At 42.1% G+C, this 71747-nt stretch overlaps 1 protein-coding gene and 1 long non-coding RNA gene across 2 annotated transcripts; both read left to right on the forward strand.

Moving 5' to 3' along the window:
- Nucleotides 1-1251: 1251 nt before the first annotated feature.
- On the forward strand, nt 1252-42156 carry LOC115152977 (suppressor of fused homolog). Its single transcript, XM_029697940.1, has 12 exons — nt 1252-1752; nt 21923-22057; nt 22549-22685; nt 25908-26050; nt 26210-26295; nt 32643-32715; nt 32853-33009; nt 34942-35044; nt 35510-35644; nt 35881-36019; nt 36119-36187; nt 40033-42156. Exons 1-12 carry the CDS (start codon nt 1604-1606, stop codon nt 40120-40122), a joined length of 1416 nt encoding a protein of 471 aa, XP_029553800.1. The 5' UTR covers nt 1252-1603; the 3' UTR covers nt 40123-42156.
- A 2203-nt stretch (nt 42157-44359) lies between these two features.
- LOC115152978 (uncharacterized) lies at nt 44360-46075 on the forward strand. The gene is made up of 2 exons (XR_003867618.1): nt 44360-44398; nt 44680-46075. It is a non-coding gene; the product is annotated as an uncharacterized LOC115152978 (long non-coding RNA).
- Nucleotides 46076-71747: the final 25672 nt, after the last annotated feature.

Genomic DNA, 71747 nt, shown 5'->3' on the forward strand with positions numbered 1-71747 from the left:
GCTGGCTGGCTGGCTACACACACACACAGTGTGTAGGTTATTTACAGTAGGAGATGGGCTTCTATCATCTTATCTTTTATCATTCTATTTGGGCTTCGATCTAAAAGGTAGCTAGCAAATGTGAAACGGATTAAAATGACAAGAGTTGACAGCTGTATGAGTTCACCATTTACACAACATATGCTGCAACCTTTTGTAATTTTAATAGTTTGTTTCATATTGGCTGGCTTCCAACAATAGCTGAATTTGCAAAGCTAGCGAGCACCAATTCAGTTTCAGTGGTGTTTGCTATAATCTTTGCTACCCGGGTTAAATAAAGGTGAAATAAAATAAATAAATAAAAGTTCACTTGCGACAATTTAGCTTTGGCAACGAGACCATTAAATATATTTAAGACAATGGTAGAAGAGAGTGTAGTTCTGTTCAGTTTGGATTTCAGTTTATCGCTAACCTTATCACAGGGACTTTGAAGCACTAACTTACATCATCTGCATGCTGATTCCATCTTTGACGACGCCACATAAATGGAATAGGTACTAGCTAGCTTAATAGTTAATATTTGCACACTAGCTCTGCATATTCAGCTAGTGTGTGTGCGCGATTGACTGGATTAACCTCACGTCAATTACGTGCATTGAGTGCCTTTCAGACAGTAGATACGACCTCTCTGTTACCTAGCAAGCTAAGGAACTGGCAGTGGATCAAACCATTGTGAGGCAAAGGGTGGGGGGTTGCAATCTTTTGAAACTTAAAAACGCGCTATTAAGTGTCTATAATCAGCACAATTGCTTTCATTGCGTATTATTAATATTATTTAAATTACATAGTTATGTTTCAGTGATATATTGGGGGGGAAAAATCATATTTTTCCCATAATGGGGGGGTCGTGTCCCCCCCGTCCCCCCTGGGATTTCCGCCCCTGTCGCCAGGTCGTTGCCTTGTAAAATAATGGTAAATAACTTTGCATTGGAAATAAATATGATATCTGGTATTGAACATGTATTTTCTTAGGTGCGAAAATAACTGCAACATTCAGAACTTTTCACCCTCCAAAATAAACACACATTATGATCAATTGAAATGTGATCAAAAACTTGAGGAAAAGTTTTTCATGTTCTTGCGAATGGGTCTCAGGTAATGATTGACAATTGTTCAGCCAACCACAACTCTGTATTTGAAACCGCCTACCCAAGAATGGCACTTTGATTGGATTGAGGTAACGTCACTCAATTAGTGGCGCATGTCCCGTAACCCCGGGTGAGTGGATGTCTCACTGAAGACCAATTGAATGATCTAAAATTATGAAAACTGCGTACAAACGGGGCACCGGGACATGCAAAACGAACTTGACAGGTCCTCCGTTCCTTTCTACAGCCCAAACCAATGAGGAAAAGTTTTCATAGGTGGGAGCGAACAACAGTGAGTGGGGATAACAATTGTGGGGCGACAGTTTACTTTTGCTTGTAAACAATATCAACAATTCAAAATACAGTTACTGTTGTCCCATCAACCAACAGTAAGCCGAGGGATTCTCCCTTAACTTCCCGGAGAAAGTAATTTGTGTTGCCCTTGGAGGTATTCCCAGCTTTCTGAAGCAGTAGGGATGGACGAGGTGCGGCCTACCAGCGGACCAGTAGCCCCCGGCCTGGCGTCACTCTTCCCCCCGGGTCTGCAGGCAATCTACGGGGAATGCAGGCGCCTCTACCCCGACCAGGCCAACCCCTTACAAGTTACAGCCATTGTAAAATACTGGTGAGTAGGTAACGTCTTCTGGATACATAACTTTGTAAACTAGCTAAGTTAACTCAGTTAGATAACAACCTTCCAAGGTAACAGGATACGGCGAGAAAGTTAACTAGCTAAGTTAGCTAGTAGCCTAAAACTCAACGATTTACGATTGAGTTGAGTGGCGACTTTTTATTGCATCAAATATAAGACATTGAGTTCAGTAACATCAAAGACAAACAAAAACATACTATTGTTATGACAACGTAAGAGAAAGTAACAAATAATTTTTTTTGTCACATGTGCCGTATACAACATGTTTAGACCTGAGTGAAATGCTTACTTACAAGCCCTTAACCAACACAACACAATTTGTAGAAAAATAAGTGTTAAGTAAAAAATGTATAATTAAAAAATAAAATAACAAATAATTAAAGAGTAGCAGTAAAATAACACTAGCGAGGCTATATACACAGGGAACCAGTACAATGTGCGGGGACACCGGTTAGTCGTGGTAATAAACTCAGCAAAAAAAGAAATGTCCCTTTTTTCAGGACCCTGTCTTTCAAAGATAATTAGTAAAAATCCAAATAACTTCACAGATCTTCATTGTAAAGGGTTTAAACACTGTTTCCCAAGCTTGTTCAATGAACTATAAACAATTAATGAACATGCATTTACATGCACCTGTGGAACGGTTGTTAAGACACTAACGTCTGCAATTAAGGTCATAGTTATGAAGACTTAGGACACTAAAGAGGCCTTTCTACTGACTCTGAAAAACATCAAAAGAAAGATGCCCAAGGTCCCTGCTCATCTGCGCGAACATGCCTTAGGCATGCTGCAAGTAGGCATGAGGACTGAAGATGTGACCAGGGCAGTAAATTGCAATATCCGTACTGTGAGACGTCTAAGACAGCGCTACAGGGAGACAGGACGGACAGCTGATCATCCTCGCAGTGGCAGACAACATGTAGCAACACCTGCACAGGATCGGTACATCCGAACATCACACCTGCGGGACAGGTACAGGATGGCAACAGCTGGCTGAGTTACACCAGGAACGCACAGTCCCTCCATCAGTGCTCATACTGTCCACAATAGGCTGAGAGAGGCTGGACTGAGGGCTTGTAAGCCTGTTGTTGTAAGGCAGGTCCTCACCAGACATCACCGGCAACAACGTTGCCTATGGGCACAAACCCACCGCCGCTGGACCAGATAGGTCTGGCAAAAAGTGCTCTTCACTGACGAGTCACGGTTTTGTCGCACCGGGGGTGATGGTCGGATTTACGTTTATCGTCGACGGAATGAGCGTTACACCGAGGCCTGTACTCTGTAGCGGGATTGATTTGGAGGTGGAGGGTCTGTAATGGTCTGGGGCGGTGTGTCACAGCATCATCGGACTGAGCTGGTTGTCATTGCAGGCACTCTCAACGCTGTGCATTACAGGGAAGACATCCTCCTCCCTTATGTGGTACCCTTCCTGCAGGCTCATCCTGACATGACCCTCCAGCATGACAATGCCACAAGCCATACTGCTTGTTCTGTGTGTGATTTCCTGCAAGACAGGAATGTCAGTGTTCTGCCATGGCCAGCGACGAGCCCGGATCTCTATCCCATTGAGCACGCCTGGGACCTGTTTGATCGGAGGGTGAGGGCAAGTGCAAGGGCCGTTGCCCCCCCCCCCCCCCCCCCAGAAATGTCTGGGAACTTGCAGGTGCCTTGGTGGAAGAGTGGGGTAACATCTCACAGCAAGAACTGTCAAATCTGGTGCAGTCCATGAGGAGATGCACTGCAGTACTTAATGCAGCTGGTGGCCGCACCAGATACCGACTTACTTTTGATTTTGACTCCCCCCACCCCCCTTTGTTCAGAGACACATTATTAAATTTCTGGTAGTCACATGTCTGTTGAACTTGTTCAGTTTATGTCTCAGTAGTTGAATTTTATGTTCATACAAATATTTACACATGTTAAGTTGCAGTTGACAGTAAGAGGATGTTTCTTTTTTTGCTGAGTTTATTTACATGTAGGTGGAGTTAGTGACTGCACACATAATAAACTGAGAGTAACAGCAGTGTAAAGGAGGGGAGAAATGCAAATAGTTTGGGTAGCCATTTGATTAGCTATAAAAGGAGTATTATGCCTTGGGGTAGAAGCTGTGAAGTCTTTTGGACCTAGACTTGGCGCTCCGCTACCACTTGCCGTAGCAGAGAGAACAGTCTATGACAACGGCGGCTGTAGTCTCTCACAATTTTTAGGGCTTTTCGCTGACAATGCTTGGTATAGAGGTCCAGGGTGGCAGGAAGCTTGGCCCTGGTGATGTACTGGGCCGTACGCACTAGCCTCTGTAGTGCCTTGCGGTCGAAAGCCGAGCAGTTGCCACACCAGGCAGTGACGCAACCAGTCAGGATGCTCTCAATGGTGCTGTTGTAGAACCTTTTGAGGATTTGAGGACCCATGCCAAAACTTTTCAGTCTCCTGAGGGGGAATAGGCTTTGTTGTGCCCTCTTCATTACTTTCTTGGTGTGTTTGGACCATGATAGTTCGTTAATGATGTGGACACCAAGGAACTTAACTCTCAACCTGCTCCACTTCAGCCCAGTTGTTGAGAATGTAGGCGTGCTCGGTCCTCCTTTTCCTGTAGTCCATAATCATCTCCTTTGTCTTGATCACATTGAGGAAGAGGTTGTTGTCCTGACAACACATGACCAGGTCTTTGTCCTCCTCCCTAAATGCTGTCTCATCGTTGTCAGTGATTAGGCCTACCGCTGTTTTCATCAGCAAACTTAATGATGGTTTTGGAGTCATTCCTGGCCATGCAGTCATGAGTGAGCAGGGAGTACAGGAGGGGACTGAACACTCACCCCTGAGAGGCCACCCGTGTTGAGGATCAGCGTGGCGGATGTGTTGTTACCTACCCTTACCACCTGGGTGTGGCCTGTCAGGAAGTCCAGGATGCAGTTGCAGAGTGAGGTGTTCAGTCCCAGGGTCCTTAGCTTAGTGATGAGCTTTGAGGGCACTATGGTGTTGAACGCTGAGCTGTAATAAATGAATAGCATTCTCACATGGGTGTTCCTTTTGTCCAGGTGGGAAAGGGCAATGTTGAGTGCAATAGAGATTGGGGTGGGTATGCAAATTGGATTGACTCTAGGGTCTCTGGGATAATGGTGTTGTGAGACATGACCAGCCTTTCAAAGCACTTCATGGCTACAGACGTGAGTGCTACGGGGCGGTAGTCATTTATGCAGGTTACCTATGTGTTGTTGGGACAGGGACTATGGTGGTCTGCTTGAAACATGTTGGTATTACAGACTCTGACAGAGAGGTTGAAAATGTCAGTGAAGACACTTGCCAGTTGGTCAGCGCATGCTCGGAGTACACGTCCTAGTAATCCGTCTGGCCCTGCGGCCTTGTGAGTGTTGACCTGTTTAAAGGTTTTACTCACATCGGCTACGGAGACTGTGATTACAGTCGCCCGGAACAGCTGATGCTCTCATGCATGTTTCAGTGTTGCTTGCCTCAACGCGGGCATATAAGTAGTTTAACTCATCTGGTAGGCTCGTGTCACTGGGAAGCTTGCGGCTGTGCTTCCCTTTTGTAGTCTGTAATAGTTTGCAAGCCCTGCCCCATCGGATGAGTGTCGGAGCCGGTTTAGTACGATTCGATCTTAGTCCTGTATTGAAGCTTCGCCTGTGGTGGTTCATTGGAGGGCATAGCAGGATTTCTTATAAGCGTCTGGGTTAGTCTCCCACTCCTTGAAAGCGGTAGCTCTAGCCTTAACCTCTATGGGACCGGCGGGACGAATTCGTCCCACCTACGTAACAGCCAGTTGAATCCTGTGGCGCGATTTTTAAAACGTTTGAAATGCTATTACTTCAATTTCTCAAACATATGACTATTTTACAGCTATTTAAAGACAAGACTCTCGTTAATCTAACCACACTGTCCGATTTCAAAAAGGCTTTACAATGAAAGCAAAACATTAGATTATGTCAGCAGAGTACCCAGCCAGAAGTAATCAGACACCCATTTTTCAAGCTAGCATATGTCACAAAAACCCAAACCACAGCTAAATGCAGCACTAACCTTTGATGATCTTCATCAGATGACACACCTAGGACATTGTTATACAATACATGCATGTCTGTTCAATCAAGTTCATATTTATATCAAAAACCAGCTTTTTACATTAGCATGTGATGTTCAGAAAAAGCATACCCCCGCAAACTTCCGGGGAATTTACTAACAATTTACTAAATTACTCATGATAAACGTTCACAAAAAGCATAACAATTATTTTAAGAATTATAGATACATTTCTCCTCTATGCACTCGATATGTCCGATTTTTAAAATAGCTTTTCGGATGAAGCAGATTTTGCAATATTCTAAGTACATAGCCCAGCCATCACGGGCTAGCTATTTAGACACCCACCCAGTTTAGCCTTCACCAAAATCACATTTCCTATAAGAAAAATGGTCTTACCTTTCCTGTTCTTCGTCAGAATGCACTCCCAGGACTTCTACTTCAATAACAAATGTAGGTTTGGTCCCAAATAATCCATCGTTATATCCAAACAGCGGCGTTTTGTTCGTGCGTTCTAGACACTATCAGAATGGTAAATCACGGTCGTGCGCATGGCGCAGAACGTGACAAAAAAATTCTAAATATTCCATTACCGTACTTCGAAGCATGTCAACCGCTGTTTAAAATCAATTTTTATGCCATTAATCTCGTAAAAAAGCGATAATATTCCGACCGGGAATCTGCAATTAGCTAAACAGCCGAAGGAAAATACTGCACGGGGTCGAATCGGGCACGCGCCTAATTCCATTGTCCTCTGATGGGCCACTTGGAAAAGGGGATTCTGTGTTTCAGCCTGAGGCTGCCTCGTCATCGTTCAGGTTTTTCCCGGGTTCTGAGAGCCTATTGGAGCCCTAGGAATTGTCACGTTACAGCTAAGATCCTGACTCTTCAATAAACAGAAGCAAGAACAACAACACCTTGTCAGACAGGGTACTTCCTGCATGAAACCTTGTCAGGTTTTTGCCTGCCATAGGATTTCTGTTATACTCACAGACACCATTCAAACAGTTTTAGAAACTTTAGGGTGTTTTCTATCCAAACCTGAACAATAATATGCATATTCTAGCTTCTGAGTTGGTGTAGGAGGCAGTTAAAAATCGGCGCACATTTTTTCCAAAATTCTCAATACTGCCCCCTAGCCCGTAGAGGTTAAGCTTAGTGCGGATGTTGCCTGTAATCCATGGCTTCTGGTTGGGGTATGTATGTACAGTCACTGTGGGGGAGATGTCATCGATGCACTTATTGATGAAGCCAGTGACTGATGTGGTGTACTCCTCAATGCCATCGGAAGAATCCCAGGACATATTCCAGTCTGTGCTATTAAAACAGTCCAGTAGCTTAGCATCTGCTTCATCTGACCACATTTTTATTGACTGAGTCACTGGTGCTTCCTGTTTTTGCTTGTAAGCAGGAATCAAGAGGATAGAATTATGGTCAGATTTGCCAAATGGAGGGCGAGTGAGAGCTTTGTACACGTCTCTGTGTTTAGTAAAGGTGTTTGAGTTTTTTTCCCCCTCTGGTTGCACATTTAACATGCTATTAGAAATTAGGTTAAATGGATTTAAAAACTAATTTAAGTTTCCTTGCATAAAAGTCCCCGGCCACTAGGACCGCTGCCTTTTATGAGTGTTTTCCTGTTTGCTTATGGCCGTATACAGCTAGCTCATTGAGTGCGGTCTTAGTGTCAGCATCGGTTTGTGGTGGTAAATAGACAGCTATTTACCACCACAAACTCTTTTGGTAAATAGTGTGGTCTACAGCCTATTATGAGATACTCTACCTCAGGCGAGCAAGACCTCGAGACTTGAATAGATTGTCCACCAGCTGTTTACAAATATACATAGATCCTCACCACTTTCTTATTTAATTTTTTTTAGGGGTGTGTCAGCTTACTATTGCGGAAAGATTGTTGCTTCTGTCAATGTAATTGTCTGCATCATTTCCAATCCCCCATATCTTTTTTGGGATATGTGTGTGTGTGTGTGTGTGTACATACCCATACATAAACATTCATACATGCATACATATATACATACTTTTTTTTTTTAGAATATACCTTTATTATTCCCCGCAAAGCCTACCACCCTTCCTCCAATTGGAGTAAACTAATAAACAGTAACACTTAGGCTTCTACCTTCAGTTTATACACATTTAACAAACACAATCTATTTTACAATGGTTATATTTTTTGTTTTTAGTCCTTCCTCTATTTCTGATGTCCATCCAGTTTGATTTATATTTGTAACTGTGCTATTTCACAACATTTCTGAACCTATATACATTTTATAGACCCCGTATGTTTTACATTGGTTATCTTATTAGTCCCACCCTTCAGCTCCATTCAACCGTCCCATCTATCTCTTAACACCATCCATTTTGGATTTCTATTTACCATATATTTTTCAACTGTGCTGTTTCACAAAAGTACTGAACCTTTCTATTCTCATAGTTTCTACAGATTGTAAATTAAATAAATATTTTTGCTAAAATAATTATTAGATTATTGATTGATTGACTATGGCTTTTCAAATCACCCAGTATTGCTATCTGCAGCGTTAGTTCTATGCAAATGTTGCAATTCTTCAGCCATTCCTGGCCCTGTGACCAAAAACGAGCTACATACGGACAGTACCAAAATAAATGATCTAATGAATCTGCCTCCTCGCAGCAAAATCTGCAGGGCTGCGAAGATTGTATCCCCCATATATATAACATTCTATTGGTTGCAAGAATTTTGTATAGTAATTTAAATTGAAAAATGAAAAGTTTTGAATCCGGCGTTGTTTTGAATCCGCCGTTGTTTTGCATGTCAATTCATAAACTATGTGCCATGGAATGGGTACATTGAAAATCTCTTCCCAACTATTTTGCAATTTATATGGCACAGCTGTAAATTTTTTGGTCCTTAAATGAAATGACGTATTTATATATCACACTTTTCTTCAACCATTTATGTTCTTTAATGCAGGGCCGACAGACAAGTTCTTTACTTTTTTCCCCTTCTACTTGTCTCTTCCATTTTTGTGGTAATGCTGCAATTAGTTGGTTGTAATTTTGGGTAGAGCAGACTTTTCCATGTCTGTGTTAGCTGCATGTGTGACGTGACAACCCCAACAGTCCTATTTATGATATCATTCACTAAAATTATACCTTTTTTTAAACATTTCATATATATATTTTTTTAATCAAATAGTATTTTAGTTTAACCACTTTGTTCTGTCTTTTCAGGTGGATTAAACTGAAATTGCAACCAACTTTCTAAGGCTTGTTTAAAAAAATAACAATCTTTTGGAGATTATTTCCATTTCAAACAACTGAAAGGGAGCAGTTGTAATCTGAATGAAGGAAAAAAGGTCATTCTTGAACATGGGGTGAGACATTCCTACCAATTTACTAGAGAACCAGTTTGGATTTAAGTATAACTTTTGTATGACTGATGCCTTTAGTGAGAGGTCTAATGCTTTAATATTTAGTCATTTCTGCCCTCCAAATTCATATTCATTAGATAAATAGGCCCTTTTTAATTTTGTCTGGCTTGCCATTCCAAATAAAATAAATGTTTTGTTCATATAATTTAAAAAGCAGGTCACTAGGTATCGGAAAAACCATAAGCAAATAGGTAAACTGTGATATGACCAAAGAGTTAATCAGAGTGACTTTTCCACAAATAGACAGGTATTTTCTTTTCCGTGGTAGCAAGATCTTATCTATTTTTGTTAACCTCTCTAGGATATTTGGGACGAAATCGTCCCACCTACGTAACAGCCAGGGGAATCCTGTGGCGCGTTATTCAAATACCTTAGAAATGCTATTACTTCAATTTCTCAAACATATGACTATTTTACACCATTTCAAAGACAAGACTCTCGTTAATCTAACCACACTGTCCGATTTCAAAAAGGCTTTACAACGAAAGCAAAACATTAGATTATGTCAGCAGAGTACCCAGCCAGAAATAATCAGACACCCATTTTTCAAGCTAGCATATAATGTCACAAAAAACAAAACCACAGCTAAATGCAGCACTAACTTTTGATGATCTTCATCAGATGACACCCCTAGGACATTGTTATACAATACATGCATGTTTTGTTCAATCAAGTTCATATTTATATCAAAAAACAGCTTTTTACATTAGCATGTGACATTCAGAACTAGCATACCCCCCGCAAACTTCCGGTGAATTTACTAAATTACTCACGATAAACGTTCACAAAAAAACATAATTATTTTAAGAATTATAGATACAGAACTCCTCTATGCACTCGCTATGTCCGATTTTAAAATAGCTTTTCGGTGAAAGCACATTTTGCAATATTCTAAGTAGATAGCCCGGCATCACAGGGCTAGCTATTTACACACCCACCAAGTTTAGCACTCACCAAAGTCAGATTTACTATAAGAAAAATGTTATTACCTTTGCTGTTCTTCGTCAGAATGCACTCCCAGGACTTCTACTTCAATAACAAATGTTGGTTTGGTTCCAAATCATCCATAGTTATATCCAAATAGCGGCGTTTTGTTCGTGCGTTCAAGACACTATCCAAAAGGGTAAACAAGGGTTACGCGCCCGACGCGTTTCGTGACAAAAAAATTCTAAATATTCCATTACCGTACTTCGAAGCATGTCAACCGCTGTTTAAAATCAATTTTTATGCAATTTTTCTCGTAAAAAAGCGATAATATTCCGACCGGGAAAGCGTGTTTACGTTCAAAGAGAGAGAAAATAAAAACATGGGATCCCCTCGTGCACGAGCCTCAGTCTGATGGTCCTCTGATCGGCCACTTAACCAAGGCACTAATGTTTTTCAGCCAGCGGCTGGAATTACATCATTCAGCTTTTTCCCGGGTTCTGAGAGCCTATGGGAGCCGTAGGAAGTGTCACGTTACAGCAAAGATCCTAAGTTTTCAATAAACAAGAGCCAAGAAGCTCAAGGAATGGTCAGAGAGGGTACTTCCTGTAAGGAATCTTCAGCTTTTTGCCTGCCATATGAGTTCTGTTATACTCACAGACACCATTCAAACAGTTTTAGAAACGTTAGGGTGTTTTCTATCCAAAGCCAATAATTATATGCATATTCTAGTTTCTGGGCAGTAGTAATAACCAGATTAAATCGTGTACGTTTTTTATCCGGCCGTGTAAATACTGCCACCTAGCCCTAACAACCTCTTACATCTAGATGTTCCGCTAGCGGAACGTCTGCTCCAATATCCAATGATGGGCGGGGCGCGAAATACAAACTCCTCTAAAATCCGAAAACTTCCACTTTTCAAACATATGACTATTTTACAGCTATTTAAAGACAAGACTCTCCTTTATCTAACCACACTGTCCGATTTCAAAAGGCTTTACAGCGAAAGCAAAACATTAGATTATGTCAGCAGAGTACCCAGCCAGAAATAATCAGACACCCATTTTTCAAGCTAGCATATAATGTCACAAAAAACAAAACCACAGCTAAATGCAGCACTAACCTTTTATGATCTTCATCAGATGACACACCTAGGACATTATGTTATACAATACATGCATGTCTGTTCAATCAAGTTCATATTTATATCAAAAACCAGCTTTTTACATTAGCATGTGACGTTCAGAACTAGCATTCCCACCGAACACTTCCGGTGAATTTACTAAATTACTCACGATAAACGTTCACAAAAAGCATAACAATTATTTTAAGAATTATAGATACAGAACTCCTCTATGCACTCGATATATCCGATTTTAAAATAGCTTTTCGGATGAAGCACATTTTGCAATATTCTAAGTACATAGCCTGGCATCACAGGGCTAGCTATTTAGACACCCAACCAGTTTAGCCTTCACCAAAATCACATTTCCTATAAGAAAAATGGTCTTACCTTTCTTGTTCTTCGTCAGAATGCACTCCCAGGACTTCTACTTCAATAACAAATGTAGGTTTGGTCCCAAATAATCCATCGTTATATTCCATCAACGACGTTTTGTTCTTGCGTTCTAGACACTATCAGAATGCTAAATTACGGTCGCGCGCATGGCACATTTTGTGACTAAAAAATTCTAAATATTCCATTACCGTACTTCGAAGCATGTCAACCGCTGTTTAAAACCAATTTTTATGCAATTTATCTCGTAGAAAAGCAATAATATTCCGACCGGGAATCTGCATGCCTGTAGACTGAGGGAAAAACCGAAAGCCGGGGGCGGGTCGTGAGCGTAAGCATTTCCCCACTGAGAGACCACTTAGCTTTTGCTCTCCTTTGTTTCAGCCAGGGCTTTGAATTACGTCATTCCTGTTTTTCCCGGGCTCTGAGACCCCATTGGAGCCGTGGGAAGTGTCACGTAACAGCAGAGATCCTTAGTTTTTGGAAGAGATGTCAAAGAAAGCAAATAAATGGTCAGACGGTACTTCCTGAACAGAACCTTCTCAGGTTTTTGCCTGCCATAGGAGTTCTGTTATACTCACAGACACCATTCAAACAGTTTTAGAAACTTTAGGGTGTTTTCTATCCAAATCAAACAATTATATGCATATTCTAGTTTCTGGGCAGGAGTAATAACCAGATTAAATCGGGTACGTTTTTATCCGGACGTGAAAATACTGCCCCCTAGCCATAAGAGGTTATTAGTCCTGCCCAGAAACTAGAATATGCATATAATCATTAGCTTTGGATAGAAAACACTCCAAAGTTTCTAAAACTGTTTGAATGGTGTCTGTGAGTATAACAGAACTCATTTGGCAGGCCAAAACGTGAGAAGATTCTGTACAGGAAGTACCCTGTCTGACCATTTCTTGCCCTTCTTTGTCATCTCTATTCATTACAAAGGATCTCTGCTGTTACGTGACACTTCCTACGGCTCCAATGGGCTCTCAGAGCCCGGGAAAAACCTGAATGACGTAATTCAAAGCCCTGGCTGAAACACACGAGCGCTTTTGCTAAGTGGTCTATCAGCAGACAAAAGGCTTAGGCGCGGGCACTGGCCGCCCCCGCCTTTCTGTTTATCCCTCTTTTTACCGAAACGCAGATTCCCGGTCGGAATATTATCGCTTTGTTACGAGATAAATTGCATAAAAATGGATTTTAAACAGCGGTTGACATGCTTCGAAGTACGGTAATGGAATATTTAGAATTTTTTTGTCACAAAATGCGCCATGCGTGCGACCCTTCTTTACCATTTCGGATAGTGTCTAGAACACACAAACAAAACGTCACTGATGGAACATAACTATGGATTATTTGGGACCAAACCTACATTTGTTATTGAAGTAGAAGTCCTGGGAGTGCATTCTGACGAAGAACAGGAAAGGTAAGACCATTTTTCTTATAGTAAATCTGATTTTGGTGAAGGCTAAACTTGCCGGGTGTCTAAATAGCTAGCCCGTGATGGCTGGGCTATGTACTTAGAATATTGCAAAATGTGCTTCATCCGAAAAGCTATTTTAAAATCGGACATATCGAGTGCATAGAGGAGTTCTGTATCTATAATTCTTAAAATAATTGTTATGCTTTTTGTGAACGTTTATCGTGAGTAATTTAGTAAATTCCCCGGAAGTTTGCGGGGGTATGCTAGTTCTGAACGTCACATGCTAATGTAAAAAGCTGTTTTTTGATATAAATATGAACTTGATTGAACAAAACATGCATGTATTGTATAACATAATGTCCTAGGTGTGTCATCTGATGAAGATCATCAAAGGTTAGTGCTGCATTTAGCTGTCTTCTGGGTTTTTGTGACATTATATGCTAGCTTGAAAAATGGGTGTCTGATTATTTCTGGCTGGGTACTCTGCTGACATAATCTAATGTTTTGCTTTCGTTGTAAAGCCTTTTTGAAATCGGACAGTGTGGTTAGATTAACGAGAGTCTTGTCTTTAAATAGCTGTAAAATAGTCATGTTTGAAAAATGGAAGTTTTCGGATTTTAGAGGAATTTGTATTTCGCGCCACGCCCATCATTGGATATTGGAGCAGATGTAAGAGGTTAAAATCAATTTTGATGCGATTTTTTTTCTCTTAAAATGGCGATAATATTCCGAGTGGGAGACGTTGTTTTCGTTCAAAGACTGAAAGAAGAAAATGGTGTCTTCACGTGCATGCGCGCACCTGTGTCATTGTTCTCAGATCGACCACTTTCCAAATGCGCTACTGTTTTTCAGCCAGGGACTGCAGAGTCATCATTCCCCGTTCTGGCGCCTTCTGAGAGCCTATGGGAGCCTTAGAAAATGTCACGGTACAGCAGAGATCCTCTGTTTTCGATAAAGAGGCTATAGAAGGCCAAGAAATGGTCAGAGGGGCACTTCCTGTATAGAATCTTCTCAGGTTTTGGCCTGCCATATGAGTTCTGTTAAACTCACAGACACCATTCAAACAGTTTTAGAAACTTTAGGGTGTTTTCTATCCAAATCAAACAATTATATGCATATTCTAGTTTCTGGGCAGGAGTAATAACCAGATTAAATCGGGTACGTTTTTATCCGGACGTGAAAATACTGCCCCCTACCCAAAAGAGGTTAACAATGCCGCTTTATATGTTTACATACCCTACATTACTCATCTCATATGTATATACTGTGCTCTATACCATCTACTGCATCTTACCTATGCCGTTCGGGCATCGCTCATCCATATATTCATATGTACATATTCTTATTCATTCGTTTACACGTGTACAAGGTAGTTGTTGTGAAATTGTTAGATATTACTGTACGGTCAGAACTAGAAGCACAAGCATTTCGCTACACTCGCATTAACATCTGCTAACCATGTGTATGTGACCAATACATTTTGATTTGAAAAGAGAACTTGATTCTTCAGCGTACAATGACACCTTTGTTTTTAAGCCACAGATTTATTATCCCTTAATGTTGTTGTTGGATCTTATTTTAACTTTAACATTTTGATGGCAATAATAAATAGATATGCCGATTGTGGACAACCTTGTTTTACTCCTCTAGACAGTTTAAAACTTTCTGTTATGTAGCCATTATTTACTATTTTTCACCTAGGGTTACTATACATAACTTTAACCCATTTTATAAGAGATTCCCCAAAATGTAAATATTCTAGGCATTTATATATGAACTCCAGTCGTACTTTAGCAAAAGCCTATTCTAAATCAGCTATGAAGACCAGGCCTGGTGTCCCCGATATTTCATAGTATTCTATTGTTTCCAGTACTTATCTTATATTATCTCCAATGTTTCGTCCATGTAAAAAAAACCTGTCTTATTAGGATGAATAATATCTGACAAAACTTTTTAAATAATGTGCCAAGCATTTGGCTAGGATTTTTGCATATATATATATATATATATATATATACATACACATACACACCACTTGGGTCCTGCTTCAGTAATAATGATATCAGACCTTCTTGTTGTGTATCTGATAATCTACCATTTATATAGGAGTGGTTAAAACATGCTAATAATGGTCATCTGAGTATATAAAAAATAAAAAATAAATAAATTGCATCAAGAAGTTCTCTGTAGTTTGACCTTCATGAGTCTTTCTGTACAGTATTATTAGGAAAAAATTCCATACAATTAGCTTCGGTTAGTAGACATATTCTTAAAGTACTTTACTTCCTCTTTCAAAATATCATAAGGTGAATCATGTAACTCCATCATTTGTAACAAGTTTAAAAAAAATGTTTGGTAGCATTTCTATATTGAAGATTGAAAAATAATTTGGTGCTTTATCCCCATATTCCATCCAGTTCGCTTTATTTTTATTATATATTACACTGGATCTTTCTTGAATAAGTTCCTCCATTTATTTTTGTTTTTCCTCTAACTTATTCTGTGCCTCTATGGTACAGTTTTTATTGCTATCTAACTGTACTGTTAGTTTTTCAATTTCCTTTGTTAATATGGACTCTGAATCTAAATTGCTTTTGTTTTATAGATGAGTACTGAATTGCATGGCCTCTGAAGGAACATTTAAAAGTGTCCCATACAATAAGGGGGATCTGCTGTACCTATGTTATGCCTGGAAAAAGTCAGTTATAAATTCTTCTGTCTTAGTTAAAAACAATTTATCATCTAGTAGGCTTTGATTAAATTTCCAATATCCTCGCCCACGTGGAAATTCTGTAAGAGTAATATATATGCCATTTATTTATTTTTATTTAACCAGGTAGGCAAGTTGAGAACAAGTTCTCATTTACAATTGCGACCTGGCCAAGATAAAGCAAGCAGTTTGACACATACAAGAACACAGAGTTACACATGGAGTAAAACAAACATACAGTCAATAATATAGTAGAAAAATAAGTCTATATACAAAGTGAGCAAATGAGGTGAGATAAGGGAGGTAAAAGCAAAAAAGGCTATGGTGGCGAAGTAAATACAATATAGCAAGTAAAACACTGGAATGGTAGATTTGCAGTGGAAGAAAGTGCAAAGTAGAAATAATGGAGTGCAAAGGAGCAAAATAAATAAATACAGTAGGGGAAGGGGTAGTTGTTTGGGCTAAATTCTAGATGGGCTATGTACAGGTGCAGTAATCTGAGCTGCTCTGACAGCTGGTGCTTAAAGCTAGTGAGGGAGATGTTTCCAGTTTTAGAGATGTTTGTAGTTCGTTCCAGTCATTGGCAGCAGAGAACTGGAAAGAAAGGCGGCCGAAGGAGGAATTGGCTTTTGCTACAGGTGGGTGCTGCTATGGTGACCAGCGAGCTGAGATAAGGGGGACTTTACCTAGCAGCGTCTTGTAGATGACCTGGAGCCAGTGGGTTTGGCGACGAGTATGAAGCGAGTGCCAGCCAACGCGAGCGTACAGGTCGCAGTGGTGGGTAGTATATGGGGCTTTGGTGACAAACGGATGGCACTGTGATAGACTGCATCCAATTTATTGAGTAGGGTATTGGAGGCTATTTGTAAATGACATCGCCGAAGTCGAGGATCGGTAGGATGGTCAGTTTTACGAGTGTATGTTTGGCAGCACGCTTTGTTTCGAAATAGGAAGCCGATTCTCTCTTTCATTTTGGATTGGAGATGCTTAATGAGTCTGGAAGGAGAGTTTACAGTCTAGCCTCGGTATTTATAGTTGTCCATGTATTCTAAATCGGAAACGTCCAGCGTAGTAATGCTAGTTGGGCGGGCGGGCAGCGATCGGTTATTAAAGAGCATGCATTTCGTTTTATTAGCATTTAACCTCTAGGGGGTGTGGGACGCTACCATCCCACCTGGCCAACATCCAGTGAAATTGCAGAGTGCCAAATTCAAAAACAGAAATACTCATAATAAAAATTCATAAAACATACAAGTGTTATACATCGGTTTAAAGATTAACTTCTTGTTAATCCCGATTTCAAAAAGGCTTTACGGCAAAAGCATCCCGTGGGATTATCTGAGAACAGCGCCCAGCAGTCAAATCATTACAAACAGTTACCAGCCAAGTAGAGGACTTACAAGTCAGAAATAGTGATAACATTAATCACTTACCTTTGATGATCTTTGTATGGTTACACTCACAAGACTCCCATTTACTCAATAAATGTTTGTTTTGTTTGATAAAGTCCCTCTTTATATCCAAAAACCTCTGAGCCTGTGGATTACTGAACAAAACAAAGGCAGTCACAACAGACAGACAAAATCCTAAAAGTCCCAAAGTATCAGTAAAGTTCGTAGAAACATGTCAAACGATGTTTATAATCAATCTTCAGGTTGTTTTTAGTCATAATAACCAATAACATTTCAACCGGACAAAAGCTTCGTCAATATAAAAGGAAAACAAAGGCGTGCTCTCGGTCATGCGCATGAAAAACCTCTAGGACACTGAATGGTCCACTCATTCAAAGTGGTCTTACTCCCTCATTTTTCAGAATACAAGCCTGAAAAATTTTCTAGACTGTTGACATCTAGTGGAAGCCATGGGAAGTGCAATTTGAGTCCAAAGCCGATGGATACTGTAGTGGCATTCAATAGAAAACTACAAACATAAAATAATCCCACTTGCTGGATGGATTTTTCTCAGGTTTTCGCCTGCCATATCAGTTCTGTTATACTCAGACATTATTCTAACAGTTTTGGAAACTTTTGTGTTTTCTATCTAAATCTACAAATTATATGCATATCCTAGCTTCTGGGCCTGAGTAACAGTCAGTTTACCTTGGGCACGCTTTTCATCCGGAGGTGAAAATAGTGCCCCCTACCCTAATGAAGTTAAGAGCAGTTGGAGGCCACGGAAGGCGTGTTGTATGGCATTGAAGCTCGTTTGGAGGTTTAACACGGTGTCCAAAGAAGGGCCAGATGTATACAGAATGGTGTCGTCTGTGTAGAGGTGGATCAGAGAATCACCAGCAGCAAGCACGGCGACATTGATATATTTACAGAGAAAATAGTCGGCCTGAGAATTGAACCCTGTCACACCCCCATAGACTGCCAGAGGTCCGGACAACAGGCCCTCCGATTTCACACACTGAACTCTATCTGAGAAGTAGTTAGTGAACCAGGCGAGGCCTTCATTTGAGAAACCAAGGCTGTTGAGTCTGCTGATAAGAATGCGGTGATTGACAGAGTTGAAAGCCTTGGCCAGGATGATGAAGACGGCTGCACAGTACTGTCTTATCGATGGCGGTTATGATATCGTTTAGGACCTTGAGCGTGGCTGAGGAGTTTGAGGGGATGCTTGGGACTTGGCTTGCTTGATCTTCTTTTTTGTAGCAATTTTGATGGACTTTGCCGAGCGCATCTTCATCCATTAGTGAGTCGATCACTTGGATAGTCTTGCTAGAAATGTAATACAATGTAAAAACGTGCAGCCTATAGTAAATACCAGCAGTCGTATTATTTAAGCATTATTAGGCCTACTTTACAGTACTGTCCCTGTTCATTTTCCCAGGCTTGCACGTTCGGTGTAATACAGGCATCTGATGGTAGTGTTTGCGAATAGCACTGTCCCTGACCCAAATTTGCAAGTCTACCAGTATTTTTCAGTAGATGCTCTTTCACACAAGTCTTTTCACATGCCTTTTTGCGAAATCCAGGCTGGCTATCATGTGTCTTTTTCTCAGGAGTGGCTTCAGTCTGGCCACTCTCCCATAAAGGACAGATTGGTGAAGTGCTGTAGAGACCTTCTGGCAGGTTCTCCCATATCAGCCAAGGAACTCTAGTTCTGGCAAGGGTTATTGGTCACCTCCCTGACCAATGTCCTTCTTGCCCGGTTGCTCAGTTTGGTTGGACGGCCAGCTCTAGGCAGAGTCTGGGTAGTTCTATATTTTATTCCTTTTAGCAATGATGGAGGCCACTGCTCTTGGAATCGTTCAATAATCTTGTTTTATACCCTTCCCCAGATATATGCCTCTTCACAATTCTATCTTGGAGATCTACAGACACTTCCTTGGACTTCATGGTATAGTTTCTGTTTTAATACGCACTGTCAACTGTGGGACCTTTTTATATAGGCCTGTGTTTCTTTCTAAACATTTGAATTGGTCACAGGTGGACTCAATTTGGAGTGTCATGGCAAAGGGGTGTGAATAAATACTAGTTTTATGTATTTAATGAATTTGAAAACATTTCTAAAAACATGTGTTCATGTCATTATGGGTTATTGTGTGTAGATGGGTGAGATGTAAACAAATATTTAATACATTTTGAATTCAGGCTATAACACAACATAAATTTGGATTTAAGTCAAGGTGTGTGATTAGGTGCCCCTCTCTTACTGCTTTTGCCCGTTCACGTCATGTGCCTAGCCCGGTACACTGCGGCTCAGGTTAATCGAACTCCGTGAGACCAACATGATAGGTATAGCAAAGCATATTATTTTAAAGCTAAAGCCTACAGAGTTTGTAAACAAACACTGTCTACAAACAAGTGTAAAACACCTTATTTTGGGTTATGATGGTATTATATACACTGTTCATTCAAATCCTAGATTTGAATGAAATAAATAATCTTATTAAATACTTCTTTCTTTACATACTTGAATGTGCTGACAACAAAATCACACAAAAATAATCAATGGAAATCCAATTTATCAACCCATGGAGGTCTGGATTTGGAGTCACACTCAAAATTAAAGTGGAAAACCACAATACAGGCTGATCCAACTTTGATGTTATGTCCTTTAAAACAAGTCAAATTGAGGCTCAGTAGTGTGTGCGGCCTCCACGTGCCTGTATGACCTCCCTACAACGCAATGTGGCGTTGGTGGATGGAGCGAGACATGATGTGCTCAATTGGATTCAGGTCTGGGGAACGGGTGGGTCAGTCCATAGCATCAATGCCTTCCTCTTGCAGGAACTGCTGACACACTCCAGCCACATGAGGTCTAGCATCGTCTTGCATTAGGAGGAACCCAGGGCCAACCGCACCAGCATATGGTCTCACAAGGGGTCTGAGGATCTCATCTCGGTACCTAATGGCAGTCAGGCTACCTCTGGCGAGCACATGGAGGGCTGTGCGGCCCCCCCCAAAGAAATGCCACCCCACACCATGACTGACCCACCGCCAAACCGGTCATGCTGGAGGATGTTGCAGGCAGCAGAACGTTCTCCACGGCGTCTCCAGACTCTGTCACGTCTGTCACGTGCTCAGTGTGAACCTGCTTTCATCTGTGAAGAGCACAGGGCGCCAGTGGCGAATTTGCCAATCTTGGTGTTCTCTGGCAAATGCCAAATGTCCTGCACGGTGTTGGGCTGTAAGCACAACCCCCACCTGTGGACGGCGGGCCCTCATACCACGCTCATGGAGTCTGTTTCTGACCGTTTGAGCAGACATGCACATTTGTGGCCTGCTGGAGGTCATTTTGCAGGGCTCTGGCAGTGCTCCTCCTTGCACAAAGGCGGAGGTAGCGGTCCTGCTGCTGGGTTGTTGCCCTCCTACGGCCTCCTCCACATCTCCTGATGTACTGGCCTGTCTCCTGGTAGCGCCTCCATGCTCTGGACACTACGCTGACAAACACAGCAAACCTTCTTGCCACAGCTCGCATTGATGTGCCATCCTGGATGAGCTGCACTACCTGAGCCACTTGTGTGGGTTGTAGACTCTGTCTCATGCTACCACTAGAGTGAAAGCACCGCCAGCATTCAAAAGTGACCAAAACATCAGCCAGGAAGCATAGGAACTGAGAAGTGGTCTGTGGTCACCACCTGCTGAACCACTCCTTTATTGGGGGTGTCTTGCTTATTGTCTATAATTTCCACCTGTTGTCCAATTTATTGTCAGTCAGTGTTGCTTCCTAAGTGGACAGTTTGATTTCACAGAAGTGTTATTGACTTGGAGTTACATTGTGTTGTTTAAGTGTTCCCTTTGTTTTTTTGAGCAGTATAGTTATCCTAAGCTGATTAGACATTAAGTTCCAGAGTCAATGGTTATGCAATTAATTAAACTTGTTATACTTTTTGGCCCACCAGTCACTGTGTCAGGTAGATTTTAAAAATCTACCAGCTCCTCCAGATTGTTTAACCAGCCAAAATATTTTGGGGCTGCTAAAATTACACCAACAAAACACAAACGGATGCGCATGCTTTGTAATGTTTCTAAAACAAATGTATTACTAGTAAGAAGATCATGTGGTATATTGTTTAATTTCATTTTTTTGTGACCTGAGTCTTTTAACCAAAAATATCACAGATGAGACACACATTCACCTGTCCCTTTAAGGGCGGGACGTTACTTTCCTAGAGCGACTGGAGTCATGTTTGTGCCTGTGAGATGTCTTCCCAAGCAGTTAACTCAAACAGAATAAACAACCTAACTTGTTAATAAAACAATGTAAATAGCCAAACACAAGGACAAACTGACTTCAGTAGACGTTTGTTTCAAGTTAATTAGACCAACTTTTATAACTGTGCGCAGCGCTTCTAAAAATGAATCTTTCACTCTGCTCGTTACGTGTGCACAGCCCCCCATAGTCTATTTAGGAATCCTAGTTCTTTGACTTTGTGCAATTTAATTTACCAGCTATGAAACAAAAGGGTATAAATACTTTGAAAAAGGGTATTGCTGCATTTATTTAACTAAATGTGATCATACTTTTTATTCACATGTTGTTTACATTGTGACCTGACCACCCGCCAACGTGGCTGGTGAAATAGACATCTTACCCACCAATTCCAAAATCTACCCGCATTTGGCAGGTGTTGCGCTTTTAACAGTAGTGTGTATCTACAGGTTGGGAGGTCCTGATCCATTGGACTACATCAGTATGTACCGTAACATGGGCTGTGCAGCGCAGGACGTACGGGAACACTGGCACTACATCAGCTTCGGACTCAGTGACCTGTATGGAGACAACAGAGTACATGAGTAAGTAGTACAGTACTTCAGGTTAGTGCTCTGGCGGACCAAGTTGCCCAGGTTACTAACACACCGACACATGGTGTGTGCAGCTGTTCACTTTCACTCCTTTGTGTCATTCTGCAGAATCAGCATTGATACCCTAACACACTCCACACTTGTTTTTCTTGTTCCGAAAAGTTATTTCACATCAACAGTTTTCACCCCCTTGTTTTGTATTGTTCTTGAGTAGACTTGGTAGCTCTGCTCCCCCACAATTCCCAGCAATCTCCCCGTTTGCTCCCCTTCAAACAGCTGCCATTCTTAATGCATGTTTACCATAATTTTGCAGTGTTACTGAATGGGTGGATTGGGTAAAGAAAACTAACTAAAGGAAAGGAGAATCTGGGTTATTGGTGTTTACTTGCTGTCAAATTAGGAGGGCCCAGGGTTTGGCTAATTAACACACACACACACACCTGATGAGAGCGACTGCTTGAATTCTGTATGTGTATTGTCAGGTTTACAGGCCAGGAAGGCTCCAGTGGCTTTGGCTTTGAGCTGACGTTCAGGCTGAAGAGAGAGGTGGGAGAAACAGCCCCTCCTACTTGGCCGGCTGAACTCATGCAGGGCCTGGCCCGCTATGTCTTCCAATCAGGTAAGGACCCAGGCTCTGTGTCTAGTGTGGCGGGGATATGGTAGGTGGAGAAGGGAGTTGTTTGTCTACCAATTACAAGGCAGGCACTCAGGGCATTATGCATTCCCTGCCGCTTTGTTAATTCACCGCGCAGAGGGCTCCCCTGCCTCTGCATGGACATTTTGGAGCATGTCAGTATTTAACCTCATGTAACCCTACGTCAGTGATGTTTTTGCTAAGGAGAACACTTAGTAGAACTCAGCCCAATCATCCCCAGCTTCCCATTGGCTCTTTCAACCCTTCGCTTCTCTGCTGCAACTTCCTCATGTAGCCGGTAAAATAATGTGTTCTCATTCAGCTTGTTAGAATAAGGGCTAAATGGAAGTAAATGTGAACTAGAAGAGCATGTTATGTAATGTATGACACCTGTGTTTTTAAAGACCTAGCCAGCCCCGTTGCTGTTCTTCTGGGCTCTGGGGAAACTAAAGTCTCATTTCCCTTTCTCTGATGGGAGAAGTGTTAAAAGTTGTCTTAGCTGAGGAACTTTCTAATCTTAACAGTATTTTCTTTACAGCTGTGAAAACGTTTCTCCCTTTCTCACAGACCTTTCCTGGTGTGTGTGTGTGTGTGTGTGTGTGTGTGTGTGTGTGTGTGTGTGTGTGTGTGTGTGTGTGTGTGTGTGTGTGTGTGTGTGTGTGTGTGTGTGTGTGCGTGCGCCACTTTGCGAAGTCTTTTAAATCATCTAGCCGTGTTTAAAGATTACATTGAGGGGAGGGTGGGAGTGTTTAAAAGCCGGTCAGGGAAGCAGAGAGGGATGGGGTGCCCATTCTCTCTAGGTTATTCTACCCTATCTGCTAGGGGCGTAACGACACACTGAACCCGAATGAATACATAAAAAAAATATAGAAATTAAAACACAAGGCCTATAGGTTATCCCTACACTGCGTAGTATGCCTCTTGAGTAAATCTGAGTTGAGAAAAACTACCTAGAGCCTATAACTAGCTAACTACTATCTAGTTCAATTTCTCTGATTTATAAAGCCAACAAAATTGTTATAAAAACAGCATATTATTGACCTAAAAGGTTAGCTGTGTTAGCCCAGTCTCTAGCTTATCCAGGGTCAGTGATGCATAGATAGTACATGGTTGCTATTCTGCCCTTTAATTGCATTCCCATGCAAAACTAGACAGATGGCTAACAACTAAGTCTTCAATAAAACTCCCAAGGCGTGACTTTTCTTGAATGAACATATTGAAAACGTTTATGGTGTGAAACTGCAAAATACAGAAAATAATATACATTAGTATTCAATTCACATCGACATACTGTTGCTGTACATTATACATTTCAAGTTAACGTTGCATAAATACAAAGCACGTGCCAAGGTACCATGCATCTGGCATGCCGCCAAACCATATAGCTAATTGTTACTCATGGTAATTGGCTAACTCCTTTCATTACTCTAATGTACAACCATCTCTGTAGAATAACAAAGCATATTACACTAGAAACAGTAACAAAACTTCAGTATTGTATATTTTACAACTCGTTTACATGACGCACGAGCAAAGTAATACAGCTGACGGCATACATGAAAGGCAAGGCAATTTGTGTGAGTAAATGCAACCAACTAACATTGATAAGTAAGCAATTCTATCAATAAGATTATCATCACTAGCAATATGCTTGAATCGAACTTACAAACCTTTTTTTTTTTTTCTGAGGCTGAAGCGTGACAAATAGCTACACTGAAAGACCTGAACCATAGCTTTGTTTTTAGCTGTTTTTTTGTGTGCAGAACAAATTCAATACTTCCTGTTTGCGTACAGTCTTTCTAAGTACCAGAAAGCTCCACTAGGGGGCGATAAACACCATGGACCACAATGAAAATCCATCTTAACCACTGTAATAAAATGAACTGTTACCTTCTAACAGGGTGGCAGCACAATTGCTCTTTTTATGGAAACAACTGCAATTATTTTGCAAGCAACATTGCTAAATTAAATGAACCACATAAAATTTTACCTGTAATGTTAATCTCGTGTAGCCTAATTGTCATCTCCTTATTTTCAGGTACCCTTGTACCTAAATTACAAGGGTTGGATTTGAACTAAACATTTTTATGTCTGTACCTAAAAGGCATGTACAAAATCTGGCATGGTTTGCCTCATGCATTCTGTACTGGTATCATTTTAAATTGAGAACATATAGCTCAACATGTAAACAATGAGTTTAGCTATTCTCCTTCAGATGACCGATGCCCATAAGATCAGTTATGCCATCATACTGTAGGCCTATGACTGCATTGGCTATGCATGCCATTTGATAAGCTGCAAAATCAATTCACATAGCTGATATATTGAGAGAGCGTGACAATCAAATAAAACGGATTGGCTGTGATATTCTAATTGTAAGATCTTCAATCACAACACTAGTGTAATACTGTGAAACACTATCCTTACACTTTTAGCGGCAGATATATTATGGACATTTTCTGAAATTACAATGTAAAATAAATATCTGTGTTTTGTAACATCCAATCAATCTTGCTGCGGGGAGCCAGCAGACCTTTCAGACTGTTATTTTGCAAAAACTATCTTCAGACCTCAAAGGGAAGCATAACGACAACATGATCCGGATTCCCTGTGGCTCAGTTGGTAGAGCATGGTGTTTGCAACGCCAGCATGGTGTGTGCAACGCCAGGGTTGTGGGTTTGATTCCCACGGGGGGCCAGTACAAAACAAAAATGCATGGTATGAAATGTATGCATTCACTACTGTAAGTCGCTCTGGATAAGAGCGTCTGCTAAATGACTAAAATGTAAAAATTATAATTTTCCTCCCCCTCTCTTTTCCAGTATATCTGGACTAGGTCCCTGTTGCCTCCCAAGCAGATGGATTCCTCTGGATCTCTTACTCGCTGTCTCCCCCTCATGGCCTCTTTCACTTCAATTTCTCCCTCTCCCTTCTCAATTTCTCTCACATACACACACTTCCTTTCTCCTTCGCTTGACTTTCTCATTTGCTCTTAGACTAGTGCTGAGAAAATGTATGTATTTTCTCGGGCTGGAACGATACCAGTATCGCAATATTTTTTTCTCCTAAAGAAGTTAAATGCACTTTGTTTTGTTCCCTTGCCACGATACTAACGAGTATTGCAATACTGGTATTATCCCGGCCCTAGTATTTTCCAATATGTCACTGAGTAGTCTTTAACCTCCATGTCTCTCCTCTGTCCTGTAGAAAACACGTTTTGCAGTGGAGACCACATATCGTGGCACAGTCCCCTGGACAACAGTGAGTCTCGTATCCAACACATGCTGCTCACTGAAGACCCCCAGATGACTCCGGTCCACACCCCCTTCGGCCTGGTCAACTTCCTGCAGGTGAGCTAATCTAGCCCCAGGCTCTCCGGCCTACCCTCTCAACTCCTTCCTTTTGAGTCTATAACAGCATTATGTCTGTCCCCTCATCTGTACGTGTTCTGTAACCCACTTTCTTACTCCCCTTTTTTGTGTGTGTAACTCCCTCTCCTCTCTATATAGATTGTGGGTGTGTGTACAGAAGAGTTGCAGGCGGCCCAGCAGTGGAACGGCCAAGGAATGCTGGAGCTGCTCCGAGGGGTCCATGTGTGAGTTTGAGGTCCATGTTTGAAATATGAGATGCACTACATGAGCAAAAGTATGTGGACACCTGCTCGTCTAACATCTCATGCCAAAATCATGGGCATTAAAATGGTGTTGGTCCCCCCTTTGCTATAACAGCCTTCACTCTTCCACTAGATGTTAGAACTTGTGGGGACTTGCTTCCATTCAGCCACAAACATTAGGGAGGTTGGGCACTGATGTTGGGCGATTTTAGATCTGGCTCGCAGTCGGTGTTCCAATTCATCCCAAAGGTGTTCGATGGGGCTGAGGTACGGGCTTTGTGCAGGCCAGTCAAGTTCTATTACACCGATCTCTACAAACCATTTCTGTATGGACCTCGCTTTGTGCACATTGGGGAATTGTCATGCTGAAACAGGAAAGGGCTTTCCCCAAACTGTTGCCACAAAATTGGAAGCAGAGAATTGTCTAGAATGTCATTGTATGCTATAGCTTTAAGATTTCTCTTCATTGGAACTAAGGGGCCTAGCCCCAACCATGAAAACAGCCCCAGACCATTATTCCTCATCCACGAAACTTTACCTTTGGCGCTATGCATTTGGGCAGGTAGCGTTCTCCTGGCATCCCACTAAACCCAGACCGCCAGATGGTGAAGTGTTATTCATCACTCCAAAGAACGCGTTTCCACTAATTCAGAGTCCAATGGTGGCGAGCTTTACACCACTCCAGCTGACGCTTGGCATTGCGCATGGTAATCTTAGGCTGGTGTGCGGCTGCTCGACTATGGAAACCCATTTCATGAAGCTCCCGAAGAACAGTTATTGTGCTGACGTTGCTTCCAGAGGCAGTTTTGAACTCTGTAGTGAGACTTTTACGCTCTTCAGCTCTCGGCAGTCCCGTTCTGAGTTTGTATGGCCAACCACTTCGCGGCTGAGCCGTTGTTGCTCCTAGACGTTTTCACTTCACAATAACAGCACTTACAGTTGATCGGGGGCAGAAATTTGACCAACTGACTTGTTGAAAAGGTGGCATTCTATGATGGTGCTACGTTGAAAGTCACGGAGGTCTATGGAGATTGCATGGCGGTGTGCTCAATTTTATACCCCGTCAGCAACGGGTGTGGCTGAAATGGCCAAATCCACTAATTTGAAGGGAGCGTCCACAATTTTGTGTGTCAGAAGTTTACATAGACCTTAGCCAAATACATTTAAACTCCTGGTAAAAATTCTCTGTCTTAGGTCAGTTAGGATCACCACTATTTTAAGAATGTAGAATGTCAGAATAATAGTAGTGATTTATTTCAGCTTTTATTTCTTTCATCACATTCCCAGTGGGTCAGAAGTTTACATACACTCAATTAGTATTTGGTAGCATTGCCTTTAAATTGTTTAACTTGGGTCAGTCTTCCCTGTGGCTCAGTTGGTAGAGTATGGTGTGTGCAACGCCAGGGTTGTGGGTTCGATTCACACGGGGGGCCAGTACAAAAAGAATGCATGAAATGTATGCATTCACTACTGTAAGTCGCTCTGGATAAGAGAATCTGCTAAATGACTAAAATGTAAATGTCAAATGTTTCGGGTAGCCTTCCACAAGCTTCCCACAATAAGTTGGGTGAATTTTGGCTCATTCCTCCTGACAGAGCTGGTGTAACTGTGTCAGGTTTGTAGGCCTCCTTGTTCACACACACTTTTTTAGTTCTGCCCACAAATTTTCTATTGGATTGAGGTCAGGGCTTTGTGATGGCCTCTCCAATACCTTGACTTTGTTGTCCTAAAGCCATTTTGCCACAACTTTGGAAGTATGCTTGGGGTCATTGTCTATTTGGAAGACCCATTTGTGACCAAGCTTTAACTCCCTGACTGATGTCTTGAGATGTTGCTTTGATATATCCACATAATTTCCCCTCATGATGCCATCTATTTTATGAAGTGCACCAGTCCCTCCTGCACAAAGCACATCCACAACATGATGCTGCCACCCCCGTGCTTAACGGTTGGGATGGTGTTCTTTGGCTTGCAAGCCTCCCCCTTTGTCCCCATGTGCAGTTGCAAACCGTAGTCTGGCTTTTTTATGGGGGTTTTGGAGCAGTGGCTTCTTCCTTGCTGAGCGGCCTTTCAGGTTATCTTGATATAGGACTCATTTTACTGTGGATAAAAATACTTTTGCACCTGTTTACTCCAGCATCTTCACAAGGTCCCTTGCTGTTCTGGGATTGATTTGCAATTTTCTCACCAAAGTACGTTCATCTCTAGGAGACAGAAGGTGTCTCTTTCCTGAGCGGTATGACGGCTGCGTGGTCCCATGGTGTTTATACTTGCCTACTATTGTTTGTACATGAACCTGGTACCTTCAGGCGTTTGGAAATTGCTCCCAAGGATGAATCAGACTTCTGGAGGTCTACTATTTTTTTTTCTGAGATCTTGGCTGATTTCTTTTGATTTTCCCATGATGTCAAGCAAAGAGGCACTGAGTCCAAAGGTAGGCCTTGAAATACATCCACAGGTACACCTCCAATTGACTCAAATGATGTCAATTAACCTAAAGCCATGATATCATTTTCTGGAATTTTCCAACCTGTTTAAAGGCACAATCAACTTAGTGTATGTAAACTTCTGACCCACCGGAATTGCAATACAGAGAATTATAAGTGAAAAATGACTTGTCATGCACAAAGTGAATGTTCTAACCGACTTGCCAAAATTGTAGTTTGTTAACAAGAAATTTGTGGAGTGGTTGAAAAACGAGTTTTAATGACTCCAACCTAAGTGTATGTAAACGTACGACTATATATATACTGCTCCAAAAAATAAAGGGAACACTTAAACAACACAATGTAACTCCAAGTCAATCACACTTCTGTGAAATCAAACTGTCCACTTAGGAAGCAACACTGATTGACAATACATTTCACATGCTGTTGTGCAAATGGAATAGGCAACAGGTGGAAATTATAGGCAATTAGCAAGACACCCCCAATAAAGGAGTGGTTCTGCAGGTGGGGACCACAGACCACTTCTCAGTTCCTATGCTTCCTGGCTGATGTTTTGGTCACTTTTGAATGCTGGCGGTGCTTTCACTCTAGTGGTAGCATGAGACGGAGTCTACAACCCACACAAGTGGCTCAGGTAGTGCAGCTCATCCAGGATGGCACATCAATGCGAGCTGTGGCAAGAAGGTTTGCTGTGTCTGTCAGCGTAGTGTCCAGAGCATGGAGGCGCTACCAGGAGACAGGCAAGTAAATCAGGAGATGTGGAGGAGGCCGTAGGAGGGCAACAACCCAGCAGCAGGACCGCTACCTCCGCCTTTGTGCAAGGAGGAGCAGGAGGAGCACTGCCAGAGCCCTGCAAAAGGACCTCCAGCAGGCCACAAATGTGCATGTGTCTGCTCAAACGGTTAGAAACAGACTCCATGAGGGTGGTATGAGGGCCCGACGTCCACAGGTGGGGGTTATGCTTACAGCCCAACACCGTGCAGGACGTTTGGCATTTGCCAGAGAACACCAAGATTGGCTAATTCGCCACTGGCGCCCTGTGCTCTTCACAGATGAAAACAGGTTCACACTGAGCACACGTGACAGTCTGGAGACGCCGTGGAGAACGTTTTGCTACCTGCAACATCCTCCAGCATGACCGGTTTGGCGGTGGGTCAGTCATGGTGTGGGGTGGCATTTCTTTGGGGGGCCGCACAGCCCTCCATGTGCTCGCCAGAGGTAGCCTGACTGCCATTAGGTACCGAGATGAGATCCTCAGACCCCTTGTGAGACCATATGCTGGTGCGGTTGGCCCTGGGTTCCTCCTAATGCAAGACGATGCTAGACCTCATGTGGCTGGAGTGTGTCAGCAGTTCCTGCAAGAGGAGCATGTCCAGGTGTTGTAGGGAAGTCATACAGGCACGTGGAGGCCACACACACTACTGAGCCTCATTTTGACTTGTTTTAAGGACATTACATCAAAGTTGGATCAGCCTGTAGTGTGGTTTTCCACTTTAATTTTGAGTGTGACTCCAAATCCAGACCTCCATGGGTTGATAAATTGGATTTCCATTGATTATTTTTGTGATTTTGTTGTCAGCACATTCAACTATGTAAATAAAAAAGTATTTAATAAGATTAATTCATTCATTCAGATCTAGGATGTTATTTTAGTGTTCCCTTTATTTTTTTGAGCAGTGTATATTTAAAAAAAAAAAATGCACCTTTTATTTAACCAGGTAGGCGAGTTGAGAACAATTATGGTCCCGTGTGGCTCAGTTGGTAGAGCATGGTGTTTGCAATGCCATGGTTGTGGGTTCGATTCCCACGGGGGACCAGTACGGGAATAAAATGTATGAAATGTATGCTTTCACTACTGTAAGTCACTCTGGATAAGAGCGTCTGCTAAATGACAAAAAAATAAATAAAAAAATTGGCACCAGAGATCTGGAAGGAGAGGCGGCCAAAGGATGAATTGGCTTTGGGGGTGACCAGTGAGATATACCTGCTGGAGCGCGTGCTACGGGTGGGTGCTGCTATGGTGACCAGTGAGCTGAGATAAGACGGGGCTTTACCTAGCAAAGACTTACAGATGACCTGGAGCCAGTGGGTTTGGCGACGAATATGAAGTGAAGGTCAGCCAACGAGATCATACAGGTGGAAGTGGTGGGTGGTATATGGGGCTTTGGTGACAAAACGGATGGCACTGTGATTGACTGCATACAATTTGCTGAGTAGAGTGTTGGAGGCTATTTTGTAAATCAAATCAAATCAAATGTATTTATATAGCCCTTCGTATATCAGCTGAAATCTCAAAGTGCTGTACAGAAACCCAGCCTAAAACCCCAAACAGCAACAATGCATGTGAAAGAAGCACGGTGGCTAGGATAAACTCCCTAGGAAAAACTCCCTAGAAGGCCAAAAACCTAGGAAGAAACCTAGAGAGGAACCAGGCTATGAGGGGTGGCCAGTCCTCTTCTGGCTGTGCCGGGTGGATATTATAACAGAACATGGTCAAGATGTTAAAATGTTCATAAATGACCAGCATGGTCAAATAATAATAATCATAGTATTTGTTGAGGGTACAACAAGCACGTCCGGTGAACAGGTCAGGGTTCCGTAGCCGCAGGCAGAACAGTTGAAACTGGAGCAGCAGCATGGCCAGGTGGACTGGGGACAGCAAGGAGTCATCATGCCAGGTAGTCCCGAGGCATGGTCCTAGGGCTCAGGTCCTCCGAGAGAAAGAAAGAAAGAGAATTAGAGAGAGCATATTTAAATTTACACAGGACACCGGATAAGACAAGAGAATACTCCAGATGTAACAGACTGACCCTAGCCCCCCGACACATAAACTACTGCAGCATAAATACTGGAGGCTGAGACAGGAGGGATCAGAAGACACTGTGGCCCCATCCGATGATACCCCCGGACAGGGCCAAACAGGCAGGATATAACCCTGCCTGTTATATCCTGCCTGTTATAAATGACATCGCCGAAGTCCAGGATCGGTAGGATAGTCAGGTTTAGAGTGTATGTTTGGCAGCATAAGTGAAGGATATTTTGTTGTGAAATAGGAAGCTGATTCTAGATTTCATTTTGGATTGGAGATGCTTAATGTGAGTCTGGAAGGAGAGTTAACAATCTAACCAGACACCTAGGTATTTGTAGTTGTCCACATATTCTGCTGGAGAAGTGTGTGTGTGTGTGTGTGTGTGTGTGTGTGTGTGTGTGTGTGTGTGTGTGTGTGTGTGTGTGTGTGTGTGTGTGTGTGTGTGCCACCCTGTTAGTCTACCAGTGGTGTCAATTAGTTTTTTGGGGTATCTGTAGTTTACTATTTATATTTTTTACAGCTTTTACTCCACTACATTCCTAATGAAAATAATTTACTTTTTACTCCTTGACACCCAAAAGTACTCATTACATTTTGAATGCTTAGCAGGACAGGAAAATTGTCTAATTCCCGCACTTATCAAGAGAACATCCCTGCTCATCCCTACTGCCTCTGATCTGTCAGTCTCACTAAACACAAATGCTTTGTTTGTGAATTTTGTCTGTGTTGAACTGTGCCCCTGGCTATCCGTAAATAAATAAATTAATTGTGTTGTCTGGTTTGCTTAATATAAGAAATGTTAAATGGTTTATACTTTTACTTTTGATACTTAAGTACATTTAAAACCAAATACTTTTACTCAAGTAGTATTTTACTGGGTGACTTGTACTTTTCTTGTGTGTATCATTTTCTTTTAAGGTATCTTACTTTACTCAAGTTTGAAAATTAGGTACTTTTTTTCACCACTGCAGTCTACTAGTCTTATTTCACATTAACTTTATCCCAGTATGACCGAGTCCATGTTAACCCTATGTTAATGATTTTCTTTTCCCCTCCGTGCTGTATGTGTTTAGTGCTGGAGGGCCCTGGTTGATAACTGACATGAGGAGAGGAGAGACCATCTTTGACATCGACCCTCATTTACAAGTAAGGCTTTGATTAATTACACTGTTTTCATTCAAACAGCTTCACCTACTGGTTCAGTCCCCACAATGTGTGGGTCTTTGCTAGTGTTAATGTGTGTTGGCTATTGTTGATGTTTGCGTGTGTGTGCTCATCCTAAGCCGGAGCGTGTGGACCAGGGTATAGAGACAGAGGGCTCCAACCTGAGCGGCGTTAGCGCAAAGTGTGTGTGGGACGACCTCAGCCGACCGCCCGAGGATGAAGAGGACAGCCGCTCCATCTGTATAGGATCTCAGCCACGAAGACTGTCGGAAAAAGGTGACACACACACACGCACCTAACCTACAGTGCCTTCAGAAAGTATTCACACCTTGACTTTTTCCACGTTTTGTTGTTACAGCCTGAATTTAAAATGGATTCAATTGAGATTGTCACATAAACCAAAATGTCAGTGGAATTATGTTTTTAGACATTTTTACAAATGATTTAAAACCTGAAATGTCTTGAGTCAATAAGCATTCAACCCCTTTGTTATGCCAAGCCTAAATAAGTTCAGGAGTAAAACTTTGCTTAACAAGTCACATAATAAGTTACATGGACTCACTCTGCGTTCAATAATTTTAAATGACTACCTCATCTCTGTATCCCACACATATAATTATTTGTAAGGTCCCTCAGTCGAGCAGTGAATTTTAAACACAGATTCAACCACAGACCAGGAAGGTTTTCCAATGCTTCAAAATATATATATATATATGGAGACATTGAATATCACTATGAGCATGGTTTTAGTAATTACACTTTCGATGGTGTATCAATACACCCAGTCACTTAAAGATTCAGGTGTCCTTCCAACTCCTATATTTTGAAGATAAATACACAATGTAGAGGATGATAGAACTAAAAAATAGAGTACTAATGGGCAAAAGGGAATTGTAAATAGGAGTTGGGTTCCAGTTCAACATCTGTGTAGAATCTGTGGAATGTCACTCCTGAACTCAGAGCTATGTTCTGTACATTGACTCTGGAGCAGGATACTGGTTATTTGGCCATTGGTACTGCAAGGACCTCTGATTGGTCAACCCCAGGCTAGGGTGGGGGGTGGTAAATGGCATCGTGTTCCTTTGTTCGGTGGAGAAAAGCTGAGGACAGGGGAGACTGAACATCTACCTCCCAACATAACATCTTGATTTGTACTTCTCAAATAAACCTATTTTTCTCCCCCTGATTTGGAGTTTGTGTTATTGAAGAAGAACATCAATTGGTAACACTCCTAATGTTTGGGGCAAATCCAATACAGCACATTACGGAGTAACACTCCATATTTTCAAGCATAGTGTTTGCTGCATCATGTTTTGGCTATGCTTGTAATCGTTAAGGCCTGGGGAGATTTTCAGGATAAAAAAGAAACTGAATGGAGCTAAGCACAGACAAAATCCTAAAGGAAAACCTGGTTCAGTCTGCTTTCTGACCCTGGGACATAAATTCTCCTTCCAGCAGGACAATAACCTGAAACACAAGGGCTTATATACACTGGAGTTGCTTACCAAAACGACATTAAATGTTCCTGAGTGGCTTAGTTACAGTTTTGGACTTAAATCGGCATGAAAATCTATGGCAAGACTTAAATGGCTTTCTAGCAATGATCAACAACCAACTTGACAGAGCGTTAAGAATTTTCTAATATTTTTCCATCCAGATTTTCACATCTCTTAGTCTTTCTGGGTAAGTCCAACACGACTAGGTGATTCTAACATGTTGGGTTCTGAAAATATGAAATATACTTATGTCACTGAGGGAGAGAGGGGAATGTGAATACTTTATGTAAATTAGGTATTTCTGTATTTCATTTTCAATACATTTGAAAACATTTCTAAACATATTTTCACTTTCATTATGGCGTATTGTGTAGATGTCTAAAGGAAATCAGGCTGGAACACAACAAAATGTGAAATATGTCAAGGAGTATAACTACTTTCTGAAGGCACAAGACACTTCTAATGGGCTCTCATAGATCTGACATGCATTGTGTTCAATAGCCACCAAATGTAAGAAAACAGATTTGAAATAGGGCTGTACTACCTGGACTTGTCCAATTTTAGAACCGCTCCTATTTGTTTTCTGTTGCAATTTTTTTTTATTGTGCCTTATTGAACACTACCAAGATTAGGGTAAGTAAAGTCTTGAGTGGTTTTGTGTCCTAATGTTATTGTATGTCCCAAAACTAACCCAATGGTTTGTCCCCTGCAGATACAGAGCAGATCAGAGAAGCCCTGAGAAAAGGATTGGAGTTCAACACTAAAGCAGCACTACCCCCTATCAACTCACAGAGACAAGGACATGACAGGCCTCAGTGAGTACATGCACACACAGTTAAGCTTTCTTTCCTCACTTTTCCACTCCAAACTTTTATTCTGAGTCAGCATTGAGATATGCACTCTTGTTTTTTGTTTTTTTCCTCAGGCAGTGATGTCACACCAACAGCTTTCACTTCCTTATTTTTAAGGTTCTCTAGAGTAGACTCGCCATATATACCTTTAACCCATCCAGAGCCATGAGACCCCACTGAGTACAAAGTACTGGGACATTGAACACATGATAGTGTATGTGGTACAATTCTTCCCCTGGTTTCTCCATAGACAATGGGCCATTTGCAGAGCCAGCTGTATCACAGGTAAGAGAAACATGAGAGATGAGGGGCAAGGTAGTTACAAACCATAGCAAACTCTTGCACACACTTTATAGGGAGATACAGACCACCACCAGACTTTGTTTCCCCTGTACCTAAGTTGTCATTTGAATATCTCTCTTTCTCTAGGAGTCGTAAGGACAGTCTGGAGAGTGAGAGTTCAGCGGCCATCGTTCCTCACGAGCTAGTTCGTACCAGACAACTGGAAAGTGTTCATCTGAAATTCAACCAGGAGTCAGGAACACTGCTGCCCCTCTGTCTCAGGTGCGCACACACACTAGAGTTGGGGATGATTATGGGTCTTCCCACATACATACATTAAATAAAACAAGACTAGGGTCATCTGACAGAGCCGTTTGTATGTGAAAGGGGGATAGATGGGGAGCTGAGAGAGACAGATGGTAAGAAGAAGCAGGTTCTCCAACCCAGCAGACATTTTCCATAAAGTATGTATTCAGTGATGTTTAATGATTGTTGTACTGGTGCTATTCTGTGCTTAGGGGTCGTTTGCTCCATGGTAGACACTTCACCTATAAGAGTATAAATGGAGACACAGCCATCACCTTCGTATCCACCGGAGTAGAGGGGGCCTTTGCTACTGAGGAACACCCGTACGCCGCACATGGACCCTGGCTACAGGTACACACACCCTGGCTCCTGGTACACACACAAACTGCTTCAAGTGCATACTTGCTGCATGTGCTTACTGCATGTTCTTATGTTACCATATCTCCTCAGATATTGCTGACTGAGGAGTTTGTTGAACAGATGCTTGGAGATCTATCGGAGCTCAACACTCGAGAGGAGGTGATTGGAAACACCTTTTACAATTCTTTACAGGGGTAATATCAAGAATGTGGCTGTGGATCTGAGTTCTCTGGAACCGTCTTCCCGACAGCTAATGGTTCGAAACTCCTGCGCATGTGGGATTCTCTACTTTACGCAATCTCTGCTCTGCTCATTTGCTACCCAAAGAACAGGCTACTCTGGTGAATTTCAGTGATGAATGGAGAAAGGTGCTCATGGATTCAGTTTTGATCTAACTTTATTACATATCTGCAAGATCAGGTAATGGCAGTGTTCTACAGAACTGAATATAATGGCATGTAACATTACTGTGAGACAAAAAACACCACCTAATTTCTTATGATGATTATGCGAATGGTCGCATTTCTTTCATGGCCAGAACTCAACAGCGCACACCACTAGGCAGAATATGTGCTTTGATTGCTTTGATGTAAAATCCCATAGCGAAGGATAATGAGCGCATGCAAACATTTTATATCGTCTCTGACATAAACTATTTGTAGAACAGACATCCCAGCTCATAAAGTTGTACAAGTAACTAAAAAAATGCTACTCACAATTTGCTGCACACACAACAGCAAGGCTCTTGATCCAGAAGGGATTCTCTGCTGTTACCTAGAGGGGCATGATTGCAAGAAGCTAACCACTTAGCACAACTGCAGAGCACTGAGCACATTTTAGACTTAATAATTAAGATGTCCAACTGGCAACATTTAGTTGTGAATTCTGTACTGTAATTAGATCAGTGTGTGCTGCACAACAGTGATTAACCAACAAGGCTCCGGTCTCGTTGTTGTCTGCTTGTAAACAAACAACCATGTGATTAGGTGACTACTGGTAAGCTTCATAATGTGCCAGGTGAAATGAATAACGTGATCTGCTTTATTGCCTAACGTATTGCACAAGTTGACTAGGTTTTTACATAGCTAAAAATATTCAAGTGTATAAAATAAATTAACTTCCAAGAAATGTACTGAACAAAATATTAACGCAACATACAACAATTTAAATGTTTTTCCTGACTTACAGTTCATACATTAAATTGATTGAAATAAATTCCTTAAGCCCTAATCTATGGATTTTACATGACCGGGCAGGAGTGCAGCCATGGGTGGACCAGGGAGGGTATAGGCCCACCCATTTAGGGGAGCCAGGCCCAGCCAATCAGAATTCGTTTTTCAAGACAAAAGGGCATTATTACAGACAGAAGTGCTCCTCAGTTTCATCAGCTGTCCGGGTGGCTGGTTTCAGATCATCCTGCAGGTAAAGAAGCCAGATGTGGAGGTCCTGGCTGGCGTGGTTACACATGGTCTGCGGTTGAGGCCAGTGGACGTACTGACAAATTTTCTAAAACGACGTTGGTAGCGATGTACATAGCGATGTACGGCTATGGTAGCGATGTACATTCTATTCTCTGGCAACGGCTCTGGTGGACGTACCTGCAGTCAGCATGCCAATTCCACACTCCTTCAAAACTTGAGATATCTGTGGTATTTGTGTGGCCAAACTGCACACTGTTGTGGCCAAACTGCACCTGTGTAATCCTATTGCTGTTTAATCAGTTTCTTGATATTCCACCTATCAGGTGGATGGATTATGGATTGGATTGAAGGAGAAATGTTCACTGACAGGGATGTAAACAAATTTGTGCACAAAATAAGAGAATTAATATTTTTGTGAGCATGGGAAAATTCTGCGATCTTTTATTTCAGCTCATGAAACATGGGAACAATACTTTACATTTTGCATTTATATTTTGGTTCAGTATAGTTTCAATGGTATTGATGGGATTAAAATGTATTTAATAGTATTTTTTTTGGCAACGATCTACACAAAAGTACTGTGTCAAATTGGATGAAAAATTCGACAATTTCTTAAAGATTAATGGGGAAAAAACTAATATTCACTATGACAAAGTATGTGGACACGTGCTCGTCGAACATATCATTCCAAAATCATGGGCATTAATATAGAGTTGGTCCCTCTCCTGCTGTAGCAGCCTTCAATCTTCTGGGAAGGCTTTCCACCTGATGTTGGAACATTGCTGCTGGGACTTTCAATCATGAGCAGTGCCCCGCTGAAAGTGACTGAGCTCTTCAGTAAGGCTATTCTACTGCCAATGTTCGATTTATTATTTATTTGTTTATACACCGGTCAGCAACTGGTGTGGCTGAAATAGCCGAATCCACTAATTTGAAGGGGTGTCCACATACTTTTGTATATATAGTTTACACTTCCTCTTCAAATTATAACTGGGGAGGTCAAATTAATATCTCCCAGATCAATTTTTTTAATATATTTTCACCTCTCCTTGCCTTTTATTATACACATTATCATTTTTTGCTAACATATTATGGGGTCGCCGGATTTACTGGGCGGGGGTCCCTTGGGAAAAAGTTTGAAGACCCTTGGCATATGGTGTAATTTGGGATACAGACTATAGGTGCCTTTTGGCTAACTCCAAGCGTGCTGTCATGTGCTTATTACTGAGGAGTGGCTTCCATCTGGCCACTCTACCATAAAGGCCAGATTGTGCAGGTGGATTGCTGCAGATATTGTTGTCCATCTGGAAGGTTCGCCCATCTCCACAGAGGAACTCTGGAGCTCTGTCAGTGACCATCGGATTCTTTGTCACCTCACTGACCAAGGCCCTTCTCCCCCGATTGCTCAGTTTGGCTGGGTGGAAAGCTTTAGGAAGAGTCTTGGTGGTTCCAGACTTCTTGCATATAAGAATGATGGAGGCAACTGTGTTCTTGGACTTTCAATGCTGCAGAAATGTTTTTGGACCCTTCCCCAGATCTGTGCCTGGACACAATCCTGTCTCGGAGCTCTACAGACAATTCCTTTGACCTCATGGCTTGGTTTTTGCTCTGACATGCACTGTCAACTGTGGGAGACAGGTGTGTGCCTTTACAAATCATGTCCCATCAATTGAATACCACCGCTGGACTCCAAATAGTTTGTAGACACATCTCAAAGATGATCAATGGAAACAGGATGCACCTGAGCTCACTTTTGGGTCTCATAGCAAAGGGTTTGAATACTTATATGAATATATTTTTGTTTTTAATACATTTGCAAACATTTCTGAACCTGTTTTTATCATTATGGGGTATTGTGAGTAGATTGAGGAATTTGTATTTAATCTATTTTAGAGTAAGTGGTCTGAATACTTTCTGAATGTTACATATGGAAGGGATAGTAATTCAAAAATCATGTCAACCCCTATTTTTTCACACAGAGCGAGTCTTATTTATGATTTGTTAAGCCACATTTACTCCTGAACTAATTCAGGCTTGCCTAAACAAATGGGATGAATACTAATTCCACAACTAATTTTCATTTCACTTTGACATTATGGAATATTTTGTTTTAGATCAGTGACATACTTATGATACCAACCAACTTGAGAAGATCTAAATGCATATTCACATGAAACTGATTCAGATCAAATGGTTGGTATGCAGATGCTACATGGACATTTCACCGGTAAAACTTGAAGAATTATCATTCACGATTGACAGTTACAAATGTAAAGGGAGGGTGACCACAAATGTGGGCGTAAAGAAACGCATGCGCAGATCTTTGGCTCAGAGGAACGCTTCCAGGGGCAGAATGGGGAGGTTACCAATGGATCCTTGGCCTATAAAGAAGCTTTTAGGTAATCCTGTAATATTACATTTGCAAAATTCCCCCAAAAATCCTAGATTTTTCAGAAGTCCTGGTGGGAGGATTCCTAGAAAAAACAGGGAATGGAAAAACCTGGCAAAGTTTCCAGAATGTTTTAACTACATATTCTGTATCTGTCAATAAATGTTTTTCTCCTGTTTGATTCCTCCTTCCAGACCAAGTTACCGAAGGAATACAGCTGGCCAGAAAAGAAACTGAAGATCTCGGTCCTGCCTGACTCTGTGTTTGACAGCCCTCTGCAGTAAGACTTGGACCCACTCCTCTCTTCAGAATACTCTGGACCTGTTCACCCAGACTTTAAATGGTCCTGTTCAGTAGGTCACATCATTGCAAAGCGTTTCCCAACAGAACGCCCTGCTCTGTTCCATGGGCTCTGGTCTGCCTTCTATCCCCAAAGTGAGAACACCTGACCTCCACCTGATCTCTTTGTCACATCTGCCTTTGACTTGACTGTTACTGCCTTCTGCGAGCTACCAATTTCTACTGCGTTTTTCTAACCTTGTAGAAACGCCTAGAGATGTTCCGGAAACCTGTTTTTCCAGATAGCTGCCTTGCTAGATGATACATAGTCGCCATGTCTTGTGAATGGGTAACATTTCTAATTGGGATATGACATCCCACTAGACTCATTAAGTTTGTTGCACAGGCAAAAATGCAGGGTCAGTTGATTTAGTTCAAGGATTCTGTTTTTTGGTTTTCTAGGGCCACATTCCATTTTAAGTGTTCTCTTAAGGCCTATGTGTTTATTTGTTGTTTAAGTGCTGGACGTTCGCTTAATGTGTTTTAAAGTGTATCTATGGTCAAGCCAAAGGTGCTACCAGTTTCCCATGAGGTTTGTATCGGACCAGATGTTGTGGTATTTAGACAACTGAACCTTATTCAGTGCCAACCTCTGCAAATCTGAAATGGTGCCTTCTTCCCTATATAGTTTTCTTTTGGCCAGAGCCTTATGAGGGGTATATAGGGCAGGGGTCTTCAAACGGGTCCACAGCATGCAGGCACTGCAGGGGCTGTTCATTTTACATTTTTGTTTATTCCAATGTTTTTGTGAATATCCATGTACCGGGAAAGTGCCGATGGCTACTGGTAAGCTTTCTTAACATAAACATTTTTTGCAGAAATGTGTTGGCCTATTGGCTATTAAGGTAATCCCAATGTTAGTTTACACTTCCTCTTCAAATTATAACTGGGGAGGTCAAATTAATATCTCCCAGATCAAATATTTTTTTTATATTTTCACCTCTCCTTGCCTTTTATTATACACATTATCATTTTTTGCTAACATATGATGGGGTCGCCGGATTTCCTGGGCGGGGGTCCCTTGGGAAAAAGTTTGAAGACCCTTGGCATATGGTGTAATTTGGGATACAGACAATCAAACCACATGATCCTCTCATTCTATTGTGTCCTGTCAAATCTTTGTCCCACTGTGCGAATTTTGTGTATGTTCTGTTTTACTGTTAATTTGAAATATCTCTGAAGCTCTACAATGACTTAACTACTATTAGAAGAAAGACTGTTTATCTCTGAAGCTCTACAATGACTGTTAACTACTATTAGAGGAAATATTGTGTTTGTAAGAGTTTAAAAGCCTGTCAGAGTGAAATGTTGGAAAGTGTTTCAGAGAACTCCCCATGTGTCCACAAATAAAGTTAGTCTGACATTTTCACTGAAGAACAGCTACTGTATTGTGTTTCCTGTCCCTAGTTGGATCAGATTTTTGTTGATAGAACTGATGTCAGTGCCTGTGTTTTTAGGAAGCCACTAGAACTTGTCAGAGCCTAGGTCCACGCCACATTTTTTTATCACCACTTTCTTCTCAGAAACTCATTATTTCCTTCCCTGTCACAATACGTGTCAACTGTTGCGTGAATATATTCATGTTTTGCTATGGTAGAAACAGAACCAGAGTCAGTCTACCATGGCCTTGAAGTGTATAGGCTCCATGCATTGTATCGACTGTCAACTGCTCCTGTATTTTAATATACATCAGTTTCAATCAAGGTCCTCTGTCTTTATACACATATGGCATTCCAGATATCTGTTATGCCATAACTGCATTCCATAGCTACTTAGTCAAGAACAGGAGCTGACTCCTTTTTCTATACAGTGATGACCTCCAGTTCACGTGTATTCTACCATGTCTTTTTTTTATTCCGATTTTTTTGTTTTTTTGTGGTCTTTATAATACTGTTTATTGTTATTTTTTGATGAATGAAGGAATCACTAAACTGCCTGTTAATGTAATCACAAGTGCATTAAACAGAAATCGACATTCACGTCAGTGGTTTTTGGTCTGATGGTCTATACTAGTGTAAGTACATTAAATGTGTATGTATAATGAATTCATTTCGGTATATTGAATATTTAGCTATTTCATAATTTCCTTTGTAGTATTCTCAGTTTAGGTAGGTCTGATGCATGCATTCGCGGTGTACCACGGAACAAAGACTAAAGCTGAAAGATGACTTTTGATATGATTTTTTTCCCATCTGAGAATCTCGGATGAGTTGTTTTTGTCACCGTCCATTTCCCTCGACTCCTTACGGTGTCAGACAGGTCACGTTATCGGACTGGAAGCGCTGCCACAATCGAACGAACAGCCTAAATTATTGCAGAGATGGGACTAGAATAAAGCGCTGAGCAAACACAGTCGAAGGACATGGACACCTATGCTTTCTCTGCGGTGAAACCGTTTGACGTTTTCTGCTTTCCTGGACTAAGGCTTTATTTGTCCATAAAGAGATGGTAAATGCATAGTAACGTTGCTTTTTTTTATTCTTAAAGGCAAGCAAGATGGCTGGCGATAACGAGGACAAACGGTGTCGCTTTTAAAACCAAATTAAATGGATTCTATGCGAATTAGGTATAAATAAATACAATTCTTGACATATTGTAACAATTTTAGGAAAGCTGATACAGTGTTGGGTTTAGTGTGTAAATTTGTAACTGTTTGGCAGTCACATTTTTGTTACAACGTATTCTTGTTTGTTCCCTTCTTGGAAGGGAATTCATGAATATATTTGCGGTCACATTTTTGCTCCACATGTCTGCAAAGAGCTTTTACAATTCATACTTGTTAGAGAAACGTCAAACGTAGATGAATATACCACAGCCTTCTATTTCAGCTAGCTAAAGCTTTTAATGCAAGAATGGAACCTGATATTTCCATAGGGAAAGGGAGTCACCTTTTTAGCTTTTCTCCCCTTAGAGACATTTGGTGGACGGGTTGTTTTGAGATTAGACTGACTATGCACTGACTTTTATTTCAGTCAGCTCTCTTCCAGTCTACAGATAGGCATCACATTGACATAGCTTCATTTAAAAATACTGTCATCAATATTTAATCTACTTGCAAATCCTTGTTTTATGAAGAGAAATTATAAAATGTATCAGTGCTCATCGGCCATTGGACATAAACAGCAAGTTGGAAATCGCAAATTCAACAGTGGTTTGGAAGGAATCCGTGACAATGGATAATTGCAAGCACTGTAAAGCAATCACCAGCCTGCTATTCAGTGGAGTGGCTGTGTGGGCCCAAATATGGTATTAAGGGGCTCTTTTCCAAGTTTAAAATGATAAACAGTCAACATTGGCCATGCTGTCAATGAAGTGGGATTTGTGCCGCAGTCAAAACAACTTAATTTGGAACTGCGTAACCTTGACTTCAGTAAGTTCAAGACAACTGGGAAGTCGGGAATAAACAAGCTCTGACTGGGGAAAATACATTTTGAACGGTCATCCGGCCTCTTTCTAGAGCTAAATACCTGAATATCAATGACGTCATGATTAGAACTTGTTTTTTCAGAGTTCCCAGTTGTTTTGAAAGCACCATAAATCCAGAGAATGCCAGACTTTGCCCATGAAGGACCGCTGTGCCACCTTCCTGTTCAAGTTAGCACAACATGAGTCCAAAAAAGTATTGTATGCTGCTGCATAAATGATGTAATATGCCAGGGAGATATGTATACTGTAGCTAAGAAAGTAATACTACGTGTATGTTGTGTAGTAAGATGTTAGTAACCTATGTGCCTCACCCTAATAATTTTGTATTTACACCTCTTAATTTTGCCTACTGCTCTGACTTGGTGGTGCACATGTAGCCTATAGCCTGTTTTAGAGAAATGTAATCATCGAATATTGTAAGACCTTTCGTTGTCTGCTTATATGCCCCCTTTATTTATCCTACGGTTCTGATTTGGTGTACGGGGAGAACACTAAGAACGGCCCATGTTCTGAATTCTGTTGCTGTACATTTCAAAGGTGCTAAACAAATGGTTATATTGACTACGTCCATCCTAGCTCGCTCATTATTGTCTTAATCGAAATTACGGATTGTTCCTAATCCGCTTGTCGTTCCCTTATGCCATAGTTTGTACATCTCAATTGTCAGTAGAAACCACATTTGTTTAAGCAAGTCAGTCATATCTGCTATGTTTTTTTTTTTAAACACAGTAAATGAGGCTGAATTAACTGTTTCGCTGCCAGACGAGGCTCCACTGAGAGCCAGGTGTAGCAGTGGTAAGATGTTGGGACAGCTTTATGTAGGCCCTAACAGTTTGTTGGCACCGTTTGTCACTGTTATAGTACAATTAATGTGTTGTGTAGTGGCTTTGCTGGCATGGCATGGCATGCATCCCACTTATTTTTTTGTTTGTTGCCCGACCAAGATTTGCATGCTAAAATCGCCACTGTATACTACCTTAAGCATCAGGGGGGAGAAACAACACAGACCTTAGATTAGAGGCTATGGACAATTTTGAAAACTTCATCCTTTTCTTCTTTCTTCCTTTTCTGTGTAGGACTGGCCAGCAGTATCTCTGAGAGGAGTCTACTCCACACACACAGATAGGAAAGGCAGTGATCTCTAATTGGACAGTATAGGCATTTCATAAAAGCCTAACAGCTCTGTGAGCCAGTTCGTTACAATGCTGATGGCAATGTTAAGGGCAGTTGGATGATGACAGTTGTGGTGAAGTGTTGTCAGTTTATTATGAAAGAGGTTCTCTGTTTGTTATCCTGGGGTTCCTCATTTAAACATGAGCTAGTTCCTGGCCAACCCGTGGGTGTCTGACAAGATGCCTAAATGGGACTGTAGGGAAGGTAATCAGTGGATGGTTTTATCTTGATGAAGATAGGTTTTCAGTTCACACAAAGGTAGGCTTTCAGACACAAAGATGGAAAGGGGGAAAGATGGACAGAGGGAAAGATTAGGGATCAGTCAGATCAGTTTCCAGGTGAGGTGTAAGCAATGTGTCCATACAGCAGATTAGTCTCGAGACCACATATTGAGTGTCTCGATCTTGTCTTGGTGTCAGATACATTTGTACTCGGTCTTGACTCGGTCTCGGACAGTGAGGACTCATTTCTTCCCGAGACCAGCTGAGTAAAAACTCTAAATTATAAGCTTTCATTCAGTCAGCGCTTAAAACCGCTTCGCCAGGCCAAATATACACTCCTTTCTTGAAACATTATCTTAACAGCCTTTATATCTATTATAGACGTACAGTATGTGCAGTGGCGAACCGATAGACCTTCAGTGAGTGACAGGTTCGTGATTCTGAAAGGACAGCAACCGTATTACCAGAGCACTCATGTAGGAGAGTGCACTTTTTGTAAAACACAAAAGGCCAGTGGTGTAGTGGAGGGTATATACCAACACAATCTCGCACTCAATTCGTGCAAATAAAGTATTTCAGCAGATTTTGTGTGTTTTTGTGTGGCTTAATTCGTGTGAAAATACACACTTTTGTGCGACTTCATTCATAGGAAAATATATTTTTGTGGGGAAAACTTCGGAAAAATCTTTTGAAAGTTATTGGAGCAATGCATTTTGGGTAATGACGTTTGTCTTTGTGTCCCATATTTAATTATTTATATGTATAAAAAAAGTGTTAACAACCCAATATTGTTAATCAACCAGGTTGTCACCAAAATACTTATAATAGTAGCCTTACATTTTTTTGTATTTTTTTTATTAATGCCAATGCTGTTTTCTATGATTGTTTGCTTAATACTTTGGGATACTGGTGTTATGTCGGATTTTATGAGGGTTGCCAGATTGGAGTAAAAATCTATATTTGTCTGGGTTTTTTGTGGTATCGATGAAGGTATTTGATTGGCGACTGGGGATACATTTTTATGATGGGAAATTAATTAATTAATCAATAAATATGGGAAAAGAAGACCTGCAAAAAATCTGTTTGGTTTAAATTCCCCTGGTGCAACTGTATGGTATTTGCAAATATAACGAGTCTGGACTATGATCAATTAAGCCAAATCAATGCAGTTAAATAGGTTAAGGTAAACTAGTGAATAATGTTGGCTTACACTAATGGCACTTCCAAGGCCGTTTCATGATGATTATTACAGTCGTGTCAATCATGTTATATACTTAGGCTATTGTAACAATGCATATGCCAGCATTGTAGGCCTACTGCTTCTGCCCAAAGACCTACAAGGCTTTCATGGCAATGGCTGTTAGAGGTCACTTTGTCATGTATGAGCCCTGGTTAGAGTCCCTGATGCAGCTTTCACTTTCTTCCGCTACATTAGTGGCAGCGTTGGGATCACGTCTAGTTATGTGATCTAGTGGTGGGAAGCATTCTGTTTTGTAACATTGTGTTGGGTGTAATTACATTGTTTCTTATCCATTGTCCACTAGATATATCAATGGGTGTGACGGATAGAAGTAGTCACTACAGGTGTGATCAAGCCTACCATCAAAGTTGCCTGGAGCTGAATGGAAAGTGCAATGCCCTAACCTGTCATTCAGAAGAAAACCTTCTGTGACTGTCTAATTTACATAAGTGAACTTATCAGTGAAGGTCCAAAACAAACACATTCTACACATTTACAAACTACCTGTTTAAAGTTAGTACAACCATGGTGTTCTTTTGTTACTGAAGCTTATATATCAAATAACCTGACAATGATCCACATAATATGGGTGTTATGCAGCAAAACTATCATTTTTTAGGATGCAAACCAGTAATATGAAGCACTGTTGATCCATACTGTTCTGATCTAATGAGATGGATGTAGGATTTTCTACGGCCTAGAATCGAGGCCTTTCCCAGTCATGATGGACGAAGCTATGCCCCTATTGGTTCTCATTGGCGAAGACTGAACTAAAGTTAGGGGTTATGTCAGACTCTCCTATACCACTTTGCCCAACATGTTATACCCCAGAGGTTGTAAATAAACCCATTTTAAGGTGATATAACTTGTATTATTATTATAGGGTTATGAAACCTGTAGCCGAATGGCTTCAGACAGAGCATTTCTCGCTGGAAATTCCTACTGACATTGAACATAGCTTAGGGTTAGGGTATTTAATACATTTCAGACTCTCCTACACCACTATTCCCAACATCTTATACCCCATAGGTTGTAAATGAATCATTTTTAAGCTGATATAACTTTATCATTATTATAGGCCTATGAAACCCATGTCCGAATAGCTTCAGACTGAGCATTTCTCACCATTTATTTACAGAGAGCAATTTCCATTTTATAACAGGTAGTGTCCATTTATCCATAGTAGCGTGTTGATTAATTATTGCTTTCTTCAGTGGAATACAGAATATGTATAAAAATGCCAAGTATACCAAAAGTTAAATCATGCAGAGATTTACGACTATTTAACCATGTTAATCATTACTGAAACATGCAAACTACAAACATTTAACCAGTTAAAGATAATGAATACATGACAACTAGATACAAATATTTTATTAATTTTATTAAAAATCACAAAGCAAACAAAATGTTATCACCTCACAGATCATCACCCCAAATACAAGCCTACTGTATAGCCTAACCGTAGCACCAAAGCTAAACAGGGATGAAACCATTTTAGGGGAGTTTGTGGAGGGGTTAATTTCATTTGTGGGGGGTTTTAAAGTCCATGGGGGTACAAATGGGGGATGGTATCATGGGGAGATATTATGCAGGAAATATTACAGGAGAAGTTTATACGTAAATAAAACATTTTACATTTACATTTTAGTCATTTAGCAGACGCTCTTATCCAGAGCGACTTACAGTAGTGAATACATACATTTCATGCATTTTTTGTTTTTGTACTGGCCCCCCGTGGGAATCGAACCCACAACCCTGGCGTTGCAAACACCATGCTCTACCAACTGAGCCACAGGGAAAACCCCTGGAAAGGAGGGTCTGAGCTGGCAACCCTGAGGTACCATAGTTACAATCTGATTCCGTGTTCAAAACTACTGGGAAATAGGAACTCTCCAACTTCCGATTTCAGTGCGTTCAAGACAACTGGGAACTCAGAAAAAAACGAGCTCTGGCTGGGAATTTTTTTTGGAACTGTCACCCAACTTGGAATTCCAACTCTGGAACTCAGGCCTCTTTCGAGAGCTCCGACCTGATGATCACTGACGTCATGATTTGACCTCGTATTTTTCAGAGTTCCCAGTTGTCTTGAAAGCACCATAATTAAGATGAGTGAACAATCCTTGTTATATAACATCTTTGGTCTGACAGACGCTTACGTGACAACCAGAAAGCATTGTATGATGTCAACAAACATGGCGCCACACATAGCTGGAATAGCTTAGAATTAGCTCATCATAATCAGTACAACCTTCAAAAAAGTATTTTACACACATCATATGTGTCCATATGTGCCAATTACAATCTATGCAAGAATCGGAATTATTGATTTGTTACCAGTACTTGAAAACAGAATAAAACACTAAATACATTATGATCTATACATGCATACGGTATGCAACAGTAGAAACGATAACACGATATACAGAAAATAAGGCACTTACTTTGATAGGAACGCACACATGCCCGAAGTCCAATTTGTAAGGAAAACAACAATAAAAATTCACATACGCGCCGCACACACAGCCTAGTTTCAACGGAATTATCATGTATAATTGCAGGCCGAGCCAATAATGTCATCTCAAGATAGCTGCTACCTACATTCCGGTTAGCGTTGTGAAGCATAAACGAAATAAACACGGATCATGGGGATGTCTTATTTGTCTGCCTGTGACCTACAGTTATTGATCACCAGCCCCGAGAGTCAAACTGTTTTTTGGGGGGGGTTCACCGAACATCTTACACGGTAAACTTGGATTTGGTCTGTGTTGGAGATATAGCTACATGAGGGTATGACATTAATCCTTAGATTGGCAGGAACAAATCTAGCCTATTACATCTGATGATGTATGATTTATTGGCAACATCGAATCTCCACCGAGTGACCATATCTTGGCGCATGAAAAATATGATGTTGCCTGCTTACACGCCGTAGTCATCCATTACAAAGGGGATTGGCTACTATTGCACCTTGACGGGTGGGTATAATTTGTGGAAGTTCCAACAGGAATCCGTTCCAAAAACTTCAGAAATAGGTTGCCAACAAACAACGCATACGAAGTAATCTGTACATGTAGGTACATGTAGGTGGGGATGTTTTTCAGCGGCAGGGACAAGTCAAGGATCATATCACCACCACCCTATACCCACTTCAGTTTGCATACTGCCCCAACAGGTCCACAGATGATGCAATCGCCATCGCACTGCACACTGCCCTATCCCATCTGGACAAAAATAATACCTATGTAAGAATGCTGTTCATTGACTACAGCTCAGCATTCAACACCATAGTACCCTCCAAGCTCATCATCAAGCTAGAGGCACTGGGTCTCAACCCCTCCCTGTGCAACTGGGTCCTGGACTTTCTGACGTGCAGCCCCCAGGTGGTGAAGGTAGGAAAAAACATCTCCACTTTGCTGACCCTCAACACTGGGGCCCCACAAGGGTGTGCGCTCAGCCCTCTCTTGTACTCCCTGTTCACCCACGACTGCGTGGGCATGCACGCCTCCAACTCAATCATCAAGTTTGCAGACAACACAACAGTGGTAGGCTTGATCACCAACAACGAGGAGACGGCCTACAGGGAGGTGAGGGCCCTCGGAGTGTGGTGTCAGAAAAATAACCTCTCACTCGACAAAACAAAGGAGATGATTGTGGACTTCAGGAAACAGCAGAGGGAGGCCCCCCCCCCCTATCCACATCGAAGGGACAGCAGTGGAGAAGGTGGAAGGTTTTAAGTTCCTGGGCGTACACATCACTGACAAACTAAAATGGTTCACCCACATAGACAGTGTGGTGAAAAAGGCACAACAGTGCCTCTTTAACCTCAGGAGGCTGAAGAAATTTGGCTTGTCACCCAAAACCCTGACAAACTTTTACAGATGCACAATCGAGAGCGTCCTGTTGGGCTCTATCACAGCCTGGTACAGCAACTGCACCGCCCTCAACGGCAAGGCTCTTCCAGAGGGTGGTGCTGTCTGCACAACGCATCACCGGGGGCAAACTACCTGCCCTGCATGACACCTACAGCACACGATGTCACAGGAAGGCCAAAAAGATCATCAAGGACAACAACCCCCCGAGCCACTGCCTGTTCACACTGCTATCATCCAGAAGGCGAGGTCAGTACAGGTGCATCAAAGCTGGAACCGAGAGACTGAAGAACAGCTTCTATCTCAAGGCCATCAGACTGCTAAACAGCAATTTACTAACTCAGAGAGGCTGTTGCCTACATGGAGACCCAATCACTGGCCACTTTAATAAATGGATCACTAGTCACTTTAAACAATGCCACTTTAATAATGTCTAAGTATCTTACATTACTCATATCACATGTATACACTGTATTTTATACCATCTACTGCACCTTACCTATGCCGCTCGACCATCGCTCATCCATATACTTATATGTACATATTCTCATTCACCCCTTTAGATTTGTGTGTATTAGGTAGTTGTTGGAAATTGTTAGATTACTTGTTAGATATTACTGCACTGTTGGAACTAGAAGCACAAGCATTTCTCTACTCTCGCTAATATCTGCTAACCATGTCTATGTGACCAATAAAATTAGATTTGATTTGATTTTGATTTTATACAGACAGGATAGTATAACGTATCCTATCATAGTTAAGACATTTAGCACATTTTCCAATACATTAGATTAATCAAAAGTCAATGACTTTATACCATTATGGTAATTAAAACTGCCATTACCCATCAGGAAAAGTTATAGAGTAAGGCTTTTAAATGCCACTGAAAAACACCAACCTTTGTGTCCAAATTCCTTTGTCAACAAAAAAAAGGTTAACATTCTCTGTAGAAGTTGCAGAAACTAAAATACCTACTGTTGCTTTGTAGGCTACCTGCGGGCTGCCAATAAAAAAAATTAAAAAAAGAGAACACGTACACTAACGTTCAAAAGTTTGGGGCCACTGAGGAATTTCCTTGTTTTCCATGAAAACATACATGAAATTAGTTGCACAGTGAATAGGAAATATAGTCAAGACGTTGACAAGGTTATAAATGATAATTGTGTCCTTCAAACTTAGCTTTCGTCAAAGAATCCTCAATTTGCATCAATTACAGCCTTGCATTCTAGTTGTCAATTTGTTGAGGTAATCTGAAGAGATTTCACCTCATGCTTCCTGAAGCACCTCCCACAAATGGGATTGACTTGATGGGCACTTCTTACGTACCATACGGTCAAGCTGCTCCCACAACAGCTCAATAGGGTTGAGATCTGGTGACTGTGCTGGTCACTCCATTATATACAGAATACCAGCTGACTGCTTCTTTCCTAAATAGTTCTTGCATAGTTTGGAGCTGTGCTTTGGGTCATTGTTCTGTTGTAGGAGGAAATTGGCTCCAATTAAGCGCCGTCCACAGGGTATGGCATGGCGTTGCAAAATGGAGTGATAGCTTTCCTTTTTCAAGATCCCTTTTACCCTGTACACATTTCCCACTTTACCACCACCAAAGCACCCCCAGACCATCACATTGCCTCCATCATGCTTGACAGATGGCATCAAACACTCCTCCAGCATATTTTCTTTTTTTCTGCATCTCACGAATGTTCTTCTTTGTGATTGAATCGAATTGAATTTATTTTGGGCAACAGACATATCCGAACACCACAAACTTAGATTCGTCTGTCCATAACACTTTTTTCCAATCTTCCTCTATCTAGTGTCTGTGTTCTTTTGCCCATCTTAATCTTTTATTTTTATTGGCCAGTCTGAGATATGGCTTTTTCTTTGCAACTGCCTAGAACGCCAGCATCCCTGAGTTGCCTCTTCATTGTTGACGTTGAGACTGGTGTTTTGCGGGTACTATTTAATGAAGCTGCCAGTTGAGGACTTCTGAGGCGTCTGTTTCTCAAACTAACCACTACCACTACTATTTCTAAAGTATCTTAACATGTGGGTTTCTTCACGGGGACCAGGATTAAGAACACCTCTGAATGGTCTACAAAGCATGCCCCCAGGTAAAAGTAAGCTTTTGCAGAGAAGGGTTGTATATTGTTACTCCGCAACATAATATGTTATCACAACTCTATTAAAAGATCATTCTATACAAGATGTCACTTCATTCGTGCTATTTGATGGGAACTAGCCCCTGTCCCCCTACATACCTCAAATTTGCTCTTTCAGGCCCACAAAGGCAACACGAAAAATGTTGCCCCATTAATTGCTCCTCTGGGATTTGAACTCTCAAATCTTCCTTTGGAGATCAACTACCATACCCACTACTCTACAAGTCAGACGGAATAAAAATGTTAAGGGGTACTTAAAAATGCACACACCAAAGACAAGATTTCAGAGGTTGGAGAATGGTGTGGGGGCTTGTACTTCCTGGATCCATCAACCATTCCTCAATCTTATTCTGATGACTACAAGCATAGATTATGAACCTTCAAAACCTACACTATAGGATGGATGTGTTTAGGAATGGGGGACGCAATTCAAAAGTTACATGTTTCCAATTACCAGCAAATAGACGCTAGAAATGTTATACCATCATATTATTTTTTGGCCCTTCCTCTGACACCGCTTAGTATATAGGTCCTGGATGTCAGGAAGCTTTGCCCCAGTAATGTACTTGGCCGTACGCACTACCCTCTGTAGCGCCTTATGGTCAGATGCCGAGCAGTTGCCATACCAGGTGGTGATACAACCTCTCAGGATGCTCTCGATGGTGCAGCTGTAGAACTTTTTGAGGATCTGGGGACCAATGCTAAATATTTTCCTGAGGGGAAAAGGTTTTGTCGTGCACAACTGTGTTGGTGTGTTTTGACCATGATAGTTTGTTGGTGATGTGGACACCAAGGAACTTGAAACTCTCGACTTGCTCCACTTCAGCCTGGTCGATGTTAATGGGGGCCTGTTCAGCCCTCCTTTTCCTATAGTCCCAAGATCAGCCCCTTTGTCTTGCTCACATTGAGGGAGAGGTTGTTGTCATCAGGCCAGGTAGTCCTGAGGCATGGTTCCAGGGCTCAGGTCCTCTGGGAGGGGAGGGAGAGTGAGAGAGTGAGAGAGAGAGAGAGAGAGAGAGAGAGAGTGTGAGAGAGAGAGAGAGAGAGAGAGAGAATGAGAGGGGGCATACTTAAATTCACACAGCACACCGGATAAGACAGGAGAAATACTCCAGACATAACAGACTGACCCTAGCCCTCTGACACAAACTATTGCAGCATAAATACTGGAGGCTGAGATACGAGGGGTAGGGAGACAGTGTGGCCCCGTCTAATGATACCCCCGGACAGGGCCTATGATGTAGTAGGAGCACACATTAACACTGTAACAATTTTGATGTTTCACCCCTTGTTTTCCGTCATGTAGCGTTTGAAGAGGCACCTGTCCTTCCCCTGGCCTTCCTCATTCACACCACCCGGCACATGGAAAACCACAAACCGTTCTTTCGCACCATCCTTTCACTCCTTCCCCAACTATCAACAGCAATCTTCTGCACAGACCGTGAGGCAGCTATTGAGGGAGCAATCCAGTTGTCAATTGCTGGAACCACATCTCAAACAATGTGAAGCACAAGATGGGGTCAGAGGGTGCCCAAGCTGTGGCCGATTACCAGCAGGCCATAAAAAAGCTCTTGGCCTCGAAAATCAAGGAGTGGCTACGAATGCACACTGGAGCCCTGATCTCGAGGTTTATTTCCATCAGTCGCTGTCTGACACTATGGACAAGAGCACACAATATGTGCTAAACAGCTTGGGCATCCAGTCAGACGGAATTACCAACAACTGCTAAGAGAGCTTCAATGCTGTCCTCAAGGCAAAGGTTGGATGGAAGGAGGTCAGAGTAGATAAACCAATTTATCTACTCTTCCAGCTCCAAACCAATGCCTTGAGGGAAGTGCAGCAGGGCTACTGTAACCTAGGGAATTGTGTGTGTCTCCTGACAGGTGTCAGGTGTGTCTGGGCAGTGCGCTACCTCCTCGCAGAGTAGGACATCTCAACTCTAAACTCTTCCTCTCTGAGGTCACCAAGAAAGAGAAGAACCTATGCAAGACAGGGGTAAGAGAGAGTAGCTAGAGTTTGAGAGTGTTTCATACATATTCGTTTTGTACTCTGTGGTGTGTTTAGAACTTGAATAAATGTTTTTCCCTGTGTCTCTTCTCCACTCAGTTCCGTTCAGTGCTCCCTCCCTTCTCCTTCAGATAGTCCTCTCCCTCTGCAGCACCAACAGCTCCGGCTGCAGCTCTAGAGCAGAGAAGCGTAAATACTCCTTAGCCTTCCCTGAGACCACCACTGGGACCCCCAGCAAACAGCCTTACCTAGGCCAGGGAAACACCCACCATGAACCCTCCTCCTTCAATGAGGGGGTCTCCTCCCAGGCCTCTAACCCCAGCCTGCTGCTCTGTAACTCATCACAACACCTGGTGGGTCTGGGGGCTAGTTCCAGTGGACCTCCATCCACCCCCCACCACCAGACCCTATTGTAGCCCTCTTACTACTCCAGCGGAGGGCCCACTCAGCAGGATGTCCTGCCTCCACAGTACGGGGTCGAAAGGTCCTCATGTGTACCATGGATAACTGCTTCTGTTCCGGGGTACCCTCCCACTTCCCCTGGGGAAGCGGCCAGGAGTTTCCCCCTCACCCCAGCCTGGGCTCTGGAGGTCTTTCTGTGAGGGATAGACACACAGCACACACACAGACTTCTACGGCTGTACGGACAGTCTTCAGTCAAACAATGTCATCAGTCAGCCCTATACATACATGCATTTTTTTTCTCCTATTTTCTGTTCCTCACCACCGCTGGTCCCATATATTCCTAGACTTCGTCACTGATCTCCCTCCGTCAGATGGCAATACCACTATCCTTACGGTGGTGGATAGGTTTTCCAAAGCCGCCCATTTCATTCCCCTTCCCAAGTTACCCTCAGCCAAGGAGACGGCTCAGCTCATGGTGCAGCACATCTTCCAGATCCATAAACTTCCAGTCGACATGGTCTCTGATCGCGGTCCTCAGTTCTTGTCCCGGTTCTGGAAGGTGTTCTGCGCCCTCATTGGGATGTCGGCCAGCCTGTCCTCTGGTTTTCATCCCCAGTCTAATGGCCAGTCGGAGCGAGCCAATCAGGACCTGGAGACGGCTCTTCGTTGCCTCCACCAACCCCATCACCTGGAGCCAGGAACTCGTGTGGGTGGAATACGCCCGCAACACCCTTCCCTACTCGGCTACTGGTCTCTCACCCGTAGCGTGTTCCTTGGCCCCGCTCTTCCCTGAGCAAGAGGAAGAAGTCAGCGTACCCCCTGCCCAGATGTTCGTCCACAGCTGTTGCCATATCTGGAAGAGAGCACGGTCCGCTCTTCTCAAGACCACCTACAGGTATCGGCGACAGGCGGACCGCCACTGGAACCCTGCTCCCCGCTATCGTCTCGGCCAGAGGGTATGGCTTTCCACTCGGGATCTGCCCCTCCGGGAGTCTCGTAAACTTTCCCCTGTTTTATTGACCCTTTCCCCATCTCTAAAATCCTTAGCCCCTCTGCTGTTTGTCTTCTGTTGCCCCGCACCCTCCATATACATCCCACTTTTCATGTGTCTAGGATTAAACCTCTGTCTCACAGCCCTTTGTCTCCTGTTTTTTAGGCCCACCCCTCTCCCGCCGTACACGGTGAGGCGCATCCTGAGTGTTCGACCTCGGGACAGGGGATTCCAGTACCTGGTTGACTGGGAGGGTTATAGCCCAGAGGAGAGGTGCTGGGTCCTCGCTAGGAACATCCTGGACCCAGCCCTCATCGCTGAGTTCCGCCGAAACCTCTGTCACACCCTGATCTGTTTCACCTGTCTATCACTTGTCTCCACCCCCCACCAGGTGTCTCCCATTGTCCCCTGTGTATTTATACCTGCGTTACAGTTAATGGCTGAGATAGGAAAAAACTGAGGATGGATCAACAACATTGTAGTTACTCCATAATACTAATCTAAATGACAGAGTGAAAAGAAGGAAGCTTGTACAGAATAAAAATATTGCAAAACATGCATCCCGTTTGCAATAAGGCACTAAAGTAAAACTGCCACAAAAAAATGGCAACAAAATTACATTTATGTCCTGAATATAAAGTGTTATGTTTGGGGCAAATCCAACGCAACTCATCACTGAGTACCACTCTTCAAACGTTCAAGCATGCGGGAGGCCGCATTATGTTATGGGTATACTTGTCATCGGCAAAGACTAGGGTAAAAATAAATGGAATAGAGCTAAGCACAGACAAAATCCTAGGGGAAAACCTGGTTTAGTCTGCTTTCCAACAGACACTGGGAGACAAATTCACATTTCAGCAGGACAGTAACCTAAAAACTAAGGCCAACTATACATTGGCGACATTGAATATTCCTGAGTGGCCTAGTTAACTTAAATCGCCTTGAAAATCCATGGCAAGACTTGGAAAAAGGTTGTGTAGCAATGATCAACAACCAACTTGACAGCAGCTTGAAGAATTCTGGAAAATAATATTGTGCAAATATTGTACAATCCAGGTGTAAAAAGCTCTTAGATTTACCCAGCTGCCAAAGATGACTCTAACATGGACTGACTCAGGGGCATGAATGCTTATGTAAATGAGATATTTCTGTCATTTTCAATAAAATAAAAAATCATGTTTCACTTTGTTATTATGGGGTATTGTGTGTAGATGGGTGAGACAAAAAATATATTTAATCCATTTTGAATTCAGGCTGTAACAACAAAATGTGAATATGTCAAGAGGTATGTATGTATGTATGTATGTATGTATGTATGTATGTATGTATGTATGTATGTATGTATGTATGTATGTATGTATGTATGTATGTATGTATGTATGTATGTATGTATGTATGTATGTATGTATGTTGTATGCCCAAAAATATTTGGAAGTAATGTTTTTTTATCTAAAAAAAAAAGTCACAATTATTGGCACCACTGTTTTCTATACCTTTCAATACCTCACCTTGTGAGGATAACAACACTAAAATGTTTTATAAGACTGGAGAACACATTGGGAGGACTGAACGAATTCTAACCATCAGTAGCTGCAATTTTAATTTGGCAGTACTCCCAGACTTTGTTTTGAGAACGAAAGATATCTCAATTTCAAGGTCTCAGCTTAGAGAGAAGAAGCCTCGTGAGGAATTGTTCTGTCACATGCTATGAACCAGTATTGGTCGGTCACATGAACGAAACAAAACTGTAATGATTCATTCATTATGCTAAATCATGCAAATATAACTTGTCTGTGTATAGCCGTATATATGAAAACTGCTGGGACTGCCCAGGCAGAGCTCCTGATTGACATATGTACTATGTTGCATTAAGTGACTGATTCTGCCTGCGGAGATTTCCAGTGGGGGGTCTGCGAGGAAAACCGGTGGTGCATTTTATGAAGCGTGAGGGAAATTCCCGTCTGACCAAAGGACAACAAGACCCGCTCAGAACAGGCACGTGGAGGCCACACACACTACTGAGCCTCATTTTGACTTGTTTTACGGACATTACATCAAAGTTGGATCAGCCTGTAGTGTGGTTTTCCACTTTAATTTTGAGTGTGACTCCAAATCCAGACCTCCATGGGTTGATAAATTGGATTTCCATTGATTATTTTTGTGTGATTTTGTTGTCAGAACATTCAACTATGTAAAGAAAAAAGTATTTAATAAGATTATTTCATTCATTCAGATCTAGGATGTGTTATTTTAGTGTTCCCTTTTTTTGAGCAGTGTATAAATCTCACACCCAACATACAAAAAATATATGGATATGTATTTTCATCATGCAAAATGTACTCAGAACATTCGTTTTTTTATTCCAGAAAATTATTTTTTTACATAATAAAAAATGGCACCAGCTAATATTCTGGTTTGAACTTATTGATTTATAGCTCCTCTGAGGTAGTATTGGTTTCTTATCTACTCCTTTTATATTTTCTAGGTGGTGACATCTCCCCATCCAAGTGTTATATATTACAGAGATACATTTTGGGGGAAAAATTTTATACGCTAATGCTAAGCTAACTGTGCTAACGCTAGCCTGTCAAGCCTAAAGGGTTGCTATTAGCTTAGAGGCTACCGTTAGCTGGCTCAGTATTGAGATCGCTGCACTGTTTTTTTTCTTCTTCTTTTAAACAGGTATGTGGTGTACACACAGGGTTGGGTAGGTTACTTTGTAAATGTAGTCTGTTACAGTTACTAGTTACCTGTCCAAAATTGTAATCAGTAACGTAACTTTTGGCTTACCCAAACTCAGTAACGTAATCTGATTACATTCAGTTACTTGTAGATAACTTATCGTGCTCTAGCGACTCCTGTGGTGGGCCGGGTGCATGCACGCTGATCAGGTCGCCAGGTGTACGATGTTTCCTCTGACACATTGTTGTGGCTGGCTTCCGGATTAAGCGGGCATTGTCAAGAAGTAGTGCGGCTTGGTTGGGTCTTGTTTCAGGGGACGCATGGCTCTTGACCTTCGCCTCTCCCGAGTCCGTACAGGAGTTGCAGCGATGAGATGAGATAAGACTGCAACTGGATACCACAAAATTGGGGAGAAAAAGGGGTAAAAAACATATTAAAAAATAAAAAGTGGCATTAAGCCAAAGATTAATGTTACCAATTGAATGACATCTATTGCAGGATAAACCAATGTTAAAGTTTACATATCTGGCCATATATGGATGTTAAATTTTACTTTATGGGTTGGTTAACCTATCGCTTTCTACTACATATAATAATACGATTAAATTACATCTTTACATTATATCAGAATTCTATCAGAATTCCAGTCATTCCAATAAATGTTATACCCCATAATCTTCAAGAATAGGACTTAGAAATATGGAAGTATAGATAAGCCATATTGTTTTACCTGAGCATAACCCCAAAACTAAGGACTTAATCAGCACAACAGTTTTCAGCTGTGCTAATATAATTGCAAAATGATTATCCAATGATCAATTAGCCTTTTAAAATTATAAACTTGGATTAGCTAACACATTTGATATCATGGATGGTCAGTCCTTGCATCCATAGCTCTGTCTATTAATCTGAGAGTGGTTACATTTCTCCAGGCCCATCCTCAGCTTTTTGCCAAAACAGAGGTGGGGCGACCGTTTTGTTATTGTTTAATCTGTGGATTTGCCCTTTTAACAGCTGCATATTATCAAGACATCAAAGTGTCACCAACTAAAAAGGTTAACAATAGGCCTATAACAAATGCAGCATATGGCATTCATTTTTCACATGTAAATAGCACTTTTCAGTAGTGCTCATAGCATGCCATCCATGAGCGCAGCATTTCTTTTTCAATTCGAATCAATTAGCCCAATCAGTCCTCCATGACAACAAAATCATAAACAACAGAGTAGGGCTCGCTATTAAAGAAGCAATAAAACTGGCCTTCTTTAGACTGGTTGAGTATCTGGGACATTTTTTTGGGTTCGATTACTGGAACAGCATTTGTGGGTTCGTTACCAGGCTCAAAATGGCCAGAAAAAAATAACTTTCTTCTGAAACTTGTCAGTCTATTCTTGTTCTGAGAAATTAAGGCTATTCCATGTGAGAAATTGCCAAGAAACTGAACATCTGGTACAACGCTGTGTTCTAATCCCTTCACAGAACAGTGCAAACTGGCTCTAACCAGAATAGAAAAAGGAGTGGGAGGCCCCGGTGCACAACTGAGCAAGAGGACAAGTACATTAGAGTGTCTAGTTTGAGTAACAGACGCTTCACAAGTCCTCAACTGGCAGCTTCATTAAATAGTACTCACAAAACACCAGTCTCAACGTCAACAGTGAAGAGGCAACTCTGGATGCTGGCCTTCTAGGCAGAGTTGCAAAGAAAAAAACATCTCAGACTGGCCAATTAAAAGAAAAGATTAAGATGGGCAAAAGAACACAGACACTGGACAGGGGAAGATTGGAAAAAAAGTGTTATGGACAGACGAAGTTTGAGGTTTTCGGATCACAAAGAAGAACATTCATGAGACGCAGAAAAAATGAAAAGATGCTGGAGGAGTGCTGTCAAGCATGGTGGAGGCAATGTGATTGTCTGGGGGTGCTTTGGTGGTGGTAAAGTGGGAGATTTGTACAGGGTAAAAGGGATCTTGAGGAAGGAAGGCTATCATTCCATTTTGCAACGCCATACCCTGTGGACGGCGCTTAATTGGAGCCAATTTCCTCCTACAACAGGACAATGACCCAAAGCACAGCTCCAAACTATGCAATAACTATTTAGGGAAGAAGCTGGTATTCTGGTATTAATGGAGTGGCCAGCACAGTCAACGGATCTCAACCCTATTGAGCTGTTGTGGGAGCAGCTTGACCGTATGGTACGTAAGAAGTGCCCATCAAGCCATCCAACTTGTGGGAGGTGCTTCAGGAAGCATGGGGTGAAATCTCTTCAGATTACCTCAACAAATTGACAACTAGAATGCAAGGCTGTAATTGCTGCAAATGGAGGATTCTTTGACGAAAGCAAAGTTTTTGAAGGATACAATTATTATTTTAATTAAAAATCATTATTTATAACCTTGTCAATGTCTTGATTATATTTCCTATTCATTTTGCAACTAATTTCATGTATGTTTTCATTGAAAACAAGAACATTTCTGAGTGACCCCAAACTTTTGAATTGTAGTGTATATGTATAATATATAAGTCCAAAAATGGATGTGGCAACTACAGATTGCCCCTTTAAGTCTATCAAAAGTTTGAGTTTGAGCATGTGTCCATTAGGCCTATGGATTTTTCTTTTTTATCAGCATGAATTAATTAGATTGAGCAGTAAAAGCCCCACTTTTATTCCATAGGCTGGGATCCGCGCTATGCAGCTGAGAGCATTTTTCACTGGCTGTCCACTGGTTTCAAGAACAATGATTGATAGGCAGCTTAAACTTCTTGAATTCAACCATTATTGGGTTCAAATATACATTTAGATTTGTGAACAGCCATCTGTTCACTACAACCACAATCCGCAAGGCGCAAATAGCTAAATGAGAGAGCAGCAGTGTGGTTCACATCAATGCGCTATGTATTTATCAACAATAAGTGATATCCGTATTGCCGTAGACTACACCACTGCTGTCATCCTTACCTCCAAGCATTTATTCAAGTTGGATAATCTTTGGATACCGCAGCAGTCGCACCATTGGGAGACATAGCTTGGACTCTAGCCTACAAAAGCCTATTCCTGCTCTTTTCCCGCAATCCATCAAACACATTTGGTGTGTCATCATAGTGGTCTCTGACTTGTGGTCAGACTCGCTCAGGTGGAACAAACTTAAACTTGCGCATTTTTTCAATGCTTATTTGAATGTCACTGAGAAGGTTTTTCGCAAAGATCCTTTCTGAATTTAAAAGTAATCCTCGAGGTAATCATCTAGTTTTTCAAAAGTATCAGATTTATAATATTGTGATACTTACCTTTTACATTGTAATTGTATAGAGTGAAAACCGTTGGCGATCATAAGAAAAAATGGCGCCACCTAATATTCTGGTTTGAATTTATTGATTCTCCTCTGAGGTAGAAGTGGTTTCTTTTCTACTCTGTTTATATTTTATTGACATAGAGATGACTGGGTTTGCAGCTAAACTAGGGTAGTTTATAAAATAACATAAGAAGTTGGCTCAGTACTGAGAAGGCTGTACTGGTTTATGGTACATTTAGCTATTTATTAAAGGCATTCTTATTGAAACAAAGTACATAAGGTTAAGATAAATACTGAGAAGGTATATTTTTAAATACAAGTCAATGTATTAGCTTGTATGACTTTTAAATAAAGAGGATATGTTGTTAATGTACTTACAGTACTTTATAGTCTTTTACAGCATATGACTGAATTATTCATGTTTTGCAGATGGAAATTCACAATGGCTTGAACGTTACAGTCCCAAAGGAACATCTGGAGGGTGGTATTGCAACCAGACCAACAGTTCCACTGCAATGGCAAGAGCACTTTTGGGTGCTTTAGATCAGGGTTTCCAAAACTTTGTCTTGGAGGCCCCCACTGGGTGCACGTTTTGGTTTAGGCCCTAGCACTACACAGCTGATTCAAATAACCAACTCATCATCAAGCTTTGACTATTAAATAGCTAAGATAAATACTGAAAAGGTATACAGTATATTTAAATACAAGTCAACGTATTAGCTAGAATTACTATTTATATTTTGCAGATCGAAATTAACCTGGGCTCGAACATTACGGTCCCAAAGAAAGTCTGGAGGGCGGCCATGCATCCAGGCCAACAGTTCCACCGCATGGCAAGAGTGCTGTTGGGTGCTTTTGATGTTGACATGTTGCTGAAAAGCAATCTGAGAGGCATGTACAGAGATTGTATAGACTGTAGAATTAGCATTACTAGAAGAGGCATACGCCCTTAGATAATGGCTAGGAGGGGCTCGGCCTTGGGGGTGAGGGAGGAGCTTTCTCGAGCGCAATATAATTTCGTTTCCAAGTTTGAAGAAGATCCAAATGCAATTACATTACATTCTTTGGAGGTCTCCATCTCAGAATGTACATACGGTGCATTCAGAACCTATTCAGACCCCTTCCCCTTTTCAAAATGTTGTTACGTTACAGCCTTATTCAAAAATTGATTTAAAAAAAATAGCTTTTCCTCATCAATCTACACAAAATACCCCAAAGCGAAAACAGGTTTTTAGAAATTTTAGCAAATTTATTTAAAATAAAAAAACTTAAATACCTTATTTACCTAAGTATTCAGACAGTTTGCTATGAGACTTGAAATTCAGTCCAGGTGCATCCTGTTTCCATTGATCATCCTTGAGATGTTTAAACAACTTTGAGTCCAACTGTGGTAAATTCAATTGATTTGACATTTTTATTTATTTATTTTATTTCACCTTTATTTAACCAGGTAGGCAAGTTGAGAACAAGTTCTCATTTACAATTGCGACCTGGCAAAGATGAAGCAAAGCAGTTCGACACATACAACAACACAGAGTTACACATGGAGTAAAACAAACATACAGTCAATAATACAGTAGAAAAATAAGTCTATATACAATGTGAGCAAATGAGGTGAGGTAAGGGAGGTAAAGGCAAAAAAGGCCATGGTGGCAAAGTAAATACAATATAGCAAGTAAAACACTGGAATGGTAGATTTGCAGTGGAAGAAAGTGCAAAGTAGAAATAGAAATAATGGGGTGCAAAGGGGCAAAATAAATAAATACAGTAGGGGAAGAGGGAGTTGTATGGGCTAAAATATAGATGGGCTATGTACAGGTGCAGTGATCTGTGAGCTGCTCTGACAGCTGGTGCTTAAAGCTAGTGAGGGAGATAAGTGTTTCCAGTTTCAGAGATTTTTGTAGTTCGTTCCAGTCATTGGCAGCAGAGAACTGGAAGGAGAGACAGCCAAAGTAGAAAATGGCTTTGGGGGTGACCAGAGAGATATACCTGCTGGAGCGCGTGCTACAGGTGGGTGCTGCTATGGTGACCAGTGAGCGGAGATAAGGGGGGACTTTACCTAGCAGGGTCTTGTAGATGACCTGGAGCCAGTGGGTTTGGCGACGAGTATGAAGCGAGGGCCAGCCAACGAGAGGGCCAGCCAACGAGAGCGTACATGTCGCAGTGGTGGGTAGTATATGGGGCATTGGTAACAAAACGGATGGCACTGTGATAGACTGCATCCAGTTTATTGAGTAGGGTATTGGAGGCTATTTTGTAAATGACATCGCCAAAGTCGAGGATCATTAGTATGGTCAGTTTTACGAGGGTATGTTTGGCAGCATGAGTGAAGGATGCTTTGTTGCGAAATAGGAAGCCAATTCTAGATTTAACTTTGGATTGGAGATGTTTGATGTGAGTCTGGAAGGAGAGCTTACAGTCTTACCAGACACCTAGGTATTTGTAGTTGTCCACATATTCTAAGTCAGAACCGTCCAGAGTAGTGATGCTGGACGGGCAGGCAGGTGCAGGCAGCGATTGGTTGAAGAGCATGCATTTAGTTTTACTTGTATTTAAGAGCAGTTGGAGGCCACGGAAGGAGAGTTGTATGTCATTGAAGCTCGTCTGGAGGGTTGTTAACACAGTGTCCAAAGAAGGGCCAGAAGTATACAGAATGGTGTCGTCTGCGAAGAGGTGGATCAGAGACTCACCAGCAGCAGGAGCGACATCATTGATGTATACAGAGAAAAGAGTTTGCCCAATAATGTAACCCTGTGGCACCCCCATAGAGACTGCCAGAGGCCCGGACAACAGGCCCTCCGATTTGACACATTAAACTCTATCAGAGAAGTAGTTGGTGAACCAGGCGAGGCAATCATTTGAGAAAAAAAATGCTATTGAGTCTGCCGATGAGGATGTGGTGATTGACAGAGTCGAAAGCCTTGGCCAGGTCAATGAATGCGACAGCACAGTATTGTTTCTTATCGATGGCAGTTACGATATCGTTTAGGACCTTGAGCGTGGCTGAGGTGCACCCATGACCAGCTCTGAAACCAGATTGCATAGCAGAGAAGGTGCGGTGGGATTCGAAATGGTCGGTAATCTGTTTGTTGACTTGGCTTTCAAAGACCTTAGAAAGGCAGGGTAGGATAGATATAGGTCTGTAGCAGTTTGGGTCAAGAGTGTCCCCTACTTTGAAGAGGGGGATGACAGCAGCTGCTTTCCAATCTTTTGGAATCTCAGACAACACGAAAGAGAGGTAGAAGAGGCTAGTAATAGGGGTTGCAACAATTTCGGCAGATAATTTTAGAAAGAAAGGGTCCAGATGGTCTAGCCCGGCTGATTTGTAGTGGTCCAGAATTTGCAGCTCTTTCAGAACATCAGCTGACTGGATTTGGGAGAAGGAGAAATGGGGAAGGATTGGGCGAGTAGCTGTGGGGGGTGCAGTGCTGTTGACCACGGTAGGGGGAGCCAGGTGGAAAGCATGGCCAGCCGTAGAAAAATGCTTATTGAAATTCTCAATTATAGTGGATTTATCAGAGGTGACAGAGTTTCCTATCCTCAGTGCAGTGGGCAGCTGGGAGGAGGTGTTCTTATTCTCCATGGACTTTACAGTGTCCCAGAACTTTTTTGAGTTTGTGTTGCAGGAAGCACATTTCTGCTTGAAAAAGCTAGCCTTGGCTTTTCTAACTGCTTGTGTATATTGGTTTCTAACTTCCCTGAAAAGTTGCATATCACGGGGGCTGTTCGATGCTAATGCAGAACGCCACAGGATGTTTTTGTGTTAGTTAAGGGCACTCAGGTCTGGAGAGAACCAAGGGCTATATCTGTTCCTGGTTCTAAATTTCTTGAATGGGGCATGCTTATTTAAGATGGTGAGGAAGGCATTTTTTTTAAATAACCAGGCATCCTCTACTGACGGGATGAGGTCAATATCCTTCCAGGATACCCGGGCCAGGTCGATTTAGAAAGGCTTGCTCACTGAAATGTTTCAGGGAGCGTTTGACAGTGATGAGTGGAGGTCGTTTGACCGCTGACCCATTACGGATGCAGGCAATGAGGCAGTGATCGCTGAGATCTTGGTTGAAAACAGCAGAGGTGTATTTAGAGGGCAAGTTTGTTAGGATGATATCTATGAGGGTGCCCGTGTTTACGGCTTTGGGGTGGTACCTGATAGGTTCATTGATAATTTGTGTGAGATTGAGGGCATCAAACTTAGATTGTAGGATGGCTGGGGTGTTAAGCATTTCCCAGTTTAGGTCACCTAGCAGCACGAGCTCTGAAGATAGATGGGGGGCAATCAGTTCATATATGGTGTCCAGAGCACAGCTGAGGGCAGAGTGTGGCCTATAGCAGGCGGCAACAGTGAGAGACTTGTTTTTAGAGAGATGGATTTTTAAAAGTAGAATTTCAAATTGTTTGGGTACAGACCTGGATAGTAGGACAGAACTCTGCAGGCTATCTCTGCAGTAGATTGCAACACCGCCCCCTTTGGCCGTTCTATCTTGTCTGAAAATGTTGTAGTTAGGGATGAAGATTTCAGAGTTTTTGGTGGACTTCCTAAACCAGGATTCAGACACGGCTAGAACATCCGGGTTGGCAGAGTGTGCTAAAGCAGTGAATAAAACAAACTTAGGGAGGAGGCTTCTAATGTGCATGAAACCAAGGCTATTACGGTTACAGAAGTCATCAAAAGAGAGCGCCTTGGGAATAGGAGTGGAGCTAGGCACTGCAGGGCCTGGATTCACCTCTACATCACCAGAGGGACAGAGGAGGGTAAGGGTATGGCTAAAGCTATGAGAATTGGTTGTTTATGATGACCGGAATAGAGAGTAAAAGGAGCAGGTTTCTGGGGGTGATAAAATAGCTTCAAGGAATTGTGAAACACTGAGTTTAAATGTATTTGGCTATGGTGTATGTAAACTTCCGACTTCAACTGTATATTGACATTTTACTTTTCAGTATGGGGGTCGAAGGGTCCTTCTTGCAACTGAGCCTTCAACTGCAAGGAGGTGTTACATTTCCACTCCGTTGTGGATGTCCCCATTGAGATGCATGACATCAGACGCAACATAACGGAGTGCTTATGGGTAATGTGAACGTGGCTGGCATGCAAAGGCTACACCAGATTCACAGACTAAAGGCAAATAAATTTGAACAAAGCGAAATCAGGATATGAATGCCCACTTTCCACTGCTATTTAAGGCAGATGCCGCCTTCATTCTGCTTTGATCAATATTTTTTTGACATTGTGTGAATCCAGGTCAGCGATAGGCCACTTTGTTTTATAGAGGACCTGGTACACATTTCTCAAAACATTTTAGGTGCAGGTACGGCGCTATGGACAGCTCCGGCCCAAGTCAAGTACTGGTGTGTGCCTGAAATTAAACGGATACCAAAAAGTGTTATTCTGTGTTGCAGAGGATCATCACACATAGATTAATGAGCCAGATATTTCACCAGATGTAAACTCAGCAAAAAAAGAAACGTCCTCTCACTGTCAACTGCGTTTATTCTCAGCAAACTTAACATGTGTAAATATTTGTATGACCATAATAAGATTCAACAACTGAGACATAATCTGAACAGGTTCCACAGACATGTGACTAACAGAAATTGAATAATGTGTCCCTGAACAAAGGGGGGGTCAAAATCAAAAGTAACAGTCAGTATCTGGTGTGGCCACCAGCTGCATTAAGTACTGCAGTGCATCTCCTCCTCATGGACTGCACCAGATTTGCCAGTTCTTGCTGTGAGATTTTACCCCACTCTTCCACAAAGGCACCTGGAAGTTCCCGGACATTTCTGGGGGGGAATGGCCCTAGCCCTCACCCTCCGATCCAACAGGTCCCAGACGTGCTCAATGGGATTGCGATCCGAACTCTTCGCTGGCCATGGCAGAACACTGACATTCCTGTCTTGCAGGAAATCATGCACAGAACGAGCAGTATGGCTGGTGGCATTGTCATGCTGGAGGGTCATGTCGGGATGAGCCTGCAGGAAGGGTACCACATGAGGATGTCTTCCCTGTAACGCACAGCGTTGAGATTGCCTGCAATGACAACAAGCTCAGTCCGATGATGCTGTGACACACCGCCCCAGACCATGACGGACCCTCCACCTCCAAATGGATCCCACTCCAGAGTACAGGCCTCGGTGTAACGCTCATTCCTTTGACGATAAACGCAAATCCGACCATCACCCCTGGAGTGACAAAACCGCAACCCGTCAGTGAAGAGCACTTTTAATGAGTTAAGTCGACAATCTACTGGCTAATCCTTGTCATATGAAGAGAAATTATAGATAAAACGTATCGGTGCTCATTGACCATTGAAAATAAACATTACACAACAAGTTGTAAATCGCAAATTCAACAATGAGTGGTTTGGAAGGAATCAGTGGCTAACTGCAAGCATTGCAAAGCAATCATTAGCCTGCTATTCAGTGGAGTGGCTGTGTGGTCCCAAGTCTAAGGGTATCTATTCCTAGTTTAAAATTATAAACATTCAACATTGGCCACACTGTCAATTAAGCATGATTTGTGCCGCGCTCAAAACAACTGTTAATTCGGAACTGCAAACTCTTACTTTAGTGAGTTCAAGACAACTGGGAACTCAGGAAAAACGAGCTACGACTGGGAAAACACGTTTTGAACTTTCATCCAACTCAGAATTGTAAATCTGGAACTTGGGCCTCTTTCTAAAGCTACGACCTGAAGATCACTGACGTCATCATGATTCAACCTTTTTTTCCAAGTTGTCTTGAAAGCACCATAAATCCAGAGAATGACAGACTGATGACAAAGTTTGATGTCTAAATTTGCCCATAAAGGACCGCTACGCCACCTTCCTGTTCAAGTGAGCACAGCACACAAATGTATTGTGTGGCACCAGAGGGGATGGCTTCCATTTTATTTGCTCTTAACCAACCATAATATTTTGTTAGTTTTTTTGCATTGTTCGTAACGTGTTTTGTACATAATGTTGCTGCTACCGTCTCTTATGACCAAAAAGAGCTTCCGGACATCAGAACAGTGATTACTCACCTCGAAGTGGACAAAGAGTTTTTCTTTAAAGAGTCGGACGGGAAGGATATACTCCAAACACCCGAACAGGCCCTCATCCCCGTCATTCGCTGGAGAAGGAAACAGAGATTTCGCGGAAAGAGATCAGGGTGCCTTGTAAGGATCAGGCGACGAGTGGCTAATCTGCCTTTGCCCTCCGTACTGCTAGCTAACGTTCAATCACTGAAAAATAAATGGGACGAACTGAAAGCACATATATCCTACCAACGGGACATTAAAAACTGTAATATCTTATGTTTCACCGAGTCGTGGATGAACGACGACATTAATAACATACAGCTGGCGGGTTATACACTCTAGCGGCAGGATAGAACAACAGCCTCTGGTAAGATACAGGGCGGGGGCCTATGCATGTTTGTAAACAACAGCTGGTGCAAGATATCTAATATGTTCCCTGTGGCTCAGTTGGTAGAGCATGGTGTTTGCAGCGCCAGCATGGTGTGTGCAACACCAGGGTTGTGGGTTCGATTCCCACGGGGGGCCAGTACAAAAAAATGCATGAAATGAAATGTATGCATTCACTACTGTAAGTCACTCTGGATAAGAGCGTCTGCTAAATGACAAAAACATTTAAATCTAAGGAAGTCTAAGGGTTTTGCTCGCCTGAGGTAGTGTGGTCTACAGCTTATCATGAGATACTCTATCTACCTAGAGTTTTCATCTGTATTTTTCGTAGCTGTCGACATACCACCACAGACTGATGCTGGCACTAAAACCACACTCAATGAGCTGTATACAGTAAACAGGAAAACGTTCATCCAGAGGTGGCGCTCCTAGTGGTTGGAGACTTTAATGCAGGGAAACTTAAATCAGTTTCATCTCATTTCTAACATCAGGTTAAATGTGCAACCAGAGGGAAAAAAAACTCAAGACCACCTTTACTCCACACACAGAGACATGTACAAATCTCTCCCTTACCCTGCATTTGGCAAATCTTACCATAATTCTATCCTCCTGATTCCTGCTTACAAGCAAAAATTAAAGCAAGAAGCACCAGTGACTCGGTCTAGAAAAAAGTGGTCAGATGAAACAGACTGGAATATGTTCCGGGATTCTTCCGATGGCATTGAGGAGTACACCACATCAGTCACTGGCTTCATCAATAAGTGCATCAATGACGTAATCCCCACAGTGACTGTACGTACATACCCGAACCAGAAGCCATGGATTGCAGGCAACATTCGCACTGAGCTAAAGGGTAGAGCTGCCGCTTTCAAGGAGCGGGACTCTAACCCGGAAGCTTTTAAGAAATCCCGCTATGCCCGCCGATGAACTATCAAACAGGCAAAGCGTCACTACAGGACTAAGATCGAATCGTACTACATCGGCTCCGACGCTCGTCGGTTGTGGCAGGGCTTGCAAACTATTACAGGCTACAAAGGGAAGCACAGCCAAGAGCTGCCCAGTGACACAAGCTAAATAACTTCTATGCTCGCTTCGAGGCAAGTAACACTGAAACATGCATGAGAGCATCAGCTGTTCCGGACGACTGTGTGATCACGCTCTCTGCAGCCAATGTGAGTAAGACCTTTAAACAGGTCAACATTCACAAGGCCAGACAGATTACCAGGACGTGTACTCCGAGCATGCGCTGACCAACTGGCAAGTGACATTTTCAACCTCTCCCTGTCGGAGTCTATCATACCAACATGTTTCAAGCAGACCACCATAGTGCCCAAGAACACTAAGGTAACCTGCCTAAATGATTACCGACCTGTAGCACTCACGTCTGTAGTCATGAAATTCTTTGAAAGGCTGGTCATGGCTCACATCAACAACATTATCCCAGAAACCCACTCCAATTTGCATACCGCACCAACAGATCCACAGATGATGCAATCTCTATTGCACTCCACACTGCCCTTTCACACCTAGACAAAAGGAACACCCATGTGAGAATGCTATTCATTGATTACAGCTCAGCGTTCAACACCATAGTACCCTCAAAGCTCATCACTAAGCTAAGGACCCTGGGACTAAGCACCTCCCTCTGCAACTGGATCCTGGACTTCTTAACGGGCCGCCCCCAGGTGGTAAGGGTAGGTAACAACACATCCGCCACGCTGATCCTCAACACGGGTTCCCCTCAGGGGTGCGTGCTCAGTCCCCTGCTGTACTCCCTGTTCACTAATGACTTTACTGCCAGGCATGACTCCAACACCATCATTAAGTTTGGAGATGACACAACAGTTGTAGGCCGATCAATGACAACGATGAGACAGCCTATAGGGAGGTCAGAGACCTGACCGTGTGGTGCAATGACAACCTCTCCCTCAACGTGAAAAAGACAAAGGAGATGATTGTGGACCACCGGAAAAGGAGGACAGAGCATGCCCCCATTCTCATCGACGGGGCTGTGGTGGAGCAGACCGTTGTGAAGAGGGCACGACAAAACCTATTCCCCCTCAGGAGACTGAAAAGATTTGGCATGGGTTCTCAGATCCTCAAATGGTTTTACAGCTGCACCATCGAGAGCATCCTGACGGGTTGCATCACTGCCTGGTGCGGCAATTGCTCGGCCTCTTACCGCAAGGCACTACAGAGAGTAGTGCATACGGCCCAGTACATCACCGGGGCCAAGCTTCCTGCCATCCAGGACCTCTATACCAGGCAGTGTCAGAGGAAGGCCCTAAAAATTGTCAAAGACTCCAGCCAACCTAGTCATAGACTATTCTCTCTGCTAACGCACGGCAAGCGGTACCGGAGCACAAGTCTAGGTCCAATAGGCTTCTAAACAGCTTCTACCCCCAAGCCATAAGACTCCTGAACAGCTAATCAAATGGCTACCCAGACTATTTGCATTGCCCCCCCCTATTCTATGCTGCTGCTACTCTCTGTTATTATGTATGCATAGTCACTTTATAACTCTACCTACATGTACATATTACCTCGACACTGGTGCCCCAGCACATTGACCCTGTACCGGTACCCCCTGTATTTTGCCCCGCTATTGTTATTTACTGCTGCTTTTTAATTATTTGTTATTCTTATTTCTTACTTTTTTTAGGCATTTTCTTAAAACTGCATTGTTGGTTAAGA

Source organism: Salmo trutta, chromosome 18, assembly GCF_901001165.1.
Source record: "Salmo trutta chromosome 18, fSalTru1.1, whole genome shotgun sequence".
Taxonomy (NCBI): domain Eukaryota; kingdom Metazoa; phylum Chordata; class Actinopteri; order Salmoniformes; family Salmonidae; genus Salmo; species Salmo trutta.

Coding starts and splice junctions, on each gene's coding strand:
- LOC115152977 (XM_029697940.1), top strand. CDS start 1,604: ATGGACGAGGTGCGGCCTACCAGCGGACCAGTAGCCCCCGGCCTGGCG. Junction 35,645..35,880: donor CTGCTGCCCCTCTGTCTCAG/GTGCGCACACAC, acceptor TTCTGTGCTTAG/GGGTCGTTTGCTCCATGGTA. Junction 36,188..40,032: donor AGCTCAACACTCGAGAGGAG/GTGATTGGAAAC, acceptor TCCTCCTTCCAG/ACCAAGTTACCGAAGGAATA.